Here is a 72,089-nt window from a genome sequence, read left to right as displayed (position 1 = left end):
ATCCCCGAAACGGCGGCCGCAATTCGATGTGGGCGAAATGCAAGAACGCCCGTCTACCGTGTATTGGATGCACGTTAAAAAACCCAGGTGGTCAAATTTAATCCCGAGCCCCCCACTATACCGTGCCTCATAATCATATCGTGGTTTTCGCACGTAAAACCCCAGAGTTTAATTTAAAAATTTTAACACCGCAGTACTGTGCGGTCCCCAAAGCAATGTTCAGAGAGCATTGGAAAGTACGCAGTAGTTTTCGTGGAATATTGCAAGTGACATCGGTTTTTCGTAAAAACGCTTGTGTGATATCTAACTTATTTTCCCCAGATTACGTTGCATTTCTTGGCGAGAGAAGTGTTATATGACGAAGTAAGGAGAATCATGCGTGCAACCCTCTGTGTTGAAGAATGAACCTCGGCAGTAGATGTATACCGCAGTTCAAGCACTGTAACATTTGTGAGAAGCTTCGTAAATGCGCACAAAGGCATTATTCAACCAGCTTGGAGTGATGCTTTCGACATTCAGTTTCACTACCTGGGAAGTTGGATTAGTTCTGTAATGCCTGGGGGGCTCCGAAGGCATAATAAACAAATAAACAAGGAAATAAATGATTACTTTAGGAACACAAGAACTGGTCAGAACCACGCCACAACAACCATAGTTAATGCGAATTTGTTACCACCTCAGAAAATTTTGCGTTCTGGTGAATTTTTCAAAAATATAGACCAAAAGTAAAAGGTGACTGAATCCAAAGCATGAAACAAATATGCATACATGCCTATACAGGGCCATAATAGGGGCGTTTTGACGGATCACTTCTTTTGTCCAGGCGTACGCTGACTTGAAAAATGTGCGCATTTCTCTGCGAAACAAAGCCAGCTAAAATAAAAGAAAATCAACAACAGAGACGATTAACTTTCAGTCTGTGTTGAAAGCATCGAAATATGAACTGTTTGCTCTGGCTAATGGACAGCAGCCAAAGAATATATGTGGAGAAAAAAAAAATGGGGGACAGAGTGGCGGCAAGAAACTATACGGGATGCACGGTTCGTAGATTCGACGCCCACCTTGAACGTAAAGTTTGTGCCCGGACATCTTTTTCTTCTTCTTTTTCTAAAATATTGCTTAACTTACCGAATTTCACTCGCTGTCTCTGTGTACTGAGTGGCGCTTCTAGTAAAAGAAGAAAAAAAATCTAAGCAGGAGGACGCCTCCTTTGTTTCGCCATCAGACGATGGAGGTTCTGTGAAGTTCGTTTTCGTTGCGCGTAAAAAAAACTACGTACAGGCAATGTGTGTCGGGCGCCGCCTATTTAACGTCCACATATATATAGCCGCCGCCAGCTCGATATCGCGTGCGCGCTGTTGCCGCGCTTAAGGCCTTTGCGCGCCGCGGCTCGAACGCCGAGCAGAGCGCGCCGCGTCGTGCACCAGCCCGATGATTCATCACCTCCATCCATCAAATCAGAGGTTGTCAAAGCGCTTCGCTAAAGACACGGAAGGTGCTCCGACGCGGCCATATAGCTCGCTGTCGTTTTCTCTGTCGTGAGGAGGCCTGTGTGTGCTATAGTATGCGCCTCTTATGTCGACGTTCACACAACGTTTGTTCCCTTAAAATCGGTACTTATCCCAACTAGTCTCACTGCCCCTCCCCTCAACATTTCTTTGTTTGTTTTTGTTTTCCGAGAGGGAGGCATCAATATACGCCCGAAAAATGTACTAGCAGCCTAAATTCAAGAGCGAACAATTCCGAAACTACACGTATGCGTTGTTCCGGTTCCAGGTTCACGCATGTGTAACAGTGGCTAAATTCAGACAAGAAAACGTACACTCGAGACCACTCTATCCTTCGAAACTAGTTACAGAGCGATTGCACGTCCCACTTGCATGAAGTTACGCGTAACAAGCGTTCTGTACCGTTATTTTCTGTTCGTGTTTCAATTTATGCTCACGGTACCATCAACTTTTATAGGCGGTTGGAATATCAGACTTAAAGGCAACACTTTTATGCTTTCTCAATATGACCCTCTTTATTTCGTACACAATGAATGGGGTACACGCTGCGTATGCGAGTCTGTAGCATACCGCGCTGGTTTTCCACGTCACAGTGTGTAGTGAACATTCGCCGTAACAGAACTTTCAACGCTCCGTGTACGCGTAGACATATAGCACACAGAACGAAATGTAGGATGTTGTTGCGAAGAGTATCGAAGGTATTCGATGTAGTTCATTCGAGCTCAGAAAAGTACTCATCGTGGTTATTTTCTTTAAGTGAATAATTACAGCGGAACTTGCTTAGGAAGCTATCGCGGAATTGTGATATATTATTTGAAGTTGTGAAATAAATAGGAAATAGTTACGCGCTAAAATGGTCGATTTAGCAAACCCTAATGTACTGTTTCTTTTCTTTTTAAATGAGAATCTCTTGCTATTGAAAACGGTCCAGCTTCTGCCTAAAGTAAATGTTGCTTTTGCTCAAAGGTCAAGCTTCTGTATCTCGCTTTTAAGCGCTTTGCCATAGAAGCTCAAGAGCTTAGCGCTACTGCTTTTATTCGAACAATGCTTTATGCCCTTACTATAGAGAAGAAACTCGGCAGTAACGGCATAACTTGGAGACAGCGTGCAGAGGAATTGGTCCTCAGTGGCAGAGACGAACTTTGTTCTTGAGCATAATTACGATCGCGTACTTGTTAACGTTTCCCTCCGCAACCTACAGCAGCGTACAAAACCGGCAGTAATAACCTCCTTTCGAAACTAGTAACTTTGTGCTTCTGCCCACAACTTTTCTCCCGCCCCAACTTTCACGAAAGAGAAAACATAGAATAGAAAACAAATATTGCCAAAATGCGCGCCAGAAGGATTTCTATTGTACGTGGAATCCCACCTCTTGCATCACATGAACGCGTGGTGTTTTGAAATTCAGTTCCCGTGCCGTTGGGCAGGGTTGCTGACGAGGGAGCTCCAGACGAGTGAACTTGTTAATTGGATCGAGGGGTGGGGGGTGGAGGGGGGGTCGAAAGGGGTGGGTAGGGTGTTCTATGCTACTGCGGGAGCGCGAATCGTCATCTTAGAGCCCTACATCTCCCACGGAGATGATCGTCGCCGTTTATGTGCGTCACCTGATGTCGGTGGCCACGTGTCTCCGTTCCCGGGCCGAGATAGGTTTTCCTTAATTAAAAAAAAAAAAAAAAACTTTGGCCCAGATTTGCTCGAATAATTTGTTCCCACTGAGCCACATATACGGCTATAATCGCGATGACGAACCTCATCCAAAGTACGAGGTCACCTGACTATAACGTCATGCGAGTACGGCGAGTTTCGATGGGAAGGGGCGGTGATGCACATGCAGTCTTCGAGAGGCGACAACGTGCGCTCCTGCATGCATAGGTTCCGACGTTCCTCGAAGGCCGTCTACGAACTGAAGTGCGCCGAGCACGCCTTGCTGGCGACGTTTGCACTGCTCTGTACGCGGAAAGGTCGGCTTAATTACTTTTCGCGTGACGAAACGCACAAAAGGCGAACTATTTCAAGAGCCTGGGCACATTTATTCGCCCGCCCGACAGGTGGAACGTGCGACGAAATTTTTGTACTTTCGGAAGCCCGAAGTTTGGGCAGAGTTTTGCAGTACATGGTATCTATATGTACAGGCTGTTCTTGCGCGAGCAGTACTGGTTAGTTAATTAAGTAGCAGGTTACGTTTTTGCCTCTTATTGCAGCGTTTCCATGCTGTTGGAATTTTTTATGTGAATCGTTCTCGCTCAGGTTCTACCACTTTCGAATTGAATATTCAGGAGCGACAATGTTGTCAAGATTTTTCTCATATTTGACGACGACAAGTTTCAATGATCAAAGAGCTGCTTGCCTACTCCGGTACCTGAAGTGACATAGTAAGAGCAGAGTAAGAGCATATAAGTAAGCTCTAACAGTTAGGAACACAAGTGAAAAAGAAGCCAAACCTCTGAAAAAGACGTGAGAAATATGAACTGTGATGCATACCAATAGGAGCGTGCCTTCAGCCCCATTCCCAAATCTAATAAAGAAACCAGTTTCGGCCACAGGATAGGTGCTAATTTGCAAATAAGAAAGTCGACACAGCGGCCCAATAGGACAAAGGTCTATGCAAGGCGCACAGAGCCCCATGAGGGTGATATTGCTGTTATGAAAGCGAACGGTATGTCACTTGTAGACTGCCGTGCGAATGAGTGTAACGATTCTTCCTTCAAGCGCCAATGGACGTGAGGAGCCATTGGGTCACTCTCATGCTCACTGGACGAGCCTTCTGCATTCATGTTTTGAGCGCCCAGTGTATTTATTAGTCATCCCGTTTTTTCCTTTTTCTTACAGTGGTAAAATTTGACGAGAATATCTACTTCATACACCTGTTTAGATTTATCACTTTCCGTGGAACCATTAATCACTCAAAAGAGGAAATGGAGTATCGAACGCTTGGAAAAAAATAAAAAACAAAATTGTGTACCTCGAGCTCTCCCATGCTTTACTTGTCGCTTCTTTCTCTGTGACATTTTCAGCGTCCTCATAAAACTGTCACGCTTATTAAAACTCGTCGGAGAGGTTTCCTAATAAACGTTGCTCGTTAGGCGGTGAAGCAGGTTTGAAGCACTTCAAAAAAAGAAAAAGAAAAAAAAAAGAAGAGAGAGAGAAACAGGAGACATGAGGACAGAGGCGGGATGAATGTGTGAAATTTTGTCCGTTATTGATCATCAGGTCAGCCTCCCGGGAAGAAAAATAAAAGCGTATCGTAGGACACTCTTGCCGATCCGGGCCGATACACGATCAGCCCTTAACTAAGGCGGTCAAGGATAAGAGACAGACAAGGACGAAGCGGCCGCAAGGCGTCACTCTCAGCGTGCACTTCTCCAACTTGGTCGAGGTCACTGTGACGCGCTCCATGGTCATGCTTTAGCATTTTATTTCTGTAGCCATTATTATTGTTTGTGGCTACAGTCGCATGACCAAACAGGGAGCCAAACAGAAGGGGATCACCAGTGTCAACTCACGCCTCTCTTCCGCAGCCTGCGTGCATTCAGAAGCGAAAGGCTTTGGAAGAGGCTACAACATCAGTACAGCGTTTCAACGTCTTTAGTGAGACACACATGAGAAACATTACGGCGCTTTTACTGGATCGCCCGTCCACAGGACGACTGCTCGTTTCGAAACGTAATGATCATCGCGTCTTCTGGTAATAGGTAACGAAACCGCGTAAGATGGATCACGGCCACGCTTAAATGCAGGTACGAGCGTCACCGCATTATTCACTTGGAGTTCAGAGTGACTCTCACGTTCCGCTTTAATTTCGGGAATAGCAACACCGCTAAAAACGTTGGAGCCTAGCTGTGGACGTGTGCAGTGTGTGAGCTGCCAATGCTTTTGACTTGGACTGTCAGGATACTCACACTTAAGTTGCCACGGGGAGCCTGCAGTATACGCACGAAGACGAGGTATGCCCTTCTGGAGTGCGCGATTTTATTTGGGACAGGTGGCGAACTCACAGCTGTCTGCGACTTTCAGGAGTACGCGGCTACGGGCTGCGCACCCGCGAAATTAATGCGTGGTAATTCGTGAAATGGAGGGCTACTGTGCCGTTTGCACACCATTGTAGTGAAATCTATCTCACTCCGTTCGTAGACCACTTCCTCCTTTTCCCCGACCCTGGTAAAAACCAGAATTTCATCCCGTTACTTCTGTGTCAGTTGAACGCTGCCACGCCCCATTTCCCATCGTTTGGGTTTATTCGCCTATATCTCCCATATCTTCCATGCTTCGCCCCCCCCCCCCCCCCCTTTTCGTTTTACGTTCTCGCCCCCCTTTACCTTCAATTTACGTGATGCAACGGGTGATCCTATGCACTGACGTGTCTGGCGGTACGGATCGCGTACACGTGAGGTGAACCAGTTGCCGAACCCAGAAAGGCAGCATTATATGCCAGAAAGGAGGGAGCACAGAATAGGCCGCACAGAATAGGCATACGTGGCTGGGCGTGGACTTCTTTAGGGAATTCTGTAAGCCTTGTCCGCCAATCTGGGTGCACGTTCGTCCGTGCGGCACGGCCCCTCGGCTCTTTGTGCACGGCCTGTCAGCGAGTGGCGGAAAAGAAAGGAATCTTCGAAGGAAAGCAAGGAAGGCGGAAGGTGCAACCGACCGTACACCGCGCGTACATATATGCCTGCGATCATGATCCACTGCGCGGTGTTTCTTTTCGTTTCTTTTTCGTCTTCGGTAGTATCGACTGTGTGAACAAACAGCGCTTTTGCGGACGCTCCCGGCCGCTCACCCGCTTCTCGGGTCCCGGCATGGGCGAGTTTTCCTTTTTTTTTTTTTTTGATCTGATTATCATCATTTTTTTTTTCGTCACGAGCTTGCGAACGTGTGCACGCGCGCTCGCTGCGTCCGCATTTGAACCGAGCTTTACAGCTTCGCGTTTTACCTCGCTTTATTCGACTTTTCGGGAGATCTCGTTTCCCGGCATTGATTATTCAGGTATGCCGAGCTTTTGGTGGGTTTCCAACGGGTCTTCCTTTCACAGTATACGCATTCTATGCGTGCTATTGAGCGCGCCGATTTTATGAAAGCCGGAGATTCAGAGGCAGGGTGTCTTCAGTAGGTTGTCCGTATTCCGTTCTTCAATGCCCGCCTTTCCACTTTCCCCATATTTTCAATGGTTCCTTGCGACTTTTTTTAAAAACCACTTTACTGTTCTTTAAACGTTCGTGAATTGCTGTACAGCCGGCTAACCTCCTTGCCAGTCCTCTTAAGTTACTAAGGCCAGTTTTTTTTTTTTTTTTTTAGACGCAATACCAAATTTGTGAGCTTAAACTAACACAATTTTTGCATATCTGGGGTCCATCTCACGCCCTGCCGTTTTATTGTTTATCACCTATTATTTTTTAGAGTAACAGTATACGTTATAGCGACGAGCAATGTCCACAAGATTATACGTTTTACTCCAACAACATCCTAGTATGGTCACGAACTTACCAAGTTTCGGTCATTACATTGCACATTACGGCCCTGTTTATTAAAAGCACATTAGGAGGAAATGAGCATTTTATTCTCAAACTCAGGACTCATTGGTTTGGGCGAATGGCAGTGGTTTAGCCGGAAAAGTCTGCCTCCCTGAGCGACGTAGCTTACACCACTACGTAACATTTCGTGTTTTACGTCTACCACGGCCACCGCGTTGAAATTTGCCGTTCGTTCGCTCCAATTTTCTTCTTGATCGCACGCAGTTGGCGGAAACAAATATTCGCAACCTATTGGAAACTATTCGCACTTACGAAATGCGAATATTCCATTCGCATACCGAATCGAATGGGGCAATATTCGATTCGTTATTCGATGGTTTCGAATATTCGCGCACAACTAAAATTAATACGTGCGATACTTGACCCTTACGTCTTATTCTTATATCGCAAAGAAGGAGAAAGTTGGTGACTTCGCCCAATGATTTCACCTCTTTCCACTCCGAACACTGTCTGTTACCGCTTTCTTGGGAGCAGCTTTCGTTAATATACAGAACCTCTTGCCTAGGTGAACGTTCTTCATAGCCATTTTACTTAGCCGCATACTCGTATCTATCCCTCCAGCGCAAGCACGTTGCCCTGGCACACTTACCGCGTTTTACCTGAGGCAACCTTGATCCGTGCTCTGCCTCCGCACGCTTTCCTGGCAGACGCAGAGCCGTATAGTGCGCAGCTAAAACCCGAGTCACACAAACACACACACTAAAAATGTCACAGTTTCGCCCTAAGGGCGAAGCAATGAATGCGATAGCAACACCGCAATGTCATACGAAGTAAGGTGAGCGACTTTGGTAGCAATATGAATTGTAGTAAACATGAGCTGATTAAGTAAGCAGGTGTGCTGCGGCGTAAGTAGACCGACATGACGAGAGACTCGATGACCACGAGAAGGCGCGTGTGAAACGGTGGTGTTGATGAGAAGCGCTTCCCGTGGGCAGCGCGTGCGAAGGGACACATCTGTAGCGCTGCACTGCCGATCCGGGCAGCATTGCATGTGTAGCGTGCGTTGGAAAATGTCGCCCGACTATTACTAACTGAATGAACAAGCGTGGTGTGAGCGCGCACAAACAAACATGAATAGCTCACACTGAATGACTGCAGACAACGACCGTCAAAACTCTGGCAGCAAGCGGATACGCCGCAGCGGCGAACGTACGTGCGGTCTATCGCTTCAACGGAAACTGAGCATATAAAGGTCAGAGCCGTGTGGAGATAAGAGACGGTGCGAGCGAGCGACGATCGCGGTTGTTGGCAGCGTAGAAGTGCGCCCCCCCCCCCCCCCCCCCCCCACCTCGCTCCCTCCGGCGCTGGCTTACCGCTTCCTTGCTTGCGCGTGGGAGAGATAAGAGACTGTGCGGACGAGCGACGAGCGCGGTTGTTGGCAGAGAAGTGCCCCCCCCCCCCCCCCCTGCTTCCTCCGGCGCTGGCTTTCCGCTTCCTTGCTTGCGCGTGGGAGATTGAGTGCGTTCGCTCTCCGTGATAGCGCGCGTCCCCGCACGCTTCCGCTGGGGCATACGGCGCGCGGCGAAGATTTTATCTATACGGAACCTCACGGCGACGCCGACGGCGACGGCAGAAATCCGGTTGAAGTGTCCATATAATTGCTATCGCAATAAAAACTATAGCTTGTCCCTTTCCAACCCAGCTAGAGAGACAACGTGATTCAACGGCGAAACGGCGCTAAAGACAAGCACGTTTCGCAGTTCTCAGTAGCGAAGCGTGCGCGCGGCAAGCGACGGGGCCCAGTTCAAACTTCTCCTGACGTGCTGTCTGCCGGCATCATGCAACCGACAGCACCATGCAACCGACGGCCCCACGGCCTTCGGCGCGTACCGCACCGCTGTGTATGTGTGTGCTCGCGCGCGCACCACGGATTGTGCTCGCGCGCAGGGGTAGCGGCGACGCAATACGGCCACCAAGTCGTGCGCAGCAGCGCCAACGCGACGCGCGAGAGCGCGCGCGCGGGAGCGTCGGCAGCTGCAGTTGTTCGGCGACGAAGCGCAAAGCTTGACGGATTACGGGCTTTGGCGATCTCGGCCCGGGAGGCATGCGAAATCTTGCCAGGCGCAGGGGGCCGGCTGCGGCCGAGAAACAGAATAAAATGAATGTAAGGGAGAAGAATTGAAAGGGTGAGGGGGAGAGATCGGGACGGGGGGGGGGGGGGGGGGGGTGTGCGGGGAGCAGCGGCGACGTGACCTTATAGAGCGCGCGGCGCAGGCCGGCTTCTGCTTAGGCAATCCGTCCCCGTCTCGGCGGACGCGCCACATCCTCAAAGGGAGGAAGACCATCGCAAGGTAAACAGGGGAGACGTGCTCGCCATACCTTTAAGCTGCTTTTGTACACGCGCGCCTACAGCGCGCGCGCGCCACTTTGCGGCTGTGCTCGCGCCCAGTACTGCTTATCCTCGCCCACACCGGGCGTTAAATTTGTGTCGTCGCCGTGGTCGTCGCAGCCGCCGAAGCTTGCTCCTGCAAGACGGTTCCTTCCCTCTGCTGCGCTGATCGATTTCGAAACGTCAACAAACTCGGCTATACGAGAGGTGGATGAAAACGGGGTGGCGGCGGGAGAGGGAGTGCTGCACGCGGAAGGGTACGGGCGGGGGAGCGAGCCGACGACGAACAGTTGTCGAAGAGGCTTGTCCGGAAGTAGCAAACAAACGAAGGATGTAGGACAGTAGAAAAGACTCCCGACATTGTCGAACGCACGCGTGCTCCTTTCACGTTGTTGCTGTCGTGCGAACTACGCTGGAGGCTCGCAGGGAGACTTAATTTTCTATACAGCATGTGCAATAAGGTGTTTTGTAGTATACTTGACCATGCGTAGCCTAAAAAGCAAGACTATATATATAAACGACCTGCATAGCGAAGTAACATTATGTAGTCGAAACAATTGTTGAGATGCCAGAGGATTTCAACGGGAGCAACAATTAAGCCGGAGAAACCAGAACGTGGTATACAGCGAACGAGAACTAGAGCAACCACATAATGAGCGGTGTTTATAAAAATATGTACTAGCAAGATGTCATTAAGAGTAAGTGATGTCTCCTACACGGATCAAACCAAAAGAGAGAGAGAGAGAGAGATGGAGAAAAGCACGGGACACAGGGATGTTATAACCAGAAGAATCTCGGTTGGCGTCAAGCTTCCCCAAGGAAGCTTGACGCATTTTCACATTTTTAAGAGACACTGAATTTTTCCCCAGATGATGCATACCCCAGTGACAATGAAAGAGACGCTCAGGCGGAGCAATTACCGGACTCGATTGCCAGGCTAAACCCACCTGTAGATAGAACACACCGCCACGTTAAAAGAATAAAAAAAAGAAAGAAACAAAACAAACGTATGTTGTCAGCAGCCACCTTGGAGAAGCCTCCAGTTTTGCTTTGCGTTCTAATTAAGTAAATTGTACTGCTTTGTTAGCTTACCTTTTATTGACTAAATTTACGGCCACTATACTAATACTATGTTCTTATAGCACCTTTTCACCCGCATCGGGCGGTTCGATTTCCGACCGCGGCGGCTGCCCTTCGGTGGGAGCGGAATGCAAAAAAAAAAAAAAAAGAAAAACCGTTCATGTGCTATGCTTTGGGGTTATCCGTCGTTTGAAGCATCCACCGTGATGGCGTAGTGGCTTCGGCGTTGCGCAGCTAAGCCCGAGGGCGCGTGATCAAATCCCGGGCACGCCAGCTGCATTTCGATGCAGGTGAAATGCAAAAACATCTGTGTGCCAGCCGTTGGCGCACTTTAAAGAGCCCCAGGCTTTCGAAATTATACCGGAATCCTTCACTACGGCGTGCGCACGAAAGCCCAAGAATTATTATTATTTTTGCTTTGAAGCCATTAATCCGGAGCCATCCAATACGGCGTCCCTCGTAGCACGCTATGCAGCTTCTCGAGGTTCAACCAGCATATCTAAATGCCGCCTACGTACTCTCTGTTACGGCTGCAAGTGCCAACTAGCCTGTCCCGCGGGGATTCAACACTGCTCTACCGCCTATGGCTTGACGTGGAATTTACGAACGCGTATTCTTTTTGTATTGGAATGGCCGAAACGCCAATGCGCGACACCTGAGGTTGAGAAGAAACTGTCGAATACCTCTTGTGCACTTGCCCTGAATTCGAGGTCCAGCTCATCTCTTTACAGACCGCGCTGAGCCGACTGGGCTCTAGCAGAACATTTCCTGAAACAAAAGTTCTTGGACCCTGGCCACATCCATCGATGGCGCAGAAAGCTATATTCGTGAGCTACCGCTGTTGTTTAGGAACACCGCCCTCAGTGACCGATTGTAGTCCCACTGTGAGTCCTACTGTGTGCGCGAAGTACTCATTCTGTCATTATCTTCCTCTTTTTATTCATCCCGTTCCCTCACCCCCAGCGTGGCGTAGCATACCGGACGCTCCTCTGGTTGACCACCCTGCCTTTACTCTCCTTGCTTTATCTCTCTCAAAAACATTTGTTGCAGCTTGCGGTGCGCTATGTTTTGCGTAGCTTTCTTCTTCTTTTTTTCGCACGTAAAATCACTTTCGCAACGGTTCTTGATAACTTGGATTTCTCTGATTGCTTATCACCGTCACAAACTGCCGCGCTCTCAGGCTAGACGCACCGACAGCAGAAATTTAGCGGCGGCCACGCCATGATGAAAGGGAGGGAGTGGGTTTGACATCTTGGCATCCGTCTAAAAAAGCCGCAGTGCACTATAATTGACTGCAAGACGTGTTGCTAATACACATTACACACCGTGATACCTGTCACAAAACGATTCAAAAGCACAGGCATAGCATGACTGAGCTCCTTGTCCCCCATCCTTATGGTGAGACAAACTACAACCTTCCTTGAGTACCGCTAACATAGGTCGCGCACGGAGCCAGGGACAATTGTACACTGTGTCAAGGGTTGGCGATGTCAGCGGTGAAAGTCTGCTGTACACCTCTTTTACTATATATATATATATATATATATAACGAACTGCAGACTTTGAGATGTTACATGCCATTGTCGTTCTCCGACGAAACATGACCCGTTGGAGAGCGAATACAACCAAACGGGTATCATTCTCCCACTACTAGGGTCCACAGATGGCTCCTGTCTCCAGTGAATCCAGCACAAAAGTCATGTAAAATGTAGAGAACAATAAATAAAAGTGGGACGTCACCGTGCTCTCGCTGTGACCTTTATGAGTAAAGCTTAACAATGCCAAATTGATTGTCCCTTTAGCCACACACGCCTTTAAAGGAAGCAAGGACATGGCATTGTACGACACTGCCTACAATGAAAACAACAACAACAACAACAACAACAACAACAACAACAACAACAACAACAACAACAACAACAACAACAACAACAACAAAGGTAGTGCCTAGAGAAAACCAGAACAAAGTGACATTGTGATCATGCTAAAGTTTTTTGTATGACATTAAACACGTGAAATTTGCACTAAAACAATAGTAAAGTTCACCCATCGCAACGCTTTTACGTCATCATTAGCCAGATGTCGTGTACTGAGGTAGCACATCAACGGTAGCTGACGTTGTGCTCGTCAACCGTTTACCACAGCGCACACGCACGTGCGCCCTTTGCACCCTTACTGCAAAGGAAGTACAAGCGTACAGGCAAATTTAGCGCTCGTTATCGAGAAAGCATAATTGCAACCACACGGCGACATTCGGTCATCGCACAGCGCCCGCTTCTTCGATCACAGTGCCCTAAATATAGTTAGCCTTCTCAGACGCACCTTGAATCGATGGCTTCACGCGTGCCAGTGTGAGCGGGAAGAGCCTTATTTAGAATGCGAAACTGAAGAGGCTGTTGCAAACACCTCGCTTTCGTCGAAGCCGGTTGAGCAAAGGTTCGGCTTTCTTCTGCCTCTCCAGTGCAGCGCAAGCGCTATCTAAATCCAGAACCTCGGTCAGCTGTAGTGAAGGAAAACGGACGCATGAACACAGCGCAGTCCTCGCGTTGTACTTAAGTGTTTTCATTGTCAGGTCAAAGGCACCGCCAACAACGTCAGGAGGAAAACAGAAACTTACAAACGATACCGAGAAAGAATGTACGTGGCACATTTTGAACCTGATGAGACGCCATGTATCGCGCGCTCATCGTGCTTGCGAGGGGACTTTCTTTGCCCTTGGATATCTGCCTCAGTTTCGAATCATTTCCGCCGTTGCCGGTGAAATCGAGACCTCCGCCATAGAAGTAGAACTTTCTTTTTCTTTTTTTGGATTCCCTACTCCGTTCTAACCCCCGTTTGTTTTTCGTCCACCAAAACTTTCTTTACGGCCTGGCCAGCGATCGCGTCCAGGAGGTAAGATCACTGACTGGCGGAGGCCTCGACGCACCCCAGAAGACTCTTGATAGTGCTGAACAGAAGTAAAATATAAGTGAATGAAACCAGAGGGGACGCTGCGCATGTCCAATAAAACTAGGGAGAGAGAGAGAACACGAAGAGCCCCGAAAAACGGGGAAAGGAGAGGAGACAGAGGAATCGCAGGTGGGGTTACATCCAGGGCGCGTACCCTTATCTTCGTTTTGGGTCTTCTGCGCCCGCTGGTTGCCGAGCGGCCTTAAAAAGACGGCGCGCCGCCCGCGTTGATAGCGCGGTTACGCTTCCGTCACCCCCGGGGTCAACGCCACCGCGCGCATGGCAGCGCCCCTGGGCCAGCTCAACACCGCGACGAACCTTGTGCGCAGTTTTATCACACTGCGATCCCCCTTTCTTTCCATAGCTTCGCGTTTTGCTGGAGGGGCTCCCTCACTTTTCGAGCACTTCTATTGCTACTGAACAAGTTTTGCTGCGTAGGCCCTTTATTTTCCGGAAAATAGAAATAGAAAGAAAAAGATAGAGAAGGTGGCAACAGGCAGAATTGCAGTGGCAAGATCGCCGTTTGCAGGAGAGAGAGAGAGTCAGAAGCGAGGAATGTTATTCAAATAGTAATAATAAAAAAAAAACATTTTGGGCACTTGCTCATTACATTTCTTATTTTCACGCATGTACTTAATTTTTCTTCTCCGCTATTGGCCGAAACATCTTCCTTTCTCCTCTTTTCTTTCTCTATGCTCTTTTCGGTCTTTTTTTCCGCGTCCCTTCAATGGTGTCGGTGTAAGAAATGTACGGAGGACTGTACCGTGCAGACCTCATCTTGAGTGCAGCCCTCTCTGTTTCTTGTTTACTCCCTTTAGCAGTGCCTCACACTTCCATTTTCTCCACCGCGAACTTTGGCACCGTTCCAAGTCATTTTCTTTTTTAATGATCCCGATAGAGTGAGCGAAAATAAGCGAGAAAGGCGAAAAAAAAAGAAAAAGAAAAAGGATTGGTGGGGAGCATTACTTTTCTCCGTACCAAAGAGCTTCGCATTCGTTTCATTCCCATCGTCGTAATATTTTTTTTCTTCTAAATCTCAACACGAACTACTCCTGCAATCACTAACAAACTTACTGACGAAGGACAAAAGTAATAAGTTAAGCCTAAGTGAGCCTTGATGCGGCTCTCACGGACCCATGGCAAGAACAGCCCCGTTGCCGTAGGCGACAAAGCAGTAGAAAGAAAACAAAAGAAAATAAAAGAGCGCTGCCATGCCAAACACGATATCGCGCTCACGCCTGACACGAGGTGAAGCGGACAAAGAATCTCGCATTGGCTTTACGAGAGGCAAGAGATAGAACAGGCAAAACGCAAATACATTAAAGCGCAGTGTTCCCCACCAGAACCCAAAGACCCGCGCTCTCGCGCGTGCGAGGTATAGTCGCTTTGAATGACGCGTCGAAAAGTGGAAAAAGCGAATGGACAACCTCCCGCGGCGCTATGAAGTTATCGATGTCAGAGCCTATTACGGGAAGCAGACGGCGGTGCGCGAGAGCCCAACAGCAGCAAGGGCGACGTGCACCAGGGACGCCCTTCCTTCTCCTACCGCATGGCCGAGAGCCACGGCGAGTACTACTGCATCTGCGCGGCCCGTCGAGTCTCGAGGGTTACGGTACGGCGTAGCTGCCATGCGCTCTCGTCGCAAGCCTCCTTCGCGAAGGCCGACCTCGACAATGTTTGCACTTCGTCGTGCAGTGGCGCACTCGAAAGACAGTATAGCGCCGTAACGCACCGACTTCCCGCCGCGCGTCTGGGCTTCATGCTCTCGCACGCACACTTATATGTAACACGTGCCACGCATAGGGTTTGTAGCCATCAACGAGTGTTGGGCGCGATAGCGGGGCGCAGCCTGTTGTCATCGCCCATTTGATTTCGACGAAGCCTGGTAGTGACTCACTCGCGTGCCGTCAAAGAGCATCTCACGCTGCTGCCGCCTAGAGGCAAGATTATCGTCAGCCCAGGAGCGAGAGGACGAGCGTGTTTCGTCCCTGGAAATCTGCGATCAGAGCGCGCTGGTGACGTCATGAATCGGTGCGCGCGGCCTCCAGGGACAGCCAGATAATGCGAGGCAGCGGATATTCTGTGGACACTGTTTGTGTGCCTCGGCTTTTCAACTAACGAACGTGCGCTTCTTTTCTTGCTTCTGATATGCGTTTGCCAATCAGTCAACGACTCAGGGCAAGTTGTGGGGTTGGCTCCGCATGTCGCGGCTCCAGACACACGGCAGCGCGAAAGAGCGCTGTTTTCCATCCCATATACGCGCACATTTGTTCCCTCGCGAATGTTAAATGCATTGCGCAGACCAGTCCTATTAATTCACCTCTGACCAAGACCTACTTAGATTTCCCCGCGATGAAAGTTCCTTTCGGATAAGGCCCAAGTTTAAACATATTTTTACCGAGTACGCGGTAGTGTAACAGTTGTATTCTTGAATGGCGCAACGAGCTTTATAGTGCCCGCTTTAGGGCCAATCTCCATGCTTGCGATAAAATTATTGAGAGCAATGTACCCCGTCATTAGGCATCACATCTGTATCGTGTGTGCGAATAAATGCGAGAGTAAGAGTGCATTCAAATGCGATCTACACGTTCACTGATCATTCTGATGAATTACAGAATCGAGAGATTCAGATTAGTAGATTAATGGCGCCCAATATTTAACATGACATCTAGGGTTTGCGTAAAAGCTTAGTGAAAATTGGGGCGTGTTCGGGCATGATCTGAGGAGTTCGTAGTGCAGGGCGAACACAACGACAAAAGAAGAACTATAGAAAATCACAAGAGGCAAATTGTTATTCAACGTACATTCAACATGCAATAACAACAAATTGCAATTACGACATACGTGAACGTACTGCGTCTAATAATTAACTAAATGATGGAGTCACAGGCCAGGCCACGAAAGATTGAAGGCATTCATGAAACGCTTGAAATGTGTATCCGATGTCAAAAGCGTCAAAGCGCAGCATATCCAGCTAGAAAGAACATTCTATAGCCATCCGCACTTCTGCTCACACTGTTGAAGAGGTACAATATGAAACAAAGAAGAGAACGGAACTGTGGACTCCAGGCTCGGATCTAGCCTTTCGATACTTGCCCGGAACGTTTGGGCCGAGAATCAATTTTCACGTAAGCGTGGTAAGACTCAAAGTCATACTTTTTTGTCGATTCCATCTCCAAAACAGAAAATTGGGGGAATACATAGGCGATGAAAGGGCGCTAAATGTATACACGAATGTCATCTACCCGCGCCAGATAGCACGGTGTTTCAGGCTCGGCGCCTCAAGCGAGACAAAGCGTCTCGCTCGCACTCCGCCCGCGGCCGTTGTCAAATCATGTCGGGAAAACACGATGAAATAGGACGAGCGTACAGCAGCGGAGCTGTCGCCGCGTGTGTAAGCCGTCCTGTTCTGTCCCCAGCGCAGCAAGGCTGGCCGGGGAAAAGCATTCGCAGAATACATGGGACGCGACGGGGGCGGCTGCACAATTAAATTTGTCCGTCGGCGCGACAGCGGCCGGCTGCGTGACGAGCAGACATGTGTCCCGCACTCGCGATACCGCGCACGGCATCCAGAGGAAACAAACCTCGGGCTCAATTTTTTACGCTCCGCCTGCTAAGTGCTGCCGCGTGCCCGTTGGTGTATCTCAGGCCTACCGCTGTTGTACACACCTCCACTCTCGCACTCCCCCCCCGCCACCCGGACACCCTCCTCTGCCACAGCCCTCCATACCGTTTCAACAACAGCCCCCTCCCACCCCAGGCTGTTTTGTTTTCCCTCGTGCACGCCATGCATATGAGGTAGAAAAAAAATTACACAGACAAATGAATGTAGGGGCGGCGTAGGGAGGAGGAGGAATCGCGTTCTTAATCAGGCGTCCTCCGACGCTGCCGCCATCTGTTGTGGACAGTGTTAGGTGTCGAGACAGCTCGAGCTCTCCCATACCGACTTTCTGTTCGCGCGCCTTTCTTTCTCGCTTATTTCATTAATTTCCTGCTTTCTTTTTCCTGTATTGTGCGTTTGCCCAGAGCTGTCGCGGTGTCAGTGTTACCCTCTGATCAAGTAGAGAGCTCATTTTAATCATATTACGCGCTGGGAACTGACTTCATACCCTCACGGTTAGCTTCCCCGTCACTATGGTAAGTTTTTTTTTTTTTTTGTTTCCCGTGCACTCTCGTGCTTTCCCTTGTGCTGTCTCATTAGGGCAGGAACGTTTAAAGCGTGACGCGCTGTCGCCGCGCGTGCGCTCCCACCGCATGCGCTGAAGACAGAGGAAATAAGGGAAAAAAAGTGAGAAAAAAGAAACGGCAGCTTTTTGACTTCATTAACTATACGAGAGTGGGCGAAAACAGCGCACGAGAGCTTTAATCGGGAAAAGGGAGGAGGGCATCCCCTGTAATGCTTTGGTCCTTTCTGTCCGTTTTCGCACGCTTACTGAGCTTCTCGTCGGTTATCTGGATTCGAGAGATAACGTTGGCCAACGGCGGAGCAATTAACCCATTTTAATCGTGAAGTGGTGCTTTGCATCACACCAGGAATGACACACGGAGCCGATGTAGAAAACAGGCGAAGGCACTGCCGGCGTTAACTAAGCTAATGCTGTTACCGGCTTTATTCGCGGTTGTCCTTATCTCGATTTTTTTTTTTTCGGCTCCAAGAACGAGTAGTGCGGAAGTGACTGTCTGAGATGCAAACGTACTGGACTATGCTTATTCTGGTGGCCGTCTAATGTTGTGTATAGCACCAGGCCTACCTTACCGGTCTTCGTTATATAGTAGACACAGCTTTTTAGTCGGAGGCAACTGAGGCGCGTAACGCTATAAAGAGACTTTTCTGAGGGTATAAAAAATAAACGACATAGGTAAGAGGGGGCTCTTGTGCACCGAATGTGCAGCATATTGACATATTGCTCATTTCAATCCTCTATTTTGTACTATATATTGCAGCCATGTTCGGGAAAATTCGCTGGTCTGGAAAGACTACTTGACGTTCATAAAATAGGCGTATTGACAGCAGTAATAGACCTGCGAATTTCGAGGCTGCTATTTCGTAACGGCCTGATAAGGCAGCAGGCAACAGTGCTATGTATTTTTTAGCAATAGCTTAACGTGCGCCCACACCAATAAGGAGGTAGCATAGCAACGTATGGGTGCTGAAAATTTTATTATGTGTTTCTTGGGTAACACAGTATGACTTAATGCTTTCAGTTGTACATTTGTAGATTCCGACAACATTAAGTGACTCATGCAAAGTTTCCGAGTGACAATGAATCTTTGAGGTCAGAATCGAGCCACGAAAAATATATGTGTTTAATAATAAATACTTCGAAAAAAGTTTCCCCAAGCTGCTACTATGCTGCTACTAAACCGTGACAACGGCTGTAAACTCAACTACACCATTCACACTGAAGTTTCAGAATTTTATCATCTAACCTTTCTGTCTCGGAAACGGGCTCCTCGAACAAAACCACGACGCCACAATTAATCTGCCATGGGAAATAGTGGGAGAGAAGTAACGAATGCAACAAGTCATCCTATGCACTCTGAAAAATAGTTTGCGTTACGACTTTAACCGGAGACGCGAGAAATTCTGCGGCGGTAATCGTGCGCTCCTCTTTGCGTCAAAGACAATCTGCCGCCGCCGCGGCTATACGGTATACTGCCGATGAAAAATGCCTCGCCTTAGAGGAGGTGCCTGGCCTCGGCACCCGCATTTGTACGTACTGCGTGTGCGTTCGTCTTAGCGCCAAGCGTCGTAGGAATCGCGCAAGGCAACCTCGCTTCCGCGCACTGCAGGAAAGCCCTCAACGCGCTCTAAAGCTCGCACGCACGATTCATGAGGCCTCAGCTTGGCGGGCAAGCGCGCCCGGGGGAGATAGGCGGCGGCTCGGGCGCGTAGGTAATACGTCTCGCTTAAACAAAGCCGCAATCCAGGACGGCGCCCGACCGCGCCGCGCGCAGGGCAAATTCCATTAGGCGAAAACAAGCCCCCGTTCTTGTACACCCGAGAACGCACCGCGGCGCTGCAGACCGACGAGGCAAACCATCTCCGATTCAGACAGTGCGCGCGCGTGGCACGGAAAATGATGCGAGGTTTGAACAAAGTAAACAAGCGAAGATCTCAAACGGGGAAAACAGAAGCGGTCAGATAGCGGCGGCCGGGCAGTCTCTCCTGGTAGAATTGTTCTTCGCCGTAATTATTATAGATGCTCCCTTGATTCTTGCGAAAGTCCCGACCCCCCCTCCCCTTCTGCCAAATACCCCGCCGTGCTGCTCCTCTTTTGGCGCAGTTCCCTCCAGGGCACTGCTTGTGCCCTTTTGTTTCCGTGCCTTCTCCTCGGGAGCAAATCAGAGATGGAATAAAAGAAGGTCGAGAAACGGGAGCCGGAGGATGAGGAAGAGAGAGATGAAAGAGTATAGGGGAGGTGTTCTTCGTACCCGCAAGCACATGTTCCGCTTCAAGTGCAACGCACGTTCGCGATCGTCGCACTCTCTCTGTCACCCTCCGCTGCTGAATGGCTCTTGCCCCTCCCCTGCAGAGTCTGTTCCTTCTCCGGAAGGGGCCTACGCGAGCGCGTGCGCGCTCGCGTTCCTACCGGCGAACTCATCGGCTTCTTCCGTGCACCGCTTCGCCGCCACCGTCGAAAGAAGAGTGATAAACAAGCGGGGCTTTCTCTTGGCGAGCATTAGGGAACGCGCGAGCGTCTCTTTTACGCCGGTAGGTCGATTTATTACGGGTTTTCCCAAAGCAGCAAACACTCAAGACTGATTGCGACGCGATACAACGCGGCGGCACCACACTGGCTACAGAGGAGTGCCAGGAACGCTGAGACGAACGCCCTTCCATGAGGTAGGGGGGGGGGGGGGGGGGGTGTTCGGCCGAAGAAGGGCTCCACTGCCTAGTCTAGCAGTGTCATTAATAACAATAACCTCTCGCGCTTCCTGCTTCGCGCAGGTTTTTGGCGACTCCGCGGTTTCCTCCGGAGGTATAGGTGCCCGGACGTCTCGCTTAACGTTGCGCTCGATTAATACGGAACGGAAATTGAACGCCGAGTGGCGCTAATAAAAAGTGATTATTCTGCGCGCCGCGCTCCGGGAAAAGGTTGGCTGCGCTGCCATGCTCGTGCGTTAAATCAGAGTTGCGAAGCGCGCTTTAAAGGAGACGGCGAGGAAACCGGCGGGCAAACAAACGGCGCGCGTGGAGGACTGGTTTTGCTGCACGCGGTCCGACTGGCGTAGGAAAAGCAATGAAGTTAAAATGAGAGCAGAGAGACTCTCACCTCGTTCTGCAGAGATAAATGAGGCCGGCACCATTCCATAATTTCGAAAATAAAACATTTATTGTTTGTTTTTCAAAAAAACAAAACAGAAAACAAACAAGTTGTGCCAACGTTTGATAGTGGTCATTAATTTTGTTAAGAAAGAAAGCTATATCATGTAGTGCTTGACAAGCATAAGCACATAATTATTTCGCTGTAGCCATGGAGATGTAGAAGAAACGTCTTTCTGTTCTTTGCGTACGGTATTCGTTTGTGTTAAAACTTTGATGTTATAAGATGCACCGTTTCTTTCTTATATAATGTCAGATTTGTTTCAAATCGTTACGTAGAGTGCTTCACAGAGTAATATGTATAAACCATATTGAATGGCTTGATATAAAACTAGTCTATTCAACCAAGTAACATTCATACAACATCGTTAACGATAAAAGGCGATGAATCACACTATCGACTCATTTTCGTGGTCATATACATCTAATAATAGAAGCACAGGGAGTCCTATGAAGATTCGTGCTAAATGTGTCTCGGTCGGTGCCATTATAAGTGCTTCAAATCGTCCAGCCTTTTTATTTGCGCACCAACTTTATAGACATAGTAGTAACAATGATAATTAATGCTGTTAGGAAAATGGTAGCTATTCAAAAATCAAATCAGATCATAATAATCATAACGTTTACCGTTCCAAAGCAATCCACGGGTTAAGAAATAAGCCGTAGTGGAAAATTCTGGATTAATTTTCACAACCTGCAGTTTCTTAACGTGCGCCTAAATCGAATTACACGAGTGCTTTTTCATTGATTGCTAGGTTTCCTTCGATTCAGTTTAATATTTCTAGCTGAATTACCACATTCTAGAAACAGTGTACTCCAAATGGGGCATATCTTGTTCCCAAACAATGACCGTCGTCTGTCTTGCTTGCGTTTGTCATCTGGTCTCCCGGTTTCCTTCTTTTCTTTTATTAATACTAGGGAGTTACGTGTCGAAACCACGACATGATTATAAGGCACGCCATAGTGGGGGACTCGGGAATAATTTTCACCACTTGGGGTTTTTTAACGCGTACCCACTGCCGTTAAACACAGCATCGGCTTCTTCTCTCGCTACTTTCTTGTGAAGAATGCTACGTCACGCTGATAACGCGCATGCCGTTCGTGACCCGGAAGTACCGGGCGCGCAGCATTAGGAAAGGTACGGAAGATAATTTTTTTGAAAAAGAGATAAGCCCCAAAGGGTGCAAACTTTTCTTAGAGAGCATATAGTATGTGTTGATATTTATATATGAATATTTGGTGCAGGCTGTTACAGGTCAATAAGTAGGTGAAAGATAACGCGACGCCCACTCCACAGAGACAGACAGCGGGCGAAAACGCACACAAGTGTTGAAAGCCTATCACAACGTCTTGTTGAGTCTTGTGGCTCATAGGAATACCCAAAACGTCTTCGTCACACGCACTGCGCAGCCAGAGTTTGGCTATACGGACCGAGCTTCTGGTATATAGATCAAGGCGCGAATCAGTGTGGAGCACTATCGTAACCTTCACGCACTGCCTGCAACGAAGGTAGCTGCAAGACAGACATAGCAGGCCGTGGATACGCATGCTGCCAGCGGGACACAGAATTCTGAGCATTCAGGGAAGAAAATTGAAGAAACCGAGTAGCTAGAGCTTTTTTTTTTCTTTTTAATAGTTGCAACCACAGAAGGAAAACAAACAAAGGAAAGCTTAGGGGAAATTAACTCTTCTCTTCATTGAAATGGAGAAATAATCAGCAAAAGGGAAATGAAAGTGGATGGAAAAAAAGGCAATTTGCCGCTGGTGGGAGCCGAAACCACACCTTGCGCATTGCGCGTGTGATGTTCTACCAATTCTCGGCATTATCTAAGCAGATTGACGATGCCGGCAGCAGAATTTCTTTTTAAAATAGTGTAAGCAACACTCACTCTAGTTCCTTGAAGACAAGCCTGGTAACATCTTTCGACGCCTTGAGGCGCACCTTTCATGTGGACTGTGGTAACAGCTGCGATCAGTACTATAAAGAGGACAAGCTTGACGTTCTGGGCCAGAATTCACAAAGAGCAGTTACGTTATAATTGCTCGTAAGAGAAAATTACAGGCAACCCTGATTATAGATATACTGTTAGCGAAGACCATTGCCAAAGAGCACGTACAAGCGAGAAGCTTTGAGAATTGGACCCCTGATTTCTGCTATATAGAACGTTGAGAACATCATGCTGAAGCTGGGTCATACACCACAGCAGTGACTCAGTACCGTCTGGAGACTGGTACCTCAACCATGACAGATGAAGCACAATGTCCTGCTTCTGCAGAGCGGTCGGTTTGAGCGTTGCCCTTTGTGCCGCAGTGGCTAGGCAGTGTGGATGCTACCCAGCGCCGCCGTACGGTAGAAAGCAGCATCTCTCCATTCATGAATATCAATGTTGCCAAAAGTCGCTATGCCGTTCGGTGTCACAGGGGGGTTGTATCGCAATCTTTTGTGTCTGGTTACAACAATGCTCACGTTTTTAACTTTTATTGCTTTATGGCATATTCTTTAAAAAACGTGAACGGTGGACAGAAATGCTAAACTTACGTGTACAAACAAGAACTTCTTGAAGGAACAGGTTATTTCCGTGCGCGGAACATACGCGCACGGGAATAACCTTTTTTTTTTATTTGTGCATTTTTGATTTGTGCTAAAAGGGGCCTGCTCGTTTAGTTTATGCTGTGTTTTGTGCTCACTGTAAAAGATTCGTCCTTGATTTTCTTTAATAAGGATCAAGAAAAAAAATCGTCGCAGCGTCTTCGCCATTTGCACAACGAGGAAAACACTTACCAAGAGCCCCACAAGTGTCAGCAGACTCTTTTAACCTTGGTACGTACTGCTCAGACAACAATCAAAGCTATCCGCACAGTCGAGACTGGCTGCAAGCGTAAACGCTTCCAGTTAGTCGCATGTCTGTTGATACTTCCTGCGAGCGTAATTTGTTCATCGTAATAAATAGAACGGAAGAACAATGGAAGTGTCATACCTTAGTGTACTCCCGTCCTGCTCTAAACTTCAGAAACGAAGCCGGACGCACTTGTGCGATATTTCTTTTTTGTTAAGCTTATGTACGTGTTTTTTTTATTTTATTTTTGTAGAAATTTGCAAAGCTATATAATTCAAGTGCTTCTGGATTGCATGTAGTACCATTTAGGTTAGCTTCTGTCATGCTCGGAAGTATAGTGTAGACGACAAATGCGTGTGCAAGGGATAATGGGTATGTCTGTAAGGTATGCGACCGGGCACACACTGCAACACAGCGATGTGATTCAGTTCGCGTGCTCTCCTGATGAGGTGCTCCCGCGCGCTTAGGGATTTTAAAGACTGCAGCGCCGCTCGCGAGTGGGTAAAATTACGCAAGTCTATGCAGTCTGTTCAATGACGTAGGCGATGTCTGCACGTAGTGCAGCTAGTTCTTCTGGTAATGCTTAAATTCAGGTGGCTGGGCTTTTCAGAAATCGCTACACACTGTTGCGAAAGCCCGACGGTCCGAGCGGCCACGAAGGTTCCATGGATGGTGCCGTGCCAGGTGCCGAGAGGAGGAGATATCCAGGGAGATTAGAAAACTGTGTTATATACAAATGTACATATGGTATTTTACAAGAAGGGCTCCATGATATTGGAGCCGTCCACGTGCTAACATCTTTGCATGTGTAGTAGCGTTTACATCTCCGAGCGTTCTCTACATGGTCGAGCGTCCTCTACATGGTCAAGCGTCTCACAACACTCAAGTCCCCTGTTTTATCCCTTCCGTTTCCCTCTTTCACACGACGAGGGAATACACTTTAGTTCTTTTAGCCAATGACAGTCTTTGGTCAGGTGGCCATATCCCGCACGTGATGTGTCGTCGTTTCCACGCCGGGCTCCGCCTCCAATCTTGCTAGGTCGCCCCCGAACACAGGCAGCGGTTGACACCTTGGGAACCGAACGTTGATGTCGTTCCCCCGGGATTGCCAGACGCTGGCCCCTTTCAAGATTCGCCTCTCCATAGCGGTCAGTTCGCGAAACCAGGGAAGGCGGTGGCTGTCTCGAAAGGGCGCCAGGTTGGCGCGTCGCAGTCGACGCCGGGCCTCGTCGTGGTTCGGGCGGCGCTGGTAATTCACGGAACCGCACCAAAGGGGCGACGCTGCCGTTTAGCGACGCATGAGGTAGCCTGGAGACCAACTGCTAATCCCTCAGTCCCAGGTAACAATTCTCGGCCGCGAGAAAGGGGCGCCAGGTTGGCGCGTCTGAGTCGGCGCCGGCCTCCCTTGTCCCGAAGGACCGCCAGACACAACAACACATAGACGGAATCCGTGCTTCACACTTTAACGGCGGATGACGTTGATGAGACGCAACCGTCAATGTAAACGCGGCAGTCAGCTCTGCAGCAATCAGCGATGAGTCCACGACCAAAGTGTGTCGAGCACGGCCAATGAGCGCTTCTTTAGCACTGACTTTCAAGTAATGAACGGATAATCCGCCATGAGGAGAATTTGCACGGTGGTTATTATGAATCCGATGCTGCAGGCCTATGTGCACAAAGAGAGAGGCGTTGCTTTCTACCAGAGTTAACGCCATTAACGAACTTTTCTGCAGAGCAACGCGAACCTTCGCGGCTTTGTCTGGCGCACATTTAAGCGCTTTAATGCTTGTCTAGAATGCAGTTAGGTTAGGTAAGGTTAGGTTAGGTTAGGTTGGGTTAGGTTAGGAGAAGCACTTCCGGAGAAGCACCTAACTGAGCGCCGCATACAACCGAAAAAGAGCGTCGACAGAACCGCTACTTGACAGCATGACGAAGATGTTGACGAATGAATCGATTTCTTTTTTCCTTAACAGTCCTATATGTGCTGACCACGTCAAAAGTCTCACAGTGTCAGAGATGTTATTCTGTCCGTAGTGTAAACCTATTCGCAAAAGGACGGCGCACCTACGTAAATGAACGCATCAGCCAACAGCCACGATCGGATTTCGTTACCATCAAATTTCAGAATCATAAAGCGAGGGCACAGTCGCGTAGGAAGTGCGGCTTTATTCGTACCGAGAAAATATGAACGGTCCGTTCTTACTTTCTCTCGGAATTTGAATAATTAAAACGAGACTATACCAGACTGCCATCCCGCGTCGTTATCCCGCGAAGCTTATAATATACCACGCTGTATCTCTGTGTACGCGCACCGGCGGGCTTTGGATACGCGATAGGGCGTCTTTTACGACGTCGTCCTCCCACCAGCCCCCCTCGACGTTACTGTCGCGCTCTGTGGCAGCTATAGACGCCCAAGGCTGCTCGTGAGGCAACACTACGGGCGTCCGCGGTTGTTACACGTGTTTTCGGGGGCTCGTATATTACCGAGGTATCAGAACGCGGCTATATCCACAAACCGAACTACGGGTCAGGACGCTTGCACTTTTTCCACCCTTTTTATTAGGCGCGAAAATGGAGCCGTGGGTTGTGGTGGGCTTCTGGCCTAATGAACGTGCGGCGGTCGTTTCCGACTACGGCGGCAAAAAAAAAAAAAAAAAGTCGGTGACTGCGCGGTCGTTAACGCGTGATGAGCTGACAGCCGATTTGCGCAAACCGATAATCACGGGAAGGCTCGTCCATGAAGCACTCTTGCTGCTCCGGTCGGGGAGGTGAGTTGCGGGTGGTGAGAGAGAGTGGAGGAGGCTGACGGGGCGAATGGGGTGAGAAGAGGGGGTGACGCTAATGCGCACTTTGTACGTGGCGCCTAATGACGCCGATAACGTCCCGCCGAGCAATCTGGCGCGCTCGATGACTTTCTGGTGATGTGTGCGACGAGATTTTGAGCGAGCTTTCGATGTATACGTTCGTGTCGCGCGCGCTGTACGTGTAACGTGCATGGAGCGTGAAAGCTCACTGGATCACCGAGCAGCGGCGGCACGTAATCAGAGATGCCGCCTTATAGTGGCGTCCCGCTCCCTGGTCTCTTTTTCGTGAAGTTAGTATGACTAAATCTAAAAAAAAGAGACAGAAAGAGAGAAAGAAAGAAGCGAGAGAGAGAGAGAGAGAAAAAAAAGGAAGGAGCTTTGTAGCATATGCATCGCCTTATATAGGCACATTCACGAAGCGCGCACATGCGTGCATCGACATATCGTGAAACGGAAAGAAGTCAATGGAAAGTTGTCGTCACCGCATTTCCTGGTGCACGGCACATTGCACGGCATCGACGTCATTCAGCCCAGAAAGCAAATTTGGCCAGTAGAGTCGGCTTTTATTTTACAGTGAAAGCTGTTATGACACGGAGGACGGAGAATCTTTCCTTTGTGTGTGTGTAATGGGCCCTTTACGTGGCCTTGGATACGCCTGGAGTCGTCGACGTTGTCAGTTTCTGTAGTGGCATGTTGTGCAAGTTACCCTAAAATAAAACCGCAGCAGTTTCGCAAAGGTATGACACAGCAACATATATGAAAAATAAGCGTTCCTGGCAATTCTGGATGGGTATTTAAGTAAGTCCACGATTTCGACGTTTCCGCCGGGGACTGGCGTTTATCATCGCCCAGCCGAAGCGTCAAAATAAATTTGTTTTCATTTTCAGTGTGGACTTACTCAAACATATATGCATATATACAGTGGGACAACCGCCGCTGTTGGTGGGCTCAGTACAAATACGAACGCTTTGCTGTTTAGGAACCTTTAATCACCGCATAGTCATTACTGTGTACGCTTAGCGGTTTTCTGGCGTAGGCGTCTTTCAGTCTACATACGCGAATTGCGTAGCATGGACAGAGTAACCACGTAGCGTCGTTAAAGACAAGGCCCGAACGCGTGAAATATTACTCCACGCCACGGTAGGGCAAGGTCAACGTTTGTTTCGCGTGACCCAGAGGGCGTGCAACGTCTCAACGCGTAAGGGACCGATGTGGCCATGGTCCTTTTGATAAGGTAATCACAGGAATCCGCGACGGTCTTATTTTGCAAAGATTCTGCTAAAGCAGCTCTAAAAGTTCGTCAGGACACGTTGGAAAGCCTCCTCCATCCGCTAAGAACCCCCTGAGAAAATTTTCAAAGAGAAAACAGAATATATATATATATATATATATATATACATGCGACGATCAGGACCTTCATCGTAACGCCTACATTACGACAGGCACGCACAGCTCAAAAAGATAACTGTTGCAGCATTCTCCGCAGCGAAAAAAAATCATTCTGGTTACAGCTCGAGCTCAAGTATAGGCCGCTTTAAAACACTGCAGATTTGAAGAGGTACAAGCATGTAATGCGCACATTTTTACATATTTGAGAGCCGTAACATGATCCACTAGTTATGGTTCATCTCCTACAGTCTTCTCAACGTTTCACTTAAAACAGCAGAAACACAAGCTCATTAAAAGAAACAGAAACAAAAAAGAAAGAGAGAAGAAAGAAAGCTCCCTACGGATACGAAATACAAATTCGCTTTAAAGAATCTGAAATCCCCTAAAAGCGCATTTCTACCACTAAGCCAACCTAGAATTTGCTATGTATAACAGAAAGTTTGATAAAACCGTAACACTGAGTTGTAGTATACAGCAGCCACCACGAAATAAACAATTGCGGCTAAGCGATCACATTTTTTAACGTTTTCTTGTTCTGGTGTGTACTTCTTCAGAACAAGTCGTGGACGATCTGAGACGCCGTAGTAGAAACAACAGCCCATCAGCCAAGGGCTGACCATCGCATGACTATGTGCCGGCAGTTTAGCTATGGCGAATGTTTTTCGCAGCATCAAACAATCCCATTCAATTTAATGAACGACTGTACACCTGTAAAGCCAAGGCACACAAAAATTTCGTACTCCCAGCGTTCATTGCTAAGCAGCGCTTAGGAAAACAAGAAACGTCGACTGGGGCTTCAAGCAAGTGCGGAGCACTGCATTATGATGCACTTGGGGCAGTCAGCAGGAGTCCTTCGTTTGAAAATTGCGTTATTTTTGTAATACAAAGCAAAAACAAGCACAAAAATGAAAGACCACTGTTTGAAAAATGAGGATGGCTGCAACCCCATCTGTCACCCTTACTGTAAAATTAAAAACCGCACGAACGTAGTACATCGCTCGTGTGTAATTATTATTTCATTTTACCGAAGAAAACGTTTTTTTTTCTTCTTTTTATTCCTCGGTATGTACCTCGGTGCGTAGCTAAAGTGTCGGATAGGCTGTGTAGGGCCTATTGAGCTGCTCAGTGCCTGCGCGCACCATTAGAAATGGCAGTGATCGATTGGTGTCGCTTGGCACGCGGACGAAAGATTCGTTGCATAAACAGACTGTTAGGGAGCAGATCAAAGGGCGTGCATTTAGTTATTGACATATTGTACCCGAAGCTCCTTATTGTGAGGGTCACGGATAATTTATTACTTCAAGATCAGTATTAATCACGCCGACTCCCAAACGTGATGGAAATCTTAATAAATCATTTCATCCGTGCTGTTTGTTCTGCTTATAGTGCGCAGCGGCAGCCTAGTCATTTGTGTCCGCGGTAGCCGGAGCTATTTCTTCTTTTTTTTCTTTTTTGACAACAAGGTAGCCGTTTTTTACGTCCCGTATTACCTATACTAAAGCCGTGGAAGTGACGGCTGATGTATTTTATAAGCTGTTATAGACACGCCCATCATTGCGATCTGTTTATTGAAATGGCAGCACCTGTGGAAAACAAGAGTCGAATAGAAAACTAATGGGGGCTGCTTTGTGCTCTGAATTGTTGTAAAATGTTCACAGACAAGAGCCAATGCCGGTATTCACGAAGCTTCTCTTACTTAAGTGTCATCCGTTAAGTGTAAGTGTTCAGTGTAATCACTTGTTGCAACTTGCAAGTAATCTCAAGCGTTGCTGAACAGGACAATGCCATTACCAGCACGTAGCTGAGTGATTCGCTATTGGTCCTCACTCCTAGCCCTTCCCAGTTCTCACTCCTAGCTTTTATAATTCTCACTTTTAGTGGCCACCGGTAACGCCGCCTTCCGGACACTAATATATCGCGCGAGCACCGCTTAGTCCAAGCCAACTTGCTCTATCAATTTCCCAAAAGGGAGCCGTACGATGGCTTTGCCTCAACATACCTATATCAACGGTGGTGCACCCTTTACAGGGGTATTGTGCAATGCGGTTAATTTTCAACTATATCGGCGCTAATTACATCCGTACCGTTAACTTTGCCTTCTCTGCGCCTAATTCCCACTTTTTGGCTTGTTAAAATCTAAATTTTGATATTTTTTGCGACTCGCTACGATAATGTGGAGGCGCGAAAGGACTGTTTTCGTTTTTCTGGGAGCGGGTACAGGATATCGAGATCCCAGATACGCCAAACCTGTGGGTGGTCAGCTAAGAAGAGGGAAAGGCTGTGGAGGTGTGCCAGTAGTACCATTTGATAGCAGTTAACTCCGCTAATCCTGGGCTCATTTAAAAAAGCTTTGTTAAAAACGATTCGCGAAAAAATGCCCTTTAATACAAGACAGACAATTTTAATGGTGTTGCGGGGACCCTTCAAGGTTATGATACATAACACAGGTAATAATTTCATAAAATCGCGTGAGTTAATAAAGGGCACCTTTGACGTGCTTCTTCCGACCGCTAAATAGCAACACAACTTCTCATTGAATGTGCGTAGTTGGTTGCGGCTGAACAAGCGAATAAAACGGAAAAAGATGCAAAGGCAGCCAAACTGCACAAGAACTTGTATTATAAGGCGCGTGCGGGAAATGTGTTATTATATAGCAGAAGCAGCGCATTAAGAGTAAGAAAAAAATGTCTATGTAAGCGTCAATATCGCAGATATGCAATACGCAAAGAACGCCTGTGTGTATAGCGAGCGTGCCCTTGGTCGGCCTTAGATGCTCGCGATGTCAGGCGCGTCTTAGCCTCCGCCTCTTCCAACTCCCCCCCCCCCCCCCCCGCCTGCCCCGAAAATAAATAAAAGGAGGAAATAAAAGAAGAAGGGGCAAAGTGAGGCGCCGCATGGCTGAAGCGCATAGCTACACACCGGCAACTGTGGGACCATTACATTCGCCGCGGGGCATCGGCCCAGGGTCCTGCGGGGCGTCGTCGCGGCAGGCGAGCGTGGCACAAAGCCGTACCCTGCTGGCGCTTCCAACGGTAGGCCTCACCGTCCAAAAGCCAGTCGCCGCGGCGTGCAAAAAGTGCTCTCGCGTTTGTGACTGCGACGTACGCGAGTCACTACCGCGTCCCCAGAAGGCTTTTGCACCCGGTGTTCGCCATCACAGCCCAAGAATTCCATTCAAACCTCCTGCTGTGAACTCAGCACAGATTCTTGCCTTGGCCTTTGCCTGATGCTCGTCTTTCATTCGACTGCACACGCAGTGCGCAAGCTCTAATTATGTCTACTTGTTTGTGTGTTTCTTCGCTTGTTTGTTTGCTTGCTTGCTTCGACGCAATTACGCTGCCGGAGCGCCAAATTGCGTGTCACACTGTACCTGCGATTGCCCGCGGTTCTCATACTGAACGTTAACACGGGGCTTTGCTAGCGTGCTTTGTGGTCGAGGTTGCATACACACTGTAGTTTTGTTAATTTCAGCTCCACGAGTGTCGACATCTAGCACATCCCTCGCACAGCATGTGTAGCCATAAAAAGACGCCTTAGCATGCATCCTCTTTCTGAAATCTTTCTTGCCAAAACGAAAAACTTGGTATTCGGACTGCGCCGAACTAATCACGATATCCAGTTTATTATTTTTTTAGGTGTTGGTGGCTTTATACAACAACGACATTGAACGCTGTGATTGTGACAGTGGCTTTATACAACAACGACATTGAACGCTGCGACTCTGCAAGCACATAGCCTTAGCGATGACCTCATCGCAGCTGAAGGCGACGAAGGGACTAACTACTTAGGTTTTAGGGGCGAAGCTCCTTAGGGTTTGGGTCTGTCCCTCCTCTGTAGTATGTAGTAGTAGTAGTAGTCGTAGTAGGTAGCCACGTCTACTTTCATGAAAAAAAAAAAAATTCCGAAAGCTGTGTCCGTAGCGCGGAATCGAACCAGGGACCCCTCGCTTCCGAACGCGTGGCGCTAACCACTAAAAGCGCTAACCAGATGAAAATAATGCATGATGATTTCTTCCACTGACCTTATCCCCGAGCGAAACCACTGTGCATTGACTAATCAGCTTATATAAAGCAACACTAATTATCGCTGGTAATATCCACATGTCATAGAAAACAGATCAAGCTTCGAAGTCCTACGGCATTAGTGTGAACATCCGACTCGCACGAATCGAGTGTTTCGCCGAATCGCATGAATCGCATGAACCGGCATATGCTAACATTAGACAGTTTTAGCAGAGCGCCGCTTACGCTTCGCTCCGGTCAGATTTCACGCTCTGAGATACTGCAGGGAACTACATAGATTTCGCATTTGATAAGCGCGTCTTGCCGAGACGCGAGCGACGCGCTATCAACTCGGCTGCAAAACGACGAAGAGGCCAAGTAGACACGCCATCACGCTCCACTCAGTCGGGTTTGTAGCGGAGCGAGGGATGCGATCTTCGTTCCGCTGACGGTATGAGCGTTATGCGCAAGCGCACTAGCGTTCCCGCTAAGCGGTTGTGTGGCATTTGCTAGCATATGCCGGTCTGAGCGGAGCGGACAGCAAGCGCTCAGCTAAAACACTCACAATATTTTTCACATATATGCTTAGCGGAAACGATACGTGCGCCTGCGCACAGAACTCAAGCCGGCAGCGGAACGAAGATCGCTTCCTTCGTTCCGCTTACAAAGGCGATTGATCGGAGCGTGAGAACGCGTTTGCTTGGCTCCTTAGTCGTTTTGCAGCCGAGCTGATAGCGCGTCGCTTGCGTTTCGGCAAGACGCGCTTATCAAATGCGAAATCTACGCAATTTCTGAAAATGTCCCAGTGCGTGAAATCTGAGCGGAGCGTAAGCGGCGCACTCTGGTAAAATTGTCTAATTTCAGCGATGAATGCGTTATCGTAAAGATTCGTGCTTCCTTAACTTATATCCCTCTTGTATTTACAAAACAGACGCGCGAAACCTTGAAGCAGCCAGATAACACTTCGCATGCGCGCACATTTCGAAAGCGCGATGCTATGACGAGCCGTTTCCGTAGCAGCTAGTGTTGTCTAATCTGAAATGTAATGATTAGTTTAATTAAATTCTGGGGTCTTACGTGGCAGATCTATACGATATGATTATGAGGCGGCTTTAGGGGGGGGGGGACGCGGGAATAATTAGGAGCACCTGGCATTTTTCAATGCGCACCTACTAACTGTAAGACCCTTTTGTACGTATGAGGCGTGTACTTAAGTGGCACTCCTCTACGACACTTCCCTAAGAACACTCCGCACCATCTAGCGCCTCCACCACGAAGCCTGCGCGTGGCCTCCGAAATGCATGGCGCGCCGGCGTGTGCGAACGCTATGAGAAGCGTGTCGTGCGGCAGCCGGGATCCTCTCTCGCGCTTCTTTCCGGACACGCCGCGCCATCTAATGGCATGGCCTAAAACTTCACGCATGGCCTCCTAGATGAGAAACGCGGCACGCCGGTGCCTGGCGAACGCTGAGAATGGTTTCCCTCGCTTGCCGCGCACTCAGTGGCACATACTCAGTGACCCAAGTTGGTCCGACGGCTCATTTCGAACCCTGTTACCTCAGCACAGCAGCCCCATGCGCTAACCTTTCGACCACGGACTACCCAGTGACCCACGTGGGCGGGGGAAACGGTTAAATACAAACGTACAAACAAACAAACGCAGATAGATAGGACCTGCGTGAAGTATCCAAAGAATGCTAAGGCATTAGTAAAGAGAACGGAATCAACGCGCTGAAGCGTGGGCGACGACAACACCAACAGCCCATGAATGTTCGAAGCTGAAAGTTTCGTGACGGTCCAGACAGTAAGCAAGTGAACAGCGATAATGCGTCTTTGCTACAAGCTATTGCAAAGTACAGAATGTCTACGTTGCAAGCCTTAATTGTGCACGGCAAGAACAAATCTATCACAACTGATCACACCTGCAAGCGATTAAGCGGAATATAAACAGATAGCGACTGCACCGAGAGACGTTATATTGAGTCAAAAACATGACAAGCCGCTGCTTCAAAGTGATTGCCAAATGAAAAAAAAAAAACGAAGAGAAAAAGACGCTATAATGCTAGCCTAATTGAGATGCGAAACGTTTCGAGAGCTTGGCCTACATTTCTAGCCCAACTTCTAGTACAACCACCATATACGCTGCTCGCACTGTTTGGGTAAGGCGTAATGAGCTCAGAAAACGCTTACATGCCCTCTTCTTTTTCTTCTTTCTGGGGTTTTGCGTGCCAAAACCAGTTCTGATTATGAGGCACGCCGTAGTGGAGGGCTCCGGATTAATTTTGACCACCTGGGGTTCTTTAACGTGCAATACAACGCAAGCAAACGGGCGTTCTTGCATCTAAAGCTGCGGCCAAAGCTTCGTGTAGTTCATCTATAGTAACCGTTTACGATATCGACCAAAAAATTTTGGAGTAAAGCTTCGCCTTTAAGAGTAGAACGCGATGTCATTCAAAGATCCCTGACTGCTTTTTACGCTTCCCGGCAACTGCAGCTGACGTAGCCGTAATATTTACCGGGAAACGCTGATGGTGAACGCTATGTACGAAGGCGAGCTTTCTGGTAGAAACGCGCCCTCTTGCGTGGACCTATCCTGGAGGTAGTCCACAGCCGCGCCAAAAAAAAAATGACATCATTTTTAGGTTTCTTTTACTGTTTCGAACTTTTAATAGTTTAGTATGAAAAGATTTAACATAAAGGGCATGCGCTGTCGGTGTTTTGTTTCATGACATTTGTTTGTGGGCTGTCATTCTCAAAATTCAGAGGAATAACTTTGTCAAGAATGTAACTCCTAAGTATATAGCACCTAAGAATATGAGCAATAATGAGCAATTTTAGTGATATAATGGTGTGTCCATATAACAGGCATATACCACATGTTATGCAGCAAGGCGTGGCATATACATATCCCCAAATATATACGGCAATTTTTGCTCACGAAAAATACGCCGACGCCGACACCGACACTGAATTTTCTGTGACCCGAAGCCCTTAACCCTATCGCATTAAAACAGAGGTTTGCTGAGCTACACGGGGCGTCATGCACATCCATTGTAAACACGGAGGCCACCAATGGACGTGTTAATACCTGTTCAAACATGACGGCACCCATAGGATGACCGTGAAAAGGGTATATAGGTACACGTGTGTTTTTGCGTCTTGCCCCCATCAAAATACGGCCGCCGCGGCCGGGATCGAACCCTCGACATCGAGCTCAGCAACCTGACATTAGGTATAAAGAGTGATGTCAGAAAAGGGCGATAGAGAACGAAAGAAATGAGGTCACTCTCACGAGTTGCCACAAGCCGCCTTGAGCGGTTGCGAGTGTAAGCGGCCATCGCAAAAAACGAGGGGTTCTATCTTTTCCTAGACGAGGTGAACAAGCTTCATATGCTTCAACCGCGTACTAGGTCCGTGGCACTTTCCTTCCCTATACTAGATTGTCTGCAACCATTGAGATTTTGTATCACCCGTCGTTGTATACTTTTTGTCCGTATAACGTTTGTTCACCTAATATACTGCATTTGCTTCGATATTTTCTTAGGAAATACCAGCGGAGCTGCGGGGGAACAAGAGTCTTCATTTACTGACGCCGAGAATCTAGGTGCACACACAAAAGAAACGTGCCTTTTCACTGTCGCGCCACAGCATTGAAGTCCTTGCAACGCAGACTCCAGTTCACCTCGAAGCGGCGCGTATGATTGCTTCGTCACACGTGAGTCAAAGTTCACAGCACAGTGTAGTGGTTGGGACACCTGGCTCGCATCCATAATGTCACCCATTCGAACCCTACCGGCAGGTAAAGTCGTTTTCAAATTTTGCTCAGCGACGTTTTGTGACTACAGACAGATCCACCAAACCAAGGCATTATGGGAAGACTCGTTTGTGAGCTGTATAATGGGTGTTGCCATTCAAATATTTTGCCAATCATTTGAACAAACTAATCATTCCTTGTTAATATCTCCTGCCACTCCTATGGTACCACCGTATATTTTCCTTGTTTCTCTCGCTCGTGACATCCTTTCCTTGTTGCACGATGAAGAGGATATTCTTTGGTGGATGGTCTACTAGCGTATACATCTTCAATCTTCGGTAGAATTCAAATTTCTCTTTTTTCGCTTCAAGCACCTACACACACGCAGTGCAAAAAGGGTAGGCCCACTTTACAGCACGTATCATGGGGCTGCACACAAAAGCCACCTAACACACAGTTAAGCAGACAGAAAATCCTAAACACGGAGCAGTGGGAGGAACAACTGTCCAGCTCCGACCTGGGGGAGCAGCTGGCTCTCCTGGATCAGATCCGGCGGGCGACTAAAGCCAGCGGGGCTCTGGACTAGAGGACTCCGACCATCTACTCCCCAAACCCACTTTCCTTTTTACCAATAAAGTTTCTATCTATCTATCTATCTATCTATCTATCTATCTATCTATCTATCTATCTATCTATCTATCTATCTATCTATCTATCTATCTATCTATCTATCTATCTATCTATCTATCTATCTATCTATCTATCTATCTATCTATCTATCTATCTATCTCGCGTTTTTACGTGATTGTGAACTAATTGCTCTGAACAGCGGCGCTCTGACGGAGCGACGGCCGGGCATTGACTACCAGGCACTGACTACCACCGCCTGTAGCAGCAACACAACCACCACCGACACCTGAGAAGACGTTTTCACAGCACCAAGGGTCATATTGCAGTGAAAATAGCTTGCCGTGAAAGCCGAAAGAAAGAAAGAAAGAACGAAAGGACGAAAGGCGAATCCAAATGAACCACTTAGTAGTAATTTCAAACGCGCTACATACACGCTTGAGTATACCGATATCGCTAAAAGAGAAATCGTGGTGTATGTGGTATCTATATATATATATATATATATATATATATATATATATATATATATATATATATATATATATCGGTATACTCAAGCGTGTATGTAGCGCGTTTGAAATTACTACTAAGTGGTTATATATATATATATATATATATATATATATATATATGTGTGTGTGTGTGTGTGTGTGTGTGTGTGTGTGTGTGTGTGTGTGTGTGTGGTGTGTGTGTGTGTGTGTGTGTGTGTGTGTGTGTGCATACAAGATGAAGGGTTTCGCGCCAGACCCGAAGGTATATTCATAAAAGGAAAAAAGACTAACGTCTATGGCATATTTACTGACTGACGTTTCGGCCGGAGGACCGGCCTTCGTCGGAGTGAATTCACTCCGACGAAGGCCGGTCCTCCGGCCGAAACGTCAGTCAGTAAATATGCCATAAACGTTAGTCTTTTTTCCTTTTTTGAATATATATATATATATATATATATATATATATATATATATATATATATATATGTTTAAATATTGCAATATTTAAAGAATAATATCTCAACGATCCTCTGGAGCTTCCTCTTTTTTAAATACTTGAGCGCCACTATAATTTCACAATGGAGGCCAAAGTGCAGGTTTTTTTAATCTTCCAGAATATTATTCAATGTTGTGGGACTCGTTCATTTCGAAGGAGTGAGCGCTGTTACGCGTGCCCCCCCCCCCCCCTCCTTCCTTTCCGTTGTCCCTCCCCCGCGTGTTCACGTTTGCTGCCTCTTCCAGAAATCCACCTGGTTTATCACAAGTCTTTTTTCTGAAAATCTGATGGAGTAAACGAAGAAAGACAAGAGGAAGAAACAGGTATGTTAGTGTGACTTATGCGAAAATACTGGAGGTGATGCGTTCGATGCGGAATACAGCCCAATCGTTTTTTGATCAGTTTAGTTGCGCAATATTTAGGAGAAAGTAAATTGCTTTTGTATGAGTTGTCTGATATAATCAGCCACAAATCTCGGGTAGCGGTGCTATGCGGCGCACTCAAATGCTTTGGAACCCCGAATGAAAAACGTGACACAGGAAGCAAGCACAGATGCCTCTTGTTCAGGTTGCGCTAGCAATCAGCTCAATTATTTCGCAATTGGTAAGATGCAGCCGTAAAAACTGGCTATCCTAACTTGTAGCCGTGTAAAAACTGATAGCGGACAAACTCCGAAGAATAAGACGAATCACACGCATCGAGGTAAAAGGCCGAATATTGTTGTTTCCTCAAGATCGGCTTTATAACATTTTCGTGTTTTTTTTTATTCGGAAGTTAGGCCTGCCGCATAAAACGTGTGTTGTATGCAAGCTATACTATAGTCATGGGAAATATGACACGGTATGAACATTTCATTTACAAGCATGGATTACTCGCAATGTGTGGATGCGAACATAACGTGTCAATATATGTATAACAAGCAGCTTTTCTGTTGAATGAAGAACTTTTGCGCGGGACATGTGCATCCAGCCATTACGCCCGCTTGAACGAAATTAGTTCAATATATATATATATATATATATATATATATATGTGTGTGTGTGTGTATGTGCGTGCGTGTGTGTGCGTGTGTGTGTGTGTGTGTATGTGCGTGCGTGCGTGTGTGTGCGTGTGCGTGTGCGTGTGCGTGTGCGTGTGCGTGTGTGTGTGTGTGTGTGTGTGTGTGTGTGTGTGTGTGTGTGTGTAAAAAATGTCTAACTTGTTCTGTTCGAAGAAGTTTAACAGTGATCTATGGTGGGGGCCATAGATCCCCAGATCGTATATTCAGGTAGCCGGCTTGCATGTAACCTCACGTTTTACATGTATAACGGTGCTTTGACGAGCGCATACCGGGACAATTCCACAAGAGGGGAGGTAGGCCTGCGAGAGCAGCTGGGTGAGGACAGAAGGGGGCAAGTGGCACCAAAGGCTGGCCGATTTTGGTTTTGCAAAAAGTTGGCAAATGCAAGCGTTGCCTTTGGAAGATCTCGCCGGTTTTACAAGAATGTCTCGCGTCTCGAATCCGCTAAGCCCGTTATCGCCTAAGAGCTATTCTTCCCGGGTTTTTCAATGCACAAATAGCAAGACGGATGGAAAGGTAAAGCTTAGCCCGTATAAACCGGGTCAAGCGGGAAAAACCTGGGAAAGACGAGTTGACAAAATATGCGCTGCGTGCGGTGGCGTCGGGAGAAAGTTGCGCACCGTTCTGGGAGCCCGTCTGCGGGAACTGCTGCGCTCGATGGACCATTAGGGAGGAAGGAGGCGGTGCACGGGAGGAAGAGAGGGAGGACGAGCGTCGTCCTGCTCCGGGGTGAGCGCGGCGCGCACGCTATAGTCGCGAGCTCAGCCGCTCAGCGAACAAAGACGACGCGTGTAGAAAAAGCGAGGAAGCGCCCGCATATACGTCAGGGGCCGGGGAATCCCCCAAATGCACGTGGCAGCAGGAACGGTGGCAGCGTGGGAAGAGAAAACAAGGCGAACACGTCAGGGGGGGGGGGGGGGGGGGGGGGGCTACGGCGGGGTCACGCCGAGGAGGCGGTGCACGCCACGAGCTTCGGAGGCAGCCGCGAGAAGCAAACACAAGGCCCACGGGGGACAGAGAAAAAAAAAGAAAAAAAAAACCGGAAAGGTGTAGGTGCAAAAAAAGTGAAGAATCAACCAGAAAAATAACTTCGCCAAAAATAAAACAAACAGAAAATGACGTAGGGAATCGAAACGTGCGCTGCGCCAAGGTACAACGGCAGCACGAGTTCGGGTCGAAAACCAGAGAGGTGGGAGGGGTGGACCTGAGCCGGGCTTTGAGCCTCCGAATATGCGAAACTCACGACGGCCAGATCGAAGTGTCGGGACGATGGATATCGGGAGCCTTGGCGAGATGAATGGAGGCCCAGATACAATGGGACACACGGCTGAGATGGTGGGGGAGAGAGAATGACGCCTTGCGAGCGCGCTTCTAGCGCCCGCCGCTGGAGTCTTCTTCCTTAGCGTGTCTCTTCTGATTTCTCTCTCAGCGGCCTTGGCGTTCTTTCTATTCGTATACCTGCTCTCTCAGTCCACGCGCTGGCCTTTCCGCAATCCGGCATCCTGGTCACTTTTTCTTTCCTATTTTCTTTCTTTCTTTAGCTTCTTCTGTGCCTGGCAGAGAAGCACAGACGTCGGATGCGCTTCGCGCGAGCTTCAGCCTACCCTCAGTGCTGGGAGGCAAATCTCAACCGGGGCTCCACGGCTGCGATGCTGTCGCAGCGCCGTCGAGAACAAACGGAACAGGAGATAAAAGGTGACCAGGGATCCTAGAAGGCGAATGCAAGGGCGGGAGCACGAGAGTCGGGGATCCTATAGGGAAAGGAGGCCGAGGCACGAAGTGCGATATAGCGGTAGGTGAAAAATGGAACTTGGCGTATTTTGCCCCTGTTTGCCAGGCTCATACATCTCCGCTTGTCGCTGTTTATTTCAACCGACGGCGCGACTTTGAAACTCGTTGTTTTTCTCCAAAAAGAAGGGCCGTGACTGTGCGTCCTTCGTGAACGGTGCACACAACAGTTGAGGCCAGAAACAGAATGCGTGGCAGGTCTTGTCTTCTTCTCCGTTGTCTCTGCATCCATGCTGTGTGTGTGGCGTGGAAGTGCGCAGCAAGGACACGTGCATGCCGTTGTTTTTTTTTTCTGTTTTTTTTTTCGGTCTCTAAGCAGGAGGCATATACCGCTTTCTTTCTCACAGACGCAGGAGTGCGCACGCGTGGATTGTAGGCCCGCGTTGTGCCGAACCCGGCGCGCTATCTCGGCGCGCGCGCCAGTCGTCCAGTGCTAGAGGCGTCTGCCGCTGAGCCCGGGATCCGGCGTTGCGGGGTGCGCGTCGAGAGAAATGGGGCGGAGGGCGTGCGCGATTGAAACGGCGCGAGATTGGCCCCGATTTGTCTTTCGCCCGGGAAATCCGCACGGAATGAAGGCGTCGCGGCCCGCCGCGAATGCCTCCCGCCTTCGCAGCACCGGCCGTGCGGCGGCTTACACCGGTGCGCGCTGCTGGAACGCCAAAGAAAACGCGCTGAAAAAGCGACACCTCCCGCAACTTAAGTTGTTGCGTTCTTCGTCTTTTTTTTTTCATTTTTTGTAACGGCGCGCTACAGACTTTTATTCTCTTTTGCACTTACTCAGAATGCAAATAGTACCTTCTTTACATTCCGGGATAGACCTCACTGGGACTGTTAGAACTGAGTTTCAGCGGGCTTCCACAGCCATCACCAAACCTCGGGTTATAATGTCGCAAGTGAACGCCTTGACTAGGCAAAGTTTAACCACATTTTCGTGCGGTGCATTGAGTCTGTACGATGAAATATGAAAGACAGCTTACCTTGACGCCTGTGCCGAGTTCCGGTAGAAGTTGAGAACCTGGGTAAGAAATAAGGGTACATTAACTTAATTCACACTGTCTTGTAGACACCACCTTTAAAAATGCTTCGGCGGTTCTCCTTTGTTCCCTGATTTTTCCGGCAGAAAGTTTTTTGCAGTTATCTGAGCAACAAACAAAAAAAAAAACTGCTCTATTCTATTCATGTATGCCACTATAGCGCTTCTCTCGTGTTCGTATTGAGGCAAAAAAAAAAAAAAAGAGGAGCTGGAAAGATGTCGCAATAACACAAAAGCGAATAATGCACAAATTCACTGCACCACTTCGTCCCCCCCCCCCCCCCCCCAGCCACTTCTCCCCGCAGCAATTACTTGCAAGAATCGTGCATAAAAGAGCCTCTCTTTTGTCGCCACTTCTGTGGCGCCCACTAGCGTGCAGGCCTTCTCCCTAGGTAAGGCCCATCAACTACCGCATTGTTGCCACGAAGCCGCCTATCTATCTGAGGCGCGCGGCCGCCGCCGGCTCTGGAGGCAAAGGGTACACAGAGCCGAGGGACGCCTTACTGGCGTTTTTTGTGTTTGGCCGCGTACTTCGCGAGGGCACATACAGGCAAGCCTGGTGGCATATAAATTATGGCCTCCCGAGTCAACAACCCGGCGTTCTCGCCCATTGTTTGCACGCTCTTTTGCGGGGCGCACCGGTGTGGCGGGACTGTACCGAGCGCAACTTTCCATGTGCGCCTTCCTCATACCCGGCAGGCGCTCACTAGAAGCTTCGCCCGCGCCAGCCATCCGTCACCGCGCTTGTAGACACGGACACTGCGGTAATATATCCGTACGGTGTCCCGCCAATAGCCGCATATACCGGACTCCTGTCGTTACGGTGCCTGTATACCGTGGCCTCATCAGAGGGCAGTGTATAGGGAAAGGGTGCTGGAGGAATGCATGCGTCATGAATTGCTTGGAGTTTAAGCATATAGCACTCTGAAACCGCCTAGATGATCCCACATCATGCATGGTTCCCATGAACGCCGGGGACCAGTGGCTTAAGCTGCGGTCATCGCGCGCCGGCACCTTTATTACAACACCAAGTCAACGTTTTTTGAAGGTGTTTGAGAGGGAATGTTCACAAATAGTGAGAGACAGAGAGGGAGACGATAGAACGATGAAATGCATAAGGGTCAATCAGAACAGAAACTACGGCTTGCTACCCTACAGTGAAGGTAGGGGGAGATCACTAGGGTCAAGAAATACAAGAATCTTTGAGATGAGCAATGCGATTGGCATGCTGTCGGCAACTTCGTAACAGAAAAGTGGCGTACTGGCACATAATGAACATGCGCGCACTTTAATACAGATCCACCAATTTCGAGGTAAGGGTCCGAAAAGCTACCGCCAAATGCATTGACGTCCCACGTATTATTTTTCGCAGAAAGCTCTCCTTTCATACCGCAGGACAAACGTGTGTAGAAGAAAGCTTTGTTTCATTGCCCATTTTGGGGACGAATATCTTTGGACCAATGGCAAGCATGCTGTTAGCGATGAATGACTTCCATTCTGATGAGCCAACATAATTTCGTAGCGTAATTATCTAAAAGTTGACTTGATGATATTTACGTAATTCGAAAGTATAATTAGGGATTGTTAAACAATTTTTGATGCCCGCTGAAACGAATTTGTCACTGAAAAAAATATATTTACCTCCATTGCATTGTTTGAGAACGACAGGTGGGTCATCTCCATACACAATGTTGATTTCCGTTTTCAATTGCCGTATATAGGCTGCTGGAAGCAGAGGACGCTCCGTTTTATATTTGTCATGGTGCTCAGCGTTAAAATTCGATCGTTGCTCGGACAGTTGTGAACACTCGCACACCTCAACTTCCCATTGAACGTTGTTCCCAGTTACTGTTCCCTTTGTTTTTGCGACCTGGTTATAGTTCTGGGCCGGTATTTTGTAGCAATGCCTTTCCGACGCTAATGCCTTTTCGCGCTTTGCCTTTTCGTGCTAATGCCTTCTCTCGCGGTCAGAGCGATGGTCCGCTCACGTTATCAACGGGATCAGCCGGCCGTGAGCGGTGGATGATAAGACTAGTATAGAATAAAGCATAACGTATCACTACAAAATACCGGCCCTGTTCAATGAGCTTATTATTTGCGAAACTGCTGCATATATTGGGTTTATGACACGCGTCTGCTTGTACCTTGAGCGACATCATTGAAGTCATGTCGTATTGACTCACAAAAAAATCGATTTCTGCTTCACAGAGGCATCATGATCACAATTATACACCGCATTGAAGAGGGAGCGAATATTTTGCTTTATTCAACGTGAAAATATCAAGCAGAATTCTAGAGAAAACACTATTACCTTGGAAAGCGGTAAATGCGGTTCGTAATTACTGCAGTGCAAATAAAAGCGACGACAAAATAATAACACGGAAGAACTGCGAGGTGATGCACTTACCAAATTACTTTACACTGTACCGTATATAGCATCGAGTAATATAGTCAACCCGTCGGTGCATCACTCAACGGCTGGTCGTGAGACTTCGCTTTTCTGCACTTCGCGCGTAACCGCGGTACTATCGCTGTGTGTTCTACAGTGTTTATTATAACCTATACAGCGGGAATCGTTCGCGAGATAAAAGCGGCCGTGAGCGTGCACCGTTGAGAAGTGGCTGTTGGTGGTCGGTATAGGGTCTAACCGCGCATTGTCCACGCCGGGTGCATCCCTCCCCTTGTCGATGGCGGAGGGGGAAACAACTCTGGCGAAAAGCGGGCTGGAGCTTTTATGACCGAGGCAGCGAAGCGACGACACCGTCCTTCGGGAAGCGTGGTACTACAGTCCCCGCCGGGCATGCCTCGGGGGTGTGATCAGCGGGGCCGCTATATCGGCGAGCGATGAGCGGCCGCGCTCGCCGGCTGGGTTACGTGCAGCTCGCTGAAAAGCTCACGGCAGCTGCCACGCCAGTCGAAAACTGGACAGCGAGTGAGTAAAGCCTCGCATTGTGCCGCCTACAGTGGCGTTTGTGCGCCATTCTGGCGAGCTTATTTTATTTTATTGCCTCCGTTTTCACTATCCACTTGCGTTTTAGCGTACGCAAGTGTTTTTACTTTCTGCCAGTCGCTGCGTTTTGAACTGCTGTTGTACATACTGCGTTACAGCAGTGTTTGCGTACGTGGAACGTCTCTGACTGCACGTGGTGTGGTTCCTTTGGGGCGGCATGTGCTTACCGGCGTCGTTCTTCTTTTTATTCCTTCTTTTATCTTCCGGTACCTTGCTTTTTTTGTGTGACGTGGTGTAGAAAACCAAATGCTGTTCTCCATAATCAGCGTAATTTTGTTCAAACATGACGCTCGGGTTTATCTGGTTTATCCTGCAAGCGCGCTTACACATGTTTTACTGCCACTATTATCGTTGTCTTTACACAGTTTTAGAAGGCGTAGAGAAGCTGTCATTCTTGTACTTTGAAACGGCGAAATTGTGGAGGAGCAGTATAGAAATACAGTAGGCCTAGGAAAAATCCTCAAGACCAGCGCCACTTCCGAGATATATGCGTTCCCAAAACCCTTTTTCCTGGAACAGGGTAGCCAGCCGGTGCTTACACTTGTAAGCTTCCAGTATTTCCCTCTCTTTTTTCTCCTCGCCAAACCTGCTAAAATGCATTCATGTTGAAGCTAATATTGTCCCTAAATGTTAGAAGGAGGCTTTCTGAAAACTGCTAGCACAACGCGTCTTAACCCAACGTTTTTTGCTAAACCATAAGCCACTAAAGGAAAAGTTCGATCATATATATGATATTTACTGCTGCCGCATGCCAGCCACGGAAACGATTTAACGTATATAATTGTAATTCCTCCAAATTAAATGAGACAAACACGGTCATTCGGGATGCATTCAAATTGAAGAGCAACCACTGGGCTTTATTGTGCAGCGCGATGCTCTGCGGCGTTCCCTATAGCGTAGCCTGTGGAAGATTTTCTATCTATCTATCTATCTATCTATCTATCTATCTATCTATCTATCTATCTATCTATCTATCTATCTATCTATCTATCTATCTATCTATCTATCTATCTATCTATCTATCTATCTATCTATCTATCTATCTATCTATCTATCTATCTATCTATCTATCTATCTATCTATCTATCTATCTAAAGCTCAAAATGTTAAGCTCAATTCTGTAAAACACGCGCGATGGAGCATTTAACTGAGCTTATTTTTCGTGCGCCTTTTCGTGATATCCACCCACCGAACGTCTTTTTCGCCAACTCTATATCAGTGCCGAATAAGTCACGACGAGGTGATAAGATTCGTGTGAATGACCACGGGGTCGCACAGGATACAATATTCGTCAGAATGGTTCTTCATATAGGTACACACTATAGGCGGATGCTTCGCGGAAGAGGCAGACGCTCCGCACTTACCCCGAGTGCGTCGCTGCACGAAACTGCAGGTTTGGCCCAGAGAGCACCACAGATTTAATGGGCGAGAGGTTCTCTGCTTCCTGCTGTAATGGTGGCCGGTATAGTCGACTATATGGCGGCGTGTTCCCACCACAAACACGTGCGCGCCGCAAGCTGTCGTCAGGTTGCGCCAGGCACCCGGTAATCGAGGGAAAAGGCTCGGTCTGCATGGGCATCACGCTAGCGGCATACAGGTCGCTGTTTATACTGCGCGGGCAATACGGGCCCCACGTTGGCCGATCTGATATATCCTGTCATGTGTCAGTTCGAGGTCTGCGTGCAACGCGTGCATGGGCAGATGACGGGAACATTGTGCTGACTCATGGGCAATAACGGGGATACCTATAATTTCAACAAGCCGCTTTACGTGCGCAGCGAAATTGACTGGGAAAGGTATGTACACTCCTCTTCGATGTGCCTAATAGGCAGGATTTTGCCAGGAATCTATACTAAAGTAACCAGAGTCATTTTGGTTCTTGTTTTTTGACTTTGCGAATATAATAGACACTACATAAGTAGAAGAAAAGCACAGTGAGGTCTATGGTACCGTCTGCATGCCTAGTCCGACCCTAAAGTGGGAGAAAATGGACAAGATGAGAGCACATTCGGAGGATATCGACCTAAGGGGAACACAGCTGCAAAAAAAAAAAAATCAGTTGTGACTCACGCTGTGTAGGCCGTTATCGTGTGCACAACGAGTTGTGTTGAAGAACTGGTCATCATATTACCGACATTCTGCTGTACAGGCGCCGCCAACTCGAAGCGCGAACCATAACTCGAAACTGTGCAGACTTATTTCACTCCATATAGGAAGGGATTTCAACGCCCCTTTCTTCGTTTTAGCAAATGCCTTTCAGTCTTTTTCCAGGATACGTATCCACGAAAGAAACGATCACGCGAGCACTTCAAGCCAGAAATGCACATATATAGGAAAAGCAATCAGAGCGCAAATCTTCTCTTTCAGTGGTCTTGAACCAGCCGCTCGCGTAACAGCTGGCGGCAGCAATGAACTGCCCGGCGGCGTGTTTCTGCGGTTTCCAGGGAAACACGGGGCGTTCCGAGCACCCCTCCCTCTTTTCCTCTAGCAGTCGTTTCTTCATTCCTCTCTGGCCTTTTTCCCCGAGGCGAGCGAAGAACTTCTTTGTTCGCTAGTTTCGCGTCCGAGGTCCTGCAGCATGGAGAGCGCCGTCGGCCGAAGACGCCGCTGCCTTCCGCGCATTCGCAGCAGCAGCAGCAGCAGCAGCACGTTTCCTTGGCGTGCGTCCGTGCGTTTATTGACGCGGTGTCACTCCTGGGGAAAAGGACGCGTACGCGGCCCTGTTCCTTTCTTCGCCGGCGGAAACTGTGCCGCGCACGGAATGCCCCTAGCACCCCGAACTCTTCGCCACACCTTCCTAGAACCCTCCCCCCTTCAATCTCTCCGTACGCTCTCCACTGGCGCCATTCTCTAGCTGGCTCTTCTCCGTTTCCTTTCTTGTTTTGCTCCAATAGTTGAGTGACGTGTCTCTATTACGAGCTAATGGATCTCCTCCGCAACCAAGCGGCGTCGTTCGTGCTGAGCCACCCGCTCCGCGTATATATACCGTACCACTTCTCCTCGCACTTCGCTTTCCTGCACTCCTGCCGTGTGATGGCGTACAGTTTTTTCTTCATCGTTTTTTTTTTTCGCCTTTTTACTGCCTTACGCCGCTTTTTATATAATGCTCCCTTGTTCCCTGAGTCAAAAGTTTTCACAAAAGCCGCTCATTCACGACACCTCCTGGCCTGCGAGTCGCCCTTTTTTCGCCGGGCCTCGGTCTCGCTAGCTCACACGCCGCCGCCGCCGCCGCCGTCGTGGCGGACTTTTATGAAAAAGAGATTCCATTAAGGCTTCCGCCACCTCCGGGCCGCCGCCCGCCCTCGGCGGAAAGCGCCGGGCCCGCGGAGACGCCTTGGCAATCAAAATACGGGAAGCGGCGCGAGAGAACCTGTCTTATTATGAACTCCTGCTGGAACGGCGCGCCAGCCGCATCGCGCTCTGTTGCTTGCGAGCGATTTTCGTTCGCGCGCTCCTCCTACGAGCTTTGCGCGTTTGTGTGTCACGCTCTCTCTCTCTCTCTCTCTCTCTCGCTTTCACTCTTCCTGCACCTCTATTTACCCCCCCCCCCCCCCCCCACGCGCTTTTTTTTTTTACTACTTACTCTTATTTCCTCTTCGTTCTGCGTTCCATACTCTCGCGATTACCAACACGGCGGAGCCAGGCGTTCTCGGAAGCGAAAATGTTTGCAGAGGCAAAAGTCTCGAGCGGCCAAGTCCCTACATAAATCGGGAGCGCTGATAAAACGCATTTTCGGCCGCTGTTCAGCTCGCTGGAATAACTTCGCTTTTAACGTGTCCTCTCCCACCCCCTTTCTCGTTTCCCGAGTTCGTTCTGCCTGTTCTGCGAGAGGTTTATTGCGGCGCTCAAGCTCCGTGACAGTGACACCTTAGATGCCTCGAGACGCCTTCTCTCTTTTTTGTTTCCTCTTTCTGTTTCTGCGTGTGCGCGTATGAGTGTTTGGATTTGTTTTCATTTCTCTTCAGCAGACACATCCAGGCGACGCAGCTTGACATTCGCCCGACAGGCGAGGCAACCCGATTACCGTCGGCAGACTGCAATTGCATTGTTTCAGACCCTCTTAACGGAGACGCAATAAATTCGCTTCGTCACAAGGTCAGTCTAGCGCAATTGTTAGTGCATCGCTTAAAATGCGCAGTAGCGTGAGGGGCAAAGCAAACCCTCCCGGTATTTACTCATCAGCAACTGCGCGTTTCCAATAATAAGTTGAATGACATTATCAACTTTGACAAAATTGTTTGCTGCACAGATGCGATGTCACAAACGCCATTTTGATATTTAACGTTAATATATGCAACATCTTTTTTTTTTCGAGGGGCTCGGGCGTATCTCGCGGTATCCTAAGCTCATCTACGGCCTGGAAGAATTTGTTCCTCTCTAAACCTAATTTGTATTTCACAGCAGGAAATATGTGAAGTGAGGAAGGCAGTGAAGAGGCGAAAGAGGTGGTGAATCATTTCATGGTCGAAACCAGAAATTATTATAAACTATGAGCAAAAATAGAGCCAAGAGACCTAAACGATGGCGCACATAGCCTGGTAGTCACTGGCATGCTCCAAATTAATGAGCCGATGCTTTTCACGAAAGTCGTTATTCGTTAAAGCTGGATTCACAGGCGGAGTCAAGGCCCGGCTTGCTTCGCGGGCCAAGAAGTCACGTGATCACTTCACGCCAGCGCAACCGGGCAAGTTCGCATTCACCCGGCTGGAGCACGCTAGCGGAATCCGCATGATTATTCTCGACTCCTACGCTTATTCGAGTTGCCGAAGCACCGCAGGGGAGAGAGTTCTCTGCGTCTCGCTCAGATTATCGCACTTTTGTTTAAAGTAAAACTTTGTGATCGCAAACGCGATTCCACACCATATAGCTAGCCTATAGTGAGTCGGTTAGAGTAGCTGAGTAGGCTATAGACAGAGGAAAGATTAACGCCAAACGGACGACGGAGATGCCGGCCATAATTTTTAATATAGCCTGCGAGCGGAGAAGGCGGACTCGGTGAGGGCAGCACGTTTTGATGACACACATGTCATGTCACACGCTGTCCGCTGCAAAAATTTCTGCTCTTGCCTGTAGTGTGAATTCTGCTTAAACCGCGATATGCGAGAATTTTTCTATGGGCTCTTAGAGCATTTACTTTAGTGATCCTGGTTGGGAGGCTGTCCGGAGGGTTTACAATCGTCGATCTGACTGTTCCAAGAGCAATCTCTCTTTCTTTCATTCTTTCTTTCATACACAGTTGCATTAGCAATTCACAACAAAGTTTTGCACCACTGCTTCGTGTTTGCTGGAATCCCACATTCCGCATTCTCGAAAGAGTTTTAACACAACTTCACACCTGCTAAGAAATTTAGCTAGCACTTAATTATATTACATCATCCAATCGACGCGGCGGTGGTGCATCGACCGTGTAGATAAGATGCCCATATCTTTTCACGGGAAATAATTGGCTGCTAATATCTGAATCTAAGGGCGGATATAGCGACAGGCGTTCATATTGAAGGGAATTGCGCCAATCGGTAGGCTATGCACGCGAGACTGAACGCTTTCGTGGGCTGCTCTCAACGAGCATGCTCGCCAAATGCATCCGCAGCCGAAACTGTCAATCTGTCCGCTTCATTACGCACTCAAATCCGATATTCGCGCCACTCGCCGACTGTGCGACCTAAAAGAGAATGGTATAGCTGCATACGCGCATGAATTAGCACTTATTTGTTTGTCTATAGCCAACAAAGAATAATTCGCTCTCCGCTTCATTTTATCGTCCACGTACCGCGCGCCGACATTAAAATAGTACCATCCGTCTGGAATGCAAACCTGTCGCGCGGCAAGCCATTGAAAGCGATTGTATGCGTTATTTCTTTTTTTTTTTTATTCTTGAGTGGCTTGAGCTAGCTACTTTGGCTACAAGACGCTCTTGTTAGTGCAGCCTTTCACTTGGCCTTCCATATTTCTCTAACCTTTCTGTTTCTTCCGTTTTTCTCCCTCTTTGCAGAGTCGACGCCCTTTGTCTTGGTATTCACCTTTTATTTTATTTTTCATCTAACACAATTTAAGGGCCAACAGGACAACTTTGAAAAGGATATTCTTGAAATGACAGCACGGCGTCAAGTGGAGTGGTTAAGTTAGCGCTCGGAGTTCGGGCTCGCGCTATTGCTCGTGCTCTAAAGCTTTGAAACAGAGCGTAAAACGTGCGCCTGCGCTCCTTATAGTTTGTATACCTTCGTGGTAGGCCAACAACGCGTATGTCACTGGACTGTGGAGAAGCGCACTTGCAGTCATGCACATCGTCATCGTTGCGCCCCACCGCTATAGGACGGCTGACGAACGCATGAACACTGGCGGAGAGTCGATCATGCTGTTTGAGGCATTAATTGATATATATATATATATATATATATATATATATATATATATATATATACCGATCTACATACAATATGCACTTACCGAAGCGATGGCGAAAAAGAAAGACTGATGATATCGAGAGCGCAGAATAAGAAAGAGATAATTATTATCAATGCGTAAAGCAAAAGCGAAAAACTTATTAAAATCTATACCATAACATACAAGTTTGCAATCTCTACCTGTACGGACGAACCGCGACCTTCACTACCACTCCTACGCGTAGAATTGTGAAATTAAAAATTATCATGGTGACGCAAGCAACAAAACACGTCACTCTGTGAGACCAATGGTTTAATAGAATCACTAAAGCGGCAAAAGAGAGAGCGAGAGAACAGACTTGCGCTGAACTCAAGTCACTGAATACGCGTTCCCGTTAATGCAAAGCTACATATGCGAGGGCAAAACCACTTGGTCGCAGCGCCAACACGCTCTGCTTGGTGTTGACAGTTTTATAGCTATATATATCTGTGCCCTTCCACTACATTTCGTGGCTACATTTTGAAAACTGCGATATTGGAACGAATTGTTAGCATTTTTGAAATGCCTTTTGGTGTAAATGTAAGCCAAGTTTCTAAACTATATACGTATAGCCGCTTCTAAATTCTACTTTCCACTGTTTGCGAGCAGCACTTTATTTTTTTGTAAAATTTGATCTTTTCATAGCTTCCCATCCAAACTGTGCACGTGTGCGGACAAAAAGTTCGGCCGCAAGAACTGGTAGCGTAATGCGTTACGCTAGCTTAACGCGTGATGCGTGCTTGAGCAATGAATACCATCAAACATCTCTTGTGGTGATCCCTCTATACCTCTATCAGACTCGACGCCGCAACATGCAAACAGTGGGCCTTCATCCCACAAGGCAACTCGGTTATGGTGCTTAACTCGGTGGTCTCCATCAAGGAACCTTGGTCACGTATATGTTGCCAAGCAGGCTTCCCTTAGTGCATGTGATCATTTATCCCATCGGACAAACTTCCGAAATAATAAAAAAATCACAGTCTGTTGAATGTGTATTTAGTCATTCAGGACAAAAATGGCGTTTCAGCGCTTGTTTCGTGTTTTCGTCCCTGTGGAGGCACTGGTTGTTCATGTTCAAAAAAAAAAAAAAAAAACTGGGGCCATGGGAACGCAATTGACCACGGGACACACACACACACGCACAAAAAAAAAGTGAGCAGAATTGGATGCGCGTTGAGTCACAAAGAATGGCTTACTCTGAAACGCCGTGGTCACGTTAATCAAGCAAGATCAAAGAGAAAGAGAGAGAGAAAAGCAGCATCTTCCGAGCACACGTCTCTTAACCGGAAGATGCTGCCTCATCGGCCTTTTTTTGATGAGGCTGTGAGAAAGAAAATTATTAATACGTATAAATGTGTATGTCAACTGAGCGTTTATACTGCTTCCGGCATGTGCGCGTTCACAGAGCAGGATATTTTCTAGACAATGAAAATATCCTGCACCGCTGCAGGGGATTACGAAATCACTGCGCCCCTGGGGTTGATTACGAGTCTTTCGTGCATCCTTGCTTCGGTAGCTTACGTATAGCAGCCGCGTCACCGCTTATATTTATCCAGACTCGCGCGTGGTCACCCACACAGCGTTACCGCTAACATGGTCGAGCTGAAAAATTTCACGAGACGCGAGAAACGCGACTCTGCGCAAAATAGATCTGGGAGAATGTAAAGCCGCCAAAGCTTCGAACACGCGTCGGCGCTGAGAAGGCCACATGCGCATACGGCCACGGTGCGATGTTCTCCGATGCTCCGATGGCCTCGTTCGCTGGACCCTGTATATAAAGACGCGCGCACGGCGGCGGCGCCAATTGTGCGACGTCAGATGGACGGCGCTCGCGGCCACCTGCGCACTCGGTCACGCGCGACGTGGTCCGCCGAATACGTGCACCGGCCAAGACGGAGCGTCGGCGGCAGCAGTGGAGCGGCACCACGTGTAGTGCGCTCTGCGTATAGGAAGGAATACGCGCTCCATTGCCCTGCCATCCTGCGTGGGCGCGCGGACGCGCAGCACGCACGCATGCATGCTTTCGGTCCTCTCCGGGGTGCACGACCCGGTAACACACGGAGATTTTGATGGAGCGCCCGATGGCCGCAGCCGGCCCCGCTAAGATCAATAACTCGGCCGACCCGTATCGATTTCAAGCGGGCGTGACATTTCCGAAGGGTTCATTTCGCTGCGCAGACCCGTGCGGCGGGCCCGTTCGTGCGGCAGAGCGCCGAACGGGCGGGACCGTGTACAGCGTAGGTGGGTTTCTCGTCTGGGACACCGCCACCGCTGTTCTTCAAGTCGGAATGAGAAAGGACACGTAATATGGGGTCGTACATGCACTCTCTGTTACCTTTTTCTCTTTTTTTTTTTTCGTTCACGCTGTTGTGCTTCTAGCGGACAGCGCGTGATGCGAGTGGCATGCCGCCCCGCTCCAGGAAGCGATGCGTTTATTGCGTTGGCTTGTCGTTGCAGCGGCACGCGTCAGCTCCAGTACACCTCCCCAGAACTCGACGTGCGTCACGCCTGGACACAGCTATTTTTTCTTTTGTTCTTTTATGCGTCCTCACAAGAAAGTATATGGCACAGTCATGCAGCACACTGATTTTATTCCTTGCATTTTCGCGGAAAGAGATGCTTGATACTTGCGCTTCGCGTCAGGTTGAGTTTTGCTTTCGGACAGAATGCTGAAGTGAGTTTTTTCTCCTCCCAGAAGGATCGCGGAGAAGCGAAGATCAGCGCATGAATGAAGTGAATGCCAAGTCGATTTATGTCACTCCCCTTTGTTTGAAGTGAACACCTGAAATTGAATCTCTCGGGTAACCTTCAAAATCTCATTTAGAAAAATGAACATCGACGTGTCAAAAACATAAAGCATTGTGAAATTTTTTGGTCCCTCTTCATCAACAGGATGAGCCAATGCATGTAGGTGTTAACCACCAATTTACATGCTTTGACGCCTTGCGCGTATATATGTAGGTGCATGTTTTTTTTAAATCTCTTTCTCTACCCCCCACCCCCTTACAGGGCATCAAAGGATATATATATATATATATATATATATATATATTTGCTTGGTGGGCCTCGCTGCCTTTACGATTTCATTCGTTGCTTTATCTTGCGTGTCAGGGACGCATCTCTTGAGACTAGGCTTTAGACCACTCTATCGGTCAGAAAAGAAATGCGAGTTAATTATATATAAAGCTCGCGCGTTTTCAACGTGAAGAAGGCTCGTCTAATCTCCCGACTTGCATGCTTTCTTCTGACCTCAGGAGTCGACTTAAAAAAAAAAAGTTGCAGTGGCTTAGCTCGGCTATGCCAGGATATACGTAGCGTTAGCAAAGGTTCAGCTGATTATTCTTAGCTTTCCTGGTTGTCTAGATTGTCAAGGATTAGCTTGATTGTCAAGCTTACTGCTGCTCCAATGACACACACGCGGTATACGTATTATGACACACACGGGGTATACGTATTATGACACACACGCGGTATACGTATTATGACACACACGCGGTATACAGCGAGCGCGCGCCGGCGCCAGTGCGTCTACCACGGCTACGACGTCACTCCTCTGGAATGCGCAGACCGGCGGCGGTGAGTCGCGCGCGGCGGCGGCGGAGTGCGCGAGAGGTGCCGGCTCCGGTGGCTCCGGTGCGCAAGCCGTGTGACATCACTGATCCTTGCGCATGCGCAGCACGGCTCTTGATGTGCCGCGCGAAACGGGCTTGGCTAGGCCAGTGTAGCTAACGCTACAAAAGAAGGAAAAATCGGGAACGCTGTGAATTTACCGAAGCAAGAGCAATTACTGCATGGATTATTTCAGCACGAATGCACAAGGTCGTGCGGTCACCATGGATCTTTTCGCTGACCGCGAATCGTATCGCTGATTGTATCGTATGCCGTCCCTCTATCTCTTTGAATTGCATGTAGCTCCATTAGCGCGCATACCTTCTCAGGGACGGATCAACTTTCGTGCGCGTCGTCGTATGGCGCTCTAAGCCTGCACTATGGTGTAATTAATGCCGAGTGACAACATGGACCCACACGTGATATCGACCCTAAATTTGACTAACATGAATTACTGACATGACTAACATGAGTGGCCTTATACAAGACGGGGCGGCCCTCGTTTAAACGCCGCTGACAGAAAATGCTTCTTGTAGAAGCTGCAATTGACGCATTCGCCAGTGCGCAATACGTGCAATGTGTGGGACGACTTAGCTCATGTTTTATTCCTTTGTACGCGGTATGCGGCCTCAGGGGTTACTCTTGAATGTACCTTAAATTTACGTGGCAGCTCCTTAATAGAGTGTCACCATGTTCTCAGACCTTGGAGCAGCGCTACTAGGGCATTGCGCGCAACAAAGACGCTCTTAGCCATTCTCAGAGACACTGGCCTCGACAGTTTACTCTTTAGTTACTTGTTACTGTGTGTGCTTGTGTATGTTGTGTACGCGTAAACTATGCATTAATAAGTAATTTAATATGTCCCTCCCTGTCATCTGTACGGACTAGCCTGCTAGGCGTATGGTCGGGCAAACTTCTCCAGCATCCATGAAATATAGTTTCGCTCTTTTTATCCCTGAAAGAGCTCTAGCTGACCGACTTGTGTTACCAATGCGCGTCCTTCGGGTGATTTCAGGGAAGGGAACACCCTAGATGTGGCGGACAGAGCAGCTGCACTATAGGCGCATTCATGTAGAAGGGCGATTACCACTGGGAAGGAAAGACTAACAGAGAAAGAGAGAGCTAGATAGAAAAAAAGAATTGAAAATGTCGGTTAAGTCGTGCCTGCCCCTCCCGCACTTACACAGCCCGCAAAAGCTGCATCGCTTCACCACGAGCTCGGTTCTCCTGCCTAGGCACCGTCCCTTCCCTATGGCTTCTATAGCCTCTACATGTGCGCTGGCTGCCTCGCCACGCTGTGCTGATCGATAATGCCCGAAGAAAGACGTTTCGGATGGGTAGGCACGTTCAGGGGCCCATCCTCGATCGCGGCAGCCCGCGCACAACTCTCGCTCCTCGCGGGACCTGGGGCCGTCGGCGGCGTGGGAGGCGGCGGAGCAGCAGCGTGGCTCCTTGGGCCGAGCCGTGCCGCGCACTGGCTCCTGCGTCTGTACGTGCGAGCGCGAGCGGGGGGAACCCCCGTCGCCTTTGAATTCAGCTTGTTTGGGCCTTGTTTTTCCGGACTCTTCTTCGCTTGCCAGCATTGTTCCTTCCCCCCCTCCCCGGCACACGCACAACCCCCGCGAGCCTCTTCAGCTGCGCCTTGTGCATGCAACTCACGGTTCGTTTCTGCTGCTCCCGGCACCGTTGCCGGCGAAGCTTGCTCTGTTGCCCTGCGTGTTCCCCCTGTTCGTGCGTTAAAGATAAGAGTTTGCTCTTTGTTTACGCCTGGGCCAGCGCCAGGAGGATCAGGACACAAGAGCGACTCGAGGGCTCAGAGCTCCTCCTCTCGAGCACACTGCTTCCTCGAGTCCTCGCGTGGATATGGGACGTTGTTTCTTCTCCTTTTCTTTCTTTTTTTTTCTTTCACTTTTCTCGCATTTTTCTGCTGGTCTCGACTAGCCTTCGGCGAGGGTTTTTTGAATACTTTCTCTTTCTTTCGCAATCTCTTCTGAAAGCGAAAGGAGGCGGTGGTGCGAGACGGGACGGTGGCCTTTGTCGCGTTGTCGAGGTTGCTTTGGGCCGTGAGTGTGTGCGTGCGATGGGTTTGCCTATATACGTCTTATTTATTTATTGTGTATTTTTTGTCGATAAAACCGTGTTTTCTGTAGCGCCGAGCAAGGGAAATAGAGGCGTCTCAGTATATATATATATATATATATATATATATATATATATATATATATATATATACTGCGGAGCGTCGCCGACGAGCAGGTTTAATCGACCGTAATGTGGATCCAAGTGCATTTTTGTTGTTCTCTTTTACTTTCGCTGCGAATCCCCGCATCAGGAGGTGATGCCTGCACCGAACGTTCATACTTTTCTGCAGCTGGTAACAAATCGAAATTTCTCGTCCCACCAAACGCAAAACACGATGTTGAGAGCAATGGGGCCGCCTGCAGTGATACATACATGCCACGCAGAGCTTCGCTCTACAATTTAGCACTTCTTTTCGTACAGAAAAGGAATGCAGACGTCTGTGAGATCCCCAACACTGTACACAGCGCAGTCCGTTGACATAGCGATATCAGTGATACCCTTTAAGAAAGCAGCCGCCTGTCACAATAGTTGGCTTTGCCAACTACGCCATATGTTCGAGGTGCGTGTATAATCACCTCAGACGTAACAATGTATGGTAATAACGGTCAGTGTTTCGAGTTCTCTATTATTATTATGAATTCACTGCACGAAGTCAATAGTGACGATTTAATGAGGAAAGAGAACGGCTTTTGGCTGGCCAGTGTTGAATGAATTGATAAATAGATATATGGATGGCGGAATGCTTTTTCGCCAGTTTCAGCACACGGGCGTGACTTCTACGCTGACTTGTCCATGTATCGCTTTAGTTGCGAAAGTAGCTGTAAATCACAGCTCTCTACCCATATCCGCATCTACGAATGACTCCTCACAGCCAGCCTAATATGTAAATACATATTAAGTCACACAAGTTGCCGGTGGCCATAGACGACGCCCTGTCGGCCCTACATATTACACACGCCGGACCTCATCCTGCAACGCCGTGTGCGTGAGTTGTTGAAGTATCGGTTTTAGCGCTCAGAAACTGTACAGCGGGTCATGAGGGTCGCCGCAGCGGAGGGCTTCGAATTAACCTTGACCATCGGGGGATCCCTATCCCGCACCTAAATCTAAGCACACGAGCGTTTTTGCGTTCCGCCCCCATCGGAATGCGGCCGCCGTAACAGGGTAGTGAATCCGCGCCCGGCGCTCAGCAGCACACCACATAGACACCACGGCGGCTGTTATTTATTTGCTTATATATTTCCTGGTGATATGGCAATCGGCGTCTATGCGTGTCGGACAGCAGCGACAAATACCGTCACTTAATGCAGCACGTGTCCCATCTGATACAGGCACAAAGCATTCGCGAAGTGCCACCGTTCCCGAGGGCCACGAATAATACGTTTAACTCTTCGTATGCAGCAGCGTGTATAGGTGAGCGCGACTAAACGAATGCGAGCAAATAGCATACGTACAGATAAAGTCGTCTTTCTTTCATTTCGCGGGCGCATCTCGCAAGCTGTGCCCCCAGGACGGCGCAATCAGCCGCGCCGCTCGCTGCCGTCGAGGCATGAAACGCGTGTACGATCGACGACTGCTCGGAATATATGATATTGCCCGAGATATTGCTAACCGAAGAATACGGTCGTCATGTCGCTCATTGGATGAGCGCCGCTGCAGGCGCGCGCGAATGCGGTGACCGTCCACGCGCAGGAACGCGGCGGCACATGCACGTTTCACGAATCGGGAGGCATCTGACGGGACGTATATATAGTATACGCGATGTATGCATGCGCTGCCGCAGCCGTCGCCAGTCTCCGACGCTGTGCCGACGATCATGGCACAGCCGCTCGCGCGTTTTACTCAATTCATCCTGCCACGAGGCGGGCTTCGCGTCGTTCGTATCATTTTAATATCGTGCGGCGCAGCGTACGCGTATACATATAAATAAAATGCAAATAGAGGAAGCAGGGACAGAATAAGTAATCATAACAATAATAAAAATACATAGAGGCCTCATCGGGCGGGCGTACGCTCGCGCAAGTTCGCCTTCCTCATTTTGCTTCCTTCGCGGCAAAATTTCCGCTGCATGCGTGTTTATATATATATATATATATATATATATATATATATATATATATATATATATTCTGGTGCCCTTTCCTTATTTACCCCTTTCTTCCCGCTTTCTGTTTTCGTCTTCTCCCCTCATCTCTGCCTTTTTCTTTCCCGCTCGTATCCGTTTGCGCTCGATTACTCGGATTTCATTGTGTTTCGTCGCAGTTCCGGAGAAAATCATTTTATGCAACAGCTGTTCGCAGTTCCGAAGGTCCTCAAATGGCACGGGGACGCACTCCGAAATGAGGCGCGCGAGCGCGATTCTGTGGTGAAGGAAAAAAAAAAAGAAAAAAGGAAGAAAAAGTGTGGAATAATAAAAAAAAAAACGATACGTGAAACAGAACCGAAAGAAGGCACGCGTACACGCACTGAAGACGCGCCTCGTCGTTCGTCGGAGCTGAAACGAGCAGCACAGCCCTCTTTCCCCGCAGCGATAGAAACCGATGATGGCGCGCGCCGTGCGCGGCCCACTGTGAATCGGGAAAGGAAGAAGGGTCCCTACCGAGAGGCATATATACGTTCGGTACCGCTTACTTTTCTTCTATCCTTCATATCCAAGAAATGCGCCTTCGCCAAGTCACGACCGGATGAAATGAGCTTGGCCATGCAGATTTTGCCTAGTGTTTATGGAAAAGTGCCTGCGGTGTAGCGCTGTCTCTCTCTCCCTCATCGTGGACTAAAATAATATTAACAATAATAGAGAACGAAAGGCCTAAGTGATGAAGCCTCAATATAGAGCCAAATGATTCGATTGGAAGCGTGGCTTATTAATTATACTTTATGCACACGCACGACCAAACGTGAGCCCAGCTGTCACGGCTCGTTTCGCGGTACTCGAGACAAAAGTCCTGCGCGGTCTGTGCACGACGCGCAACCAACACGTAATGACCATTATACACGAACTTTCACAGCCACGCAGAATGCAAAAAAAAAAGAAAACGTACGTCTGAATAGCGATTCCCCGCCCGAATAGCGATTCCGTCACAAGAATATATGCATTGGTCAAGCAGCCGTGAGACAGCTTTCGCGCTACACGAAAATAGGCGCGGTATACCAACCGCTGTCAGAAGACCAGCGAAATTAATTCAAATAGGAAAAGAGAAGTATTTCTACACTCCACTGAATCGATGCAATACAACAGTATTCTTGTGGACACTGTATGGGATCAGAAAAGAAATAAACTGCTATTATACTGTCTGAAATTTATTTCGATTATACTATAGAGTAGACGTGAGATGAGTACAGTATTTAAGATTAAAAGGGTGGTATATCTCGGGATTTTTTTGTCTCATGGGAGAAGTTCTAGAAGCATCACTTTTCTTTTAGTCTTTATTTCAATGAATTCTCGCGCCTAATCAGTGGTAAATAGAAACTGATTCGCACCATAATGGTGTGCAGTTTTATGTGTCTATCGAATTCGCCTTTGTAATTAGTGCATGCTCGGAGCGTCGCCTTAATTTTTGTGCCAGGCTAGGCCAAAGGACGGTGCTGCGTCGCTGCGTGCGACTTTGGCCACCCCTGAGGACGCGTGAAAGTCATCGTACATTCGCTTAAGCATGCTGAAGCAGTTGGAGATGCTCAAAAAAGAAAAAAAAAGTAGAAAAGAACAGAAAAACGTTACAGCGAGTTACATGCATCACATGTGTCATGCTCGTCACTATGTTGCCCTGCGAATCGCACGTGTACGTACGCCAGACTGAAATGAGTTAATGCGCGCCTCACTGAACAACAGCTATTCTTGTCAAAAAAGAAAAGGTATTTTCTCACGTCTTGCTTTTAAGAGGAACCTTTAGCCCGTGAGCTCCTATCTAAATACATGGGTACGAAGAAATTGTTTTTTTAATCATCTTTTGCAACCACTGCACCAATTTTGATGACATTTGTTGTATTTAAAAGAATAAATTACTAGCTACTTAATGTAAGCAACAAATGTTTTTTAGGCAATCAATTTTTTGATGTCTTAAATGTTAGAAAGTGAAAAAAAAACGTGTCAAATTTACAACTCATAACTCATAAATGAAAAACGGTATCACAATTCGCACGCAATATTGCATCTAAAGCATACAAAATATATGTGTTATACGTTATTCAGAAATATGCCACTAATTCGTGCGTAGGACTTGGCAAACACGTAAAAACTTCACGTCAGCTGTGATTCGTGTATCACATTTATCTGCTTGAGACGGTCTAACAGATGCTGTTGACAGAACTGCGATATCTGTTTCTGGCGCAGAGTTACAGATTTTTAAGCTCCGTGCTTCTATTTTATTTAAGGCTACTAATTTTTGGCAACTTTCGTAATAAGCGCAACCGTTTAAATAAAAATTCTGATACCGACAGCTGCTATAGAATTTAACATTTTCTCTCAACTGCAACACATTTCATGCAGAGCGGTCCAGCGCCTGTCTCATAAAAGCATTTCTGCGTTTCACATGTATTTGAATAGGGAAATTGCAGTAGGCTCCGAGCTAAAACGTGTGAAGTTCTTGCTGCTTACATAGTGCATTCGGTCAGCAACACTAAAAATGCAGTTTCTAGATGCTTTCTGTCTTTAACCGGAGGCTCAACAATTACACGACGACGAAGATTCCTGCACAAGCAACTTCTAGCACAGTATTGGACGATGCACCGAGCTAGCGACTGATATCGTCCCCAATGGCATTAGATCGCAGGCCTTTCAGTTTGGAGAGGATGTTGGACCCGTGACCTGAAAGTGGGCACTAACTGCCATCTGTTCCTCCAGTTGCCGACTCCTTTACTGAGACAGCAGCGCGTTCTCCCAAAGGTTACAGCAGCAATTTTCTTAAAAACAACTTCGCGATGCACGCAACGTCGTCTTGGACCTGCTACGCCCAGTATTGCCTCCTGTGGTCTCCGATATACATACATTCACAGACACCATCATCAGGAGAGTCGGTACAAGCGCCTGCATGAAAGAACCACCAAGCGCGAATGTGGCGCAGTAGCTCGAGCGGTAGCGCATCCGGCTGCCAAATTCACAGTGCCGCTGAGGCAGGCGGCTCGATGCCCTGAGGTGGCGGACAAAGTTTCATTTTTCTTCGCCATGTGGCAAGGGCGACGCCGAGGGTGGCGTCGTCTGAACGACGATGACACGAAGGGGACGAAGGCGTAACGGAAAGGACAGACCCAGTTGAGCGCTCTTAACTGCTGTCGGAGCGAAACTTCTAGACGGCCGCGGCATCCATTTGGAGGTATTAGTGGATGCAGATAAACTACGCTGCTGTTTGCAAACGTCTAGAAAGCGTTTCGTTGGTGTCGCAATTCATTTTTTCCAACATATTGCATTATATGTTGTACGCTAGTGTCGTTGCGCAATCTATTGACCGCTTTTGTTTGAACTGTGGCTTTGATAGTTGCAAAAGTACGTTATAAAATAACTATTAGACCAACAGTAAAAAAAATCAATAGATTGTGTAACGACACTAGCACATAACCTATAAAGCAATATAGTGCACACCTAAAAAAAAGAATAACAGAAAGAGAAAAAAAACAACTGTGAGCGTTATATTGAATATTTACACTGGGAATCCCACTGTGCGTACATTTAATGCCAATACCCTCGTTTTTATATACGAACCTTGTGCATAAGTGTATAAATGTATATATCTAGCCTTCCCGCACCAACCTTTACTTCTGATATGAGGCCGATAAAAAGAAAGAAAAGAAAACGGCGCGGAAACTCACAACAGCAACTTCTTCATTGCCTTCGAAATACGCTGTTCAGGTTCTTCCTTCTCTCTCTCGTATCTTTAACGCGATAGCGTTAAGGGCCCCGTGTCGCAGAAAATTCGACGCCGGTGTCAGCGTACGTGTCGGTGTCCCTGGCGGAGAAAATCATCCCGAACCACACCGACCGCGCAGGCCCTCAGCGTGGCGCAAGGTGTTAGTGAACAAAAATTGAATTTCTCACAGTAACATCCGTAACAAAAATGGTAAAAGGCGACTTAACCACAACCTACAGACATGGTGGCGTCCGATTGTAATTTGAATGTACGAGAAAACATAATTGTGTTACGAGGAAGCTCAAACACAAACCCCTTTTCCAGCATTTCTGCTATACCAATAGCGACGCGCTCGGGTAGGTTACTTGCGAAAATCATATCCAGGTGGCACTCTCATCCTCGGCAGGTCAAATTGGGACTGAGCCTGCCTAATGCGCTTTGGACACGCACGCGCATCGGGGCAATAGCAAACAATTAATAAAATAATAAAAAAGGTCCTAGAGCCTTCAAATTTTAATATAAGACAACTTATACTGCCCCTGAAAAAACGTCTTCCTAGCGATGCATGTCTGTTTAAAAGTGAAGCCGACTTTAAGAGGATCGGTGTAAGCTTGGTTTTTGTAAGCTGGCTTTACCACGTTCTCGGTTGTAGTGAAGCCAACTCATGAAGAAAAATGCGATCCGAACGGGGCCCGATAATGCTATCACGTTCCACTCTTAAAGGCGAAGCTTAAGCGTCCTCCATTTTTTTTCAGGGATAGGAACCGCTTTTGAGCACTCACGTGGCAATCCTGCGAGATATGGATATCTCAAAAAAAAAAAAAGAAAAGCCAGCTGAAATATTCGCCGATTTTAAAACCTGAACATTACCCGCCTCGCCATTAGATAATTGTTTCAGGGCCACATAAAAGTTCCGTGGTATGTGCTTCGTGCTAAGGTACGTCCTTTTCTTACAGCCAACGCAACAAAGAATGCGCGCGTGTCTCAATTTTTTTTACTGTCCGCGAGTCGTCGTTACACCTACGAGCGGCTCCGGGTGCGGTTAGTATAATTACCTTCAAGATGGCTAAAGTGCAAATTAATACACGAGAGACCCCACCAGAGTTAAAATTCTGTCATTCTTGATGGCACGTAGAAAATGCTCTGTTTAACGGTCAACCTCACGTACTTCGCTCGCTAGATTCGCTGCAAGACCGACCATCTACCGAGCTGAAGGGCTTTCTCCTCGGCGATTTAAAATGGAAAAGAACAAGGCCAGTTAGTCCTGGCGTTTTGTTTCCGTTTTTTTTTTTTCTTCACCCGTCCTTATTTCACACCAGTAGTGCTCTCTCTCACTCACTCACTCGCTCGGCCTTTCTTTTTCAAATTGCTTCCACGTCTGAGGTTCCATGCTATTGCGCCGATTGCGAGATCCGTTGAGTGAACAGGCCTAACAAGATTTGCATGTTCTCCGGCAGTGATCTCATCTATTATTGGAGGCAGCCAGATTTCGTCTCCGTGTTCTGAGCGGATTCACTGCCTGTCGTCTCCGTCTCAATCAGTGTCGGTCTTCGCCTGAAACGGAGGCGCACTGCGGGGGTCGCCGCGATCTTTTCTTTTTTCTTTTTTTTTTTCCGGGTCGACTCGAAGAGCGCTTGATCCGAGGGCTGGTCGACCGCTCGTCGCTTGTTTTTGTTCGTGGCGCGCGATATTAAGAGCGGAGTTTGTACGAGCGAGGCGAGCGCAATGCTTTTATAAAATTTCCAGCGTAAGCGCATCTATGGCCACTATTGTACTGCGCCCAGAATACGCCATAAAAAATAAAGGCATTATTTCTTTTTTTTCTGTCTCGCTGTTTCTGTAATAACAGCTGCCGGCGGAAACGCAGAATGTGTAAAGAGTGATTTTATTCGGTCATTCTAGAGAACTGAGCGCCCAGGGCATCTTGAGGAGACACACACGCCCTGCTTTCATCATAATTTTGCAAGATGATCGTGTTTCTGAGCTCCCGGTTTGCAAAAAATGAACCTTAGATTCATCAAGTTTCACTTATTTCGAGTTTATTTCCACCACTGACACACAGAGGCAGGCAAAGTTAACTTAGGTTCATATGAAGAGCAGCATGCTTACGCATACTCGATTTCACGTACCGGAAACATTTTATTATACGTATAATAATAAAAAAATGCAGCGAGCTCTCATTCAAATGATTTAGACAACACACTAAGAAAATGAGGTCATCTCTTGCAAGCATTAACACGTAGCTGCAAGCTTTTTTTAAAGCTAAATAAATAAATAAATAAATAAATAAATAAATAAATAAATAATAAATAAATAAATAAATAAATAAATAAATAAATAAATAAATAAATAAATAAATAAATAAATAAACGGCAGCAAGAACTAGTCATAGGCCGGAATAATGTAGCTATTCTATTTACATGCAATTCCTTCTCCCGTTTCGCCAGTAGCCACAGTGGCGCGCCACCCACATTATCACCGGGTTCGGCTGGCCGTGAATCGTGAATGATCAGAAGGAAATGGAACCGAGCGAAAGGAACCCTTGTGTTATACGGGCCATGGTTATGTACACGTCAATAAAGGTTTTGAATCCCTGTATGAATAAAAAAAAATACAGCTGAACTCTTTGCATAACTGCCGCTTTTGTTGGGCAGAGAACAAGAAAACAGGCAGTCCAACAACATATTGGTCTCGTATTCGTCTGTCTAATCAAAACGCCTGCATGGGGTGTTAGAACGACGTATTTAAACATAAAAGCGGTTCATGTTACTGTATTATACAATCATTACGAATCACCGAAAACAGATATCACGCTTCCACACTCCATGGCAAGAGGAAATTCACGCAGGATTCAACTCCACCTACAACGTGACTGCACAGACGACAAACTTTCTCACCTCTTAAGCGTAATATGTGCCACTTGTGTTGCAGAAACTTTTCTAAAGATGTTACTAACATCACCGCACGCTGAACAGCAAAGTAATGCGCGCTTATAAGAGCCCTTGAACAAATTTTAGTATGTGCAACAACCCAGATGAATCTTAGTGATTCATTTGGGACTTAGTCACGGCAGCAGCATTTCATCATGTTGTTGATACAGGAACGCTCCACTGATACCGGAACACTTTCGAATGGCAACATCTCAGAAAGCGAATGACATATGTTGTGCATAAACATGCTTGAAATGTCCCTCTTGCTCTCAGCCCCATGCGCCACGTGGGGCGCTTGACTGTTGTCACCATTGAGCTTGACAGCACCTTCGTAATTTTGAAGCATGGAAGAATGATTGCGATGTACTTCCATTCAGAAGCTTTCGTTTTTGCGGGTCTGGTTAGTTTTGCGGGAATTTCACCTGATAAGTTTATGCGCGCATGGTTATGTGCGAGCAGCTACGGCCCTCAGGTCGCCCAAAACACTTTACAAGTGAAAGCAAAAAAAAAAGGGGGGGGGGGGGAGGGGCAACAACCTTTAATGCGAGTAACACTTATGACGCCGAGTTATGTAAACAAAGAAAGACAGTGTCATAGGTTTGCATTGTTACACGCCAGAATAAATAATCCTTCAGCGTATCATGCAGACATTTCTTGTGTTACGTCGGGAACGTTAGACATTTTGTGGTTCGCTGAATTCGCAGTATTGCACTGTACCAATTCAGCTGAAGCAATCAGGTTGCCGAGCTCGACTTCGCAAGCCGATTTGCTTCATGCGCTTTTTTTAAAGCACGTAAGTGCGTTGCTTCATACTTGTGCGCCTTTATTTATATATTTCCCTCTTCCTAAAAGAAGGCGAACAATTCCAACTGAGTCTCATCCGATCTCTCCATTCCGGTTACACCTCTGCTTTTGTTCTGCGTTTCTCTCTCTCTTTTCTTGCTCCAAAAAACGAAAAAGGAGTTGGAGGGGAGGTGGGGAGATGGGTGGATTGTACAGTGCGGCTGCGAACAGCTCTTTAGAAGATTCCCAGGAACCGCCGCTTCACAATTCTAATTAAGCGTGTCACAGCGCCCCCGAAGTGCGAGCTACCGGACGGCAGCGGCCGCCCGAAATACGAGGCAGACATGGTGGGGCGCATCGCGGTGAGCGAAACGAGCGCAAAGCGAGAACCCGGCGAGGCGGGGGAAGTGCGGCTGGTGCTGCACTCGAGAAACACCTTCGGCACCAAATGAATCCCAGAGCCACGGCGAACTCGGTCTGTACGTGTCCAGCGCGCAAGCATGTGAGCGTCCCGCTGTCGGCTGGGCTGAAGCTCCCGACGGGGGAGGATAGCGACTCGGGCAGCCACGAAGAGAGTCGCGGTGAGGGGGAGGGCGAAAGCGATGCTGTCTTTTGCGCTTGCAGCTTTCCGGCGCGGCTCGCTCGATATCCGGTGAAGCCATCCAATTAAGCTGGCGCCAGAGCAGGAGACATAGGCCGGGCTTTCCCGCACAGCATGCCGTCCGCGCGGTGAAAAAGCCGGCTGTTCGCCTGGTCGCCTGTGTTTTTTGCTTGGGAGAAGACGCGCCCCGAAAGCGCGCCGGCAGCAGCAGCGGAGGCCGTCGCCGCCGCACTGCCGTTCAGGTCACGTACGCGCGCCGAGGACTCGGGGAAAAGGCGCATTATGTGATCCCTGGTCGGGATGACGGCTCGCGCACGGCTAAGGCCGGGGAGGGGGCGAAAATGATTAGTTAGCGCAGCCGTCCGGTGGCGGCCGACTTGTTCGCTTGTCGAAAGTAGATTAGCGCCACCCCCCGTGGACACGCGCGCTGAGCTCCTCCAGGAAGGGGCGCGCGCTGGCCGAGACATTGCCTATCGATGTCGACGCACGCTGTTGGGCCAGCCACTTCTGTATTTATGCCTTGCGTAACGCCTGTCGGTCTCTGAGCCCCCGAGAACGGGATGTCTATACGGAGCTCTCCGAGACACCGTAAGTGGCAAGCAGAATGGCTTTTAACTCTCAATCGGCCGTTATTACTGAGAGACACTTAAAGAAAAGAAAGAGAAAAATGAATTGAATAAGCCAGCCACTGAGAACCGTTCGTGATCATCGCCTGGTGCGTAACTTGCCTAATGCTTTCAACTATCAAGAAAGCTTGAACATAACATGTCTGCGGAAACGTCGTGTACTTGCGGACGGTTTGTGATAACTGAATTAGGAAAGACAAAATGTTGTGTGTTTTCAGGGGTCTCCACGGCGAAAGCGTGATTTTTCTTGATAGGGCAGTATTGAAATGCGTCATAATGAACTGGTTTTAAATGATATAAACAAGGTCTACTCTGAGCGACCGGCGCAACATTATTGATTCTTCATGTTATTATTCATTCATCTAGCTTTTAGAGAAAAAAGAAAGAAAGAGATGACTCTATCGGTCGTCCCGCATTGCGGAGTGGTAGTACAATATTTAATGATGTTCATTTTGGCGTATCCTTTTTTGGTTAAGTGAAAGCTTTAATTTTGCACTTACGAGGCAGAATTCTGTGCTGCTTTCTCCCTGAAAGCGATGCCACGATGGACGTGCAAACGTTTTCCACATTAACGTGCTCCATTTGTCCCGCTCATGGTGTCCAGTCGCTAATACAAAATTAATGCACGAAAGCGCATGGATGACAGTAGTCGCGGCGCATACATTCATCGCCGAGGCCGCCTCCGGACGTGGCGTGTCGTCAACTGCCAATTCCTGCTGTCCTTCGTTGGCCCGAGGGCGCGCACCCCACGCAGGCGGCCAGCTCACCGGCCATGCGCCGGTGTAGCGGGGAGAAGCCCATTTGTTGAACAGCCTGCTGCCAGTGGCGCACATTAAGGTCCGGCAGGCAGGTTGGAGGAAAAAGGGCTCGTCCATCTATGGAGCCATCCAGCTCACGTATTTCCACATGCACGCAAGAGAAAAAAGCACGAAGAGTGAGGGAGCACGGGGAGAGGGGAAACACCATCAAGGGGTCATTACCACCGCTCTGATGGTCATTCTGGGCGTTAGTCCAAATACGGCGAACATGGTATCCTCCTTGAGCCTTTGCGCGTGGCCGATATAGCCATTAAATTTCTCACTAAACCAAGGGCATTGGGCACTGGGCTGATACACGTTTCAGGGCAATGCTTATGGAATACAGAGAGCTGATTCCCAGATCAAAAACTTTCTTGGTGTTCGCTGTGACGTCAGCCTTCCGTTGCCATTTTCCTTCGAATTGTCTGCGTATTTCAGCCTTCAGAGAAAATGTTACGCTATATGTCTGTGTAGGGTTGGTTGCTATGCACTACGTGGCATGAGTTTCACCATAAAACTGTGCCTATATGCAAGCATGGGAGAGGGTGAGATACATCGAGCGAGATTATGTCAATGCTGACGTTTCCTAAAACACCCGTGACAAGGTCAGCGAGATGCTAATAATGACGTTAAATACACTTTGTTACGAATGTAGATAGAGTAAATGTGCACTTAATGACAGGGAGCGTCCTTAAGAGAAGTTAGCGCCAGCGTTCGTCCTGCAGTGGAGATAAATATAGGCTGATGATGATGATGATGATGATGATGATGATGATGATGATGATGATCTAAAGCGCAGATTCTGTTCTGACAAATGAAGTAACACATTTGCAACTATGACTCGTAGGCCACTGAATTACTTTCCTATTTCGTGTTTTTACAGCAAATTCAGAGAAATGCCATTCCGTTAAGTTGCGCTACCTGCTGCTAGAAACACACCCAGAACGTCTTCTCTCCTCTTCCCCCACCCTTAGTTTTTGTTTTTACCATTTCAAATGACAATGTACCAACACAGCTGTAGCAGAAACCCGAACACGACCTGAATACCAGGGAAGAACCACGCGAAAGCTATGGAATGGGCGGCCAATAGCTCTCCGACTGGGAGAGCTGCTTTCCGAGTCCCCCGTAGGCGAAGCAGGGAGCTCGCCCCTCCTAAATGGTCCGAAAAGTGCCCCGAGCCAGGGCACAGCGCAGACAAGGAGGAAGCAAGCGCGTCTGCCGCTCGCCTACGCATCTACCGCACGAGGGGCGCGGGGTTCGAGCGCAGGGTCACGGCCGACCCCCCAGAGTGGAGCTCTTTGAAGGGCGTAAGCTAGGGAGGGCGGGGGCGTCGAAGAGCCGACGGGGGCAGCTTACGGACAGACAGGGCGTATGAGCCTGGGATGGCAAGAAAGCGGGGGGGGGGGGGGGGGGGGGGGCAACAGAAGACAAGAGGGGGAGTGCGGCCGATGCCGAAGCGTGGATGCGGCAGCCAGAATCACCCCGGGTATTTTCGTTACGTGCGCGGCGTTGCGTGTCCGGTCAATACGTTATCTCCCCGGGGCTGAGAAGTCGCAGCGGACTAATTTGCTGCCGCGGGTATAGGTCCGAGTGGCAGTGGCAAGTACACCGCTGTTGGCCGGCCGGTACTCCTAGACTTCGGGTTTCGCGACGCTGGCGACGACGCTGCCCTGGTGGGGCGCAGTGAGCGGGCCTTAGGAGCGGCGGCTACTGCGCCAATGAAGCAGTCACGTTACGTCTCCCACGGGACCAAGGGGACAGGGGCCAACATCCGTTACTATGGGGTTCTGCAAGAGCCTTCTTTGGAAGGCGCTCGTTTCCTCACGAAGGAGCGTCTTCTTGCTTAAACGGGGCTGCTTCCGGTAGGTTGAGGTAAGAAGTCTAAAAGGAATTAGGAACTGTGTCGGTGACCGACTTGACTCCTTGCAATACCATGTCACACCTTCATTTGCAGGCTGAGACAGAAAGGAATTGAAGTATTTCGTCCCCCGTACATCTCAGAAATGGAACCACCTTCACTCAAGTATTGTTGCCATCACCGATACCAAACTTTGTTGCGAAACATCAGCTAACATTGTATAATCAGGAGAATCATAGCATTACCAGAACTCACTGCACTTGTTCGTTCAATTTGCCTTGCTCTACTACTCTGTAACCACTCCCCTCTTTAATGCCATATGGCTCTGAGGGTATTTTAAATAAATAAATAAATAAATAAATAAATAAATAAATAAATAAATAAATAAATAAATAAATAAAATTTCTGAAACTGTAATTTTGCGTTTCCCGTGTAGAACCAAGAAAATATGCCCCCGAATTCATTGCGCTTTGTTCCAATGTCTACTTAGACCCTTAAACAACCCTCGCTTGCCAGCAAGAAGTGCAATGATAGCTCGCTTCGATTATTTACGTTTCCTCAGCTTATGCGTATCTTTTCTTAAAGCTCCACCGACCATCCAACCTCTCTGAAATAGGCTTTCGTCACCCGCTGCTTCAAACGATCTTCCGAATGGTTACTGCTTCCTGGACACGATGACTGTTTCCGCTGCAGACAGTTTATGTCTAAATACGTCCAGCCTATATTGCATATATTGCAATACATGCATATATTGTAGAATAATTGAAATTGGGTGACTTATTTAACCCAGCCTCAAAGAGAGAGAGAAAGAAAGAAACAATTTATTTGGAAAACGGCGAAGAGGTCGGCTTGTCATAAACCCGTCTATCTGCTACTCTGTGCCAGGGAAAAATGAAAAGGAGAAAAAAAAACGTTCCTTGTATGGGGACGCAGGTTCAACACAATGATGAGAGAAGAAAAACTACAGTGAAAACGCAGGCGTTAGCCTTTGTTCACGTGAAATACAATAACTGACCACTTTTCGTGTTAACTATCCAAAGGTCCCTAGGGGCGCAAACGTCTCCAGTGAAGAACGCCGCGTCAACGTTTGTCCGGAGAAATTTAGTTTCATAGTTTAGAGATTGAGAAAACCAACCTTTTTTCAGATCACATCTCGCAATTGTAGGACTGCAGCCGATCAGCGCTCTAGGCATCGCTTTAGTAAGAATAGTGAGCATAGCACTAGTCCGCAAATCATTTAAAGGGCCAGAACTACACGCCTCAACTAGTCACAGTGCAGGTGAGCGTTACTGGTGTCTTTCTTTAGCCCCCAATAATGGCATCCAAGCGCCTGTGGCATAGTCTGTACCAGATAAATCTAATGCTGAATTTTTTCGTTCACTTTGTAGCCCAAAAAAGAGACAAAAGAAAAGAAAGCTAGCATTATATTTGGTAAGGAATGAGTCATTCTGTCCTGAGCGAGTATATAAGTGCTTACATTCCTGAATGCGTATTTGTTCAAAACTTTCGACCAGTTCGAGCGCTCCACGGTGGGCTCGTTCAAATTTGTTCCTTTACAAACGTTCAAATTATGTGCTTGCAATACTTTACTCTGGTCGTTTTCTCTATACGTTTCTCTACGGATTTCTTTTCTTTAAGATTTTGAACTGCAAACGCGAGGGGGCATATACTGCAAACATACGACAACTGCCTCCGGCGCCTCAAGTCCCTCGGTGCTTTTTGAGGAAAAAGAAGGAAAGCACGACCCCGTCTTCCCACCTTCTTCATTCAAGCTTCAGACCATTTCCCTTAAATGCAAACAGAGTTTGTAGGCAAGACTAGAAGAAGGACCGAGACAAATGCCTAAAGAAAAAGACTGGAGCCGGATAAGTTGGCAAAGTTTTTGAGACCACTTTGTTTCGCATCTTTTTTTTTTTTTTTCATCGACATCCTCCCCTTCATGCTCTGCTCGTCACGTGATGTAATCGTTTTCTAATTTCCGGCAGTGGTAGGATCCTCGCAGAGGAGGTTCGGCTGAAGACAGTGTTTGAAGGCTGGGCAAAGTATCGAAGGCACGTACGAAAGAGCACGTCTTCACGGCACGGCAGCAGGGAGAGGAAGCGAAAGGAGGGCGACAGGACGAGAGGCAAACACGGCGAGAAGCGCGGGCGGGAGGCAGACAGCGTGCCCGGGAGCACGGGTAGAGAAGGCAGCGGGGAAGGGGGGGGGGGGGGGGGGGTCTGTAGCGAGTGTGACGTTGAGGTGTAGGTGAGAAGAAGGAGAAGGTGCGGAGAAAGAGACAAGCCATTTCGACTAGCAGCCATGCGACAAAGATTGAGGAGGCCGGCAGGGGCCAATCGTGCAGCACCGCGAGAAAGACAGCGCCTGCCGCCGCTCGCAGCTTTTCGCGCACACATCTTCCTCACAGCGCCAGTCGCTCGTTTTTCTCGTTTTGCTTACGGCCTCCCCTCTTCCTTTAGCGCCTCCGTTCTGGACTGGTACCCCTCAATAACTTTGTCTCTGGTCTCGGCCGATTCTGTGCCTGTTT

The sequence above is a fragment of the Dermacentor silvarum genome, chromosome 1, assembly GCF_013339745.2.
Source record: "Dermacentor silvarum isolate Dsil-2018 chromosome 1, BIME_Dsil_1.4, whole genome shotgun sequence".
In the NCBI taxonomy this organism is placed as follows: domain Eukaryota; kingdom Metazoa; phylum Arthropoda; class Arachnida; order Ixodida; family Ixodidae; genus Dermacentor; species Dermacentor silvarum.
Note: the sequence above shows the minus strand (reverse complement) of the source record.